General features: G+C 47.8%; 1 protein-coding gene across 1 annotated transcript; it reads right to left on the bottom strand.

Annotated features, from left to right (window-relative positions):
- Positions 1 to 23,405: 23,405 nt before the first annotated feature.
- Positions 23,406 to 61,141, bottom strand: LOC144139226 (uncharacterized). Its single transcript, XM_077671648.1, has 7 exons — positions 60,995 to 61,141; positions 56,598 to 56,738; positions 54,334 to 54,404; positions 41,236 to 41,331; positions 31,246 to 31,293; positions 27,267 to 27,320; positions 23,406 to 23,656 (listed from the first exon to the last, which is right to left on the bottom strand). Exons 2-7 carry the CDS (start codon positions 56,731 to 56,733, stop codon positions 23,591 to 23,593), a joined length of 471 nt encoding a protein of 156 aa, XP_077527774.1. The 5' UTR covers positions 56,734 to 56,738; positions 60,995 to 61,141; the 3' UTR covers positions 23,406 to 23,590.
- Positions 61,142 to 61,762: the final 621 nt, after the last annotated feature.

Here is a 61,762-nt window from a genome sequence, read left to right as displayed (position 1 = left end):
ATTGATGGATTGATTGATTGATTGATTGATTGATTGATTGATTGATTGATTGATTGATTGATTGATTGATTGATTGATTGATTGATTGACTGACTGACTGACTCAACGACTGACTGACTGACTGACTGATTGATTGATTGATTGATTGATTGATTGATTGATTGATTGATTGATTGATTGATTGATTGATTGATTGATTGATTGATTGACTGAGTGACTGAATAACTGACTGTTCAACTGATTGATTGATTGATTTGCTGACTGATTGAATAATTGACTGACTCACTGACTGTTCAACTGATTGATTGATTGATTTGCTGACTGATTGAATAATTGACTGACTCACTGACTGACTCACTGACTGACTCACTGACTGATTGACTGATTAACTGTCTGATTGACTGATTGATTTATGGGATGATTGATTGTATAATTCATTGACTGATTGATTGATTGACTCAGTCACTGACTGACTGACTGATGGACTAATTGATTGATTGATTGATTGACTGACCAATTGACTGATTGTCTAATTGATAGACTAATGGACTGATTGACTGATTGACTGATTGATTGACTGATTGACTGATTGATTGACTAATTGACTGATTAATTGACCCATTGACTGATTTACTGATTTTATGATTTACTGACTGACTGAGTGATTGATTGATTGATTGATTGATTGATTGATTGATTGATTGATTGATTGATTGATTGGTTAATTGATTGATTGATTGATTGATTGATTGATTGATTGATTGATTGATTGATTGATTGATTGATTGATTGATTGATTGATTGATTGATTGATTGATTGATTGATTGATTGATCGATTGATTGATTGATTGATCGCAGGACTTAACGCGCCGACGCAACGCAGGCGATGAGGCGCGTCCTGTGGAGGGCTCCGGATTAAGTTTGACCACCTGGGGATCTTTAACGTGCGTCGAAATCACGTACACACAGGCGTTTTTGCTTTTCGCCTCCTTCAGAAAAGCGGGAACCGGGGCCGGGAATCGAACCCGTGACCTCGTGCTTAGCAGTGCAACGCCTTAGCCATGGAACCACCGCAGCGGGTCATGAAAAAATATGTAAAGGTGTTTGTTTAGGTGTCACTATATTTCGCAGGGTCGCAAAAGTGTGGCCTTTGCTTCTGTTAGCCAAGAATGCTTACGCAATTGTTTCATTTCTAGTAAAGTGCAAATATGATTCGTAAGAAAGCCGTACTAGCAACGGTTACTAAACGCTCGTTTCCCGTAACATGCGCAATCTTACTGAGAAAAAATGTCCACAAATGTCTAGTGAAACCTATTGAGATATTTTCGAAAAATTTGCTTTCTAACCACCTTAATTTCATAGCACCTAACTAGAAAGATTTTACGGACTCACGCGACACCTGTTCGACCGGGAATATTTGCAGGGTTTTTTATTGCGTATCGTATAAGCGTTATAATTTCTGAAAACTTAGCTCATACAAACATACATGTTTTAATATCTGATATCATTCCTCACTGGGCAAATCAGTAAATTGTAATACAACAAGCAACATTATATTGACGTTGGTTGACTTTATGATATGCAGGACCGAAAGAAAAGATAAAGATATGGAGTATGGATTAAGAACTACAACTACGGATGTCACTTCATTAATTAACGTTCTTACGTTATTCTTTATGAGTGCCTCGTGTAGGCCACGATTTGTAGAATGATAAAATATTTCATAAGGAAATTCGGCTGTAAATCCCCCCCCCAAAGCTGAGTGTAATATATTTATAAAGGTTCCAAACTCTACACGCTCTGGCGGCCATTCTTTTGTCATTTACGCAGGCACTGAATAATGAACCTCTTAGGTAGGTGGACTAGTGAGCAAGCATCACAGTTTTTTGTTACTTGCAATCAGCATCACAATTTTTTACTGCTACAGCGAACCGTGCGTTTAGCGAAAAAAAACTATTTTCGCGTGAAAAGCTCTCTTTGAATTTGCTTCTATCTAAACACCCACAGACAGTGCGCACTGGCTTCACATCACATATCCCCAGGTTTCCCCAAAAACAATCCCGCATTAACGCGCTATATGTAGGCAGGTCTGGCATGTACCCTAACAATACAATGATACCTAAGCACCCCTAAAAGGACGCAGGTGTTTGTTTGGAAAATAGAGTAGGGTATCTGTTCTCACAACGTAAAGTTTTCTTCTGGTAAGATGCAGGCATGCATCCAGAAACGACATCGGTGGACTAGAATGGAAATGAAATGGGTCCTAGCTTCGCAGTTATGGGCGTCACACATAACGTTTGCCTAGATAAGTGACCAGAAAACACGGTTACCCACATATATTACCGTTATAATGATTGGCAGCCGTGAGAATTACCTCCGCGAAATTTTCCCACCAGTTTTCATGAAAGCTGGCGGGCCTAAAATTTGCCGAATAATACTACGTCCCAACGTAACCTCACGTAACATCACCTCACGGAACCTAGCGTAACCTAACAGAACGGGTCATAAGCTACCCAAATCCAACCCAAATGCAACCAACCTAGTCTAACCTAGCCCAGTGACACAGAACAAAACGTATATTAAACGTAATTCAAACTATTCTACGAGTCCAGTGCATCGAACTGTTGAAATCGTAAAAACCACATTAAAAAGTACTAACAAAATACGATGACCTAAAAATTATGAAAGCTAAAAAACATCGCTACTGCGGACTCGAACATGAGCATTCTCGTTTATAGCCAACCACTACACCACGGCCGTAAGAGGCAGCTGGAAACGCGGCTTTTCAGGGAATATTTATCCCATAAAATCTCTGTGTAGCGTTGTTAGCCAATGAGAGCTGACTGCCGTGAGATATTTGTGACGTTAATTCTCCCGGTTGCCAGGATAGTAGAGACTACCAATAAAATGAGTCTTAGCTTTGCAGTTATGGGCGTTACACATAACGTTTGCATATATAAATGACACAAAAGGACGGTTACACCCATATATACCGGTTATATTTGTAACAAGACGGTTAAAATTTACAGAATGACGTTAGAAGGTGTCAGGTATGAGATAAATAGGGCCAAGGTACCGGCAGGAATTAAAACGCAGGCCGTCCTTTACCGGGTTTTGAGATTCATCACGCTCGAAACCTGTTTGCTGCATTCGTCCTTTGCCTGTTCCGATAGGATGGGTGGTAAAATTTCCTTATTTCCACACACAATCCAAAGTGGTTATAAGGTTTAAAGCAGTGATGCTACACCCGTGCTATGAGGCGCGCAATTGTGAAGGGCTAAGGATAAAAAACGAAAGCCTACGGCTTCGATCCCATCCACCACGGCCACGATGAAGCTCGCGCCTCTGACCTCAGCATCGCGGCACCTTAGCCACTGAACCACCGCGGCGGGTACCTCACAGCCTGGTATAGGCTGTCGCTTGGCCTGAAGGTAAGGGCGGCAGTCTCTTAGGAGTACGGGAAGCTGAAGATACCCTTACCTATCGAAGTCGCCGGACCGGTGGGTGCGACCCGTCGTTCCGCCTCGCCCTCTCGTGCTTCTTCGTCTTCCTCTGCTTGAAAAATTGCGCGTAGCCGCAAACCCCCGGAGGGGATTGGCCGAGATTATTGAATGCCAACAATATGGAAATCCGAGCAGTAACCAGGAATAACATTTATTCAGAGAGATAGGCACCGGGGGGCGGAGGGGAGTGGACTTTTTTTGATACTGTACTTTTTATGAGGCACATTTGCTATATTTTTGACGGACAAATGTGCGAGTACTGCGTTGTGCTGTGCTCTGTCGACCGATGGAACAGCCTCGTTTTTTTTTTCCTTTTTTTATTTACTCATTCGCTTTTCTTCCAAAACAATCGTGCGCCTTGGCTCCCTTTTCATTTATTTTTCCAATTGGCTTTAACTGTTATAGAAAAACTGGTACAGGTCCTTCCCATTTTTATTTAATTTATTTTTCGTTGGAGGGAACGTAATTTTGTTTGACATGGCATAGAGGAAAACAAAAGGTGGTTCGACCGTTTGCTGCTAAACACAGCTTATTTTGTGGACTGGACCACACAATAATTTTGAGCTTTATATTGTGGGCTGCACCCCATCTATTGCTAAGAATACTCAGCTGCCGTCTTCTGGGGTGGAGGAGTGAGGATAAGTTTGATTGTAACGGCTTGGGTTCGATTACCAGCAGTTCTCAAAGGTTTTAAAAGTGAATTTTTTGCTGAAAAATGTTCCAGTAAGTATACTCTAGGCAATTTTGAAAAATATTTTTTTGCGCAAGTAAGGCCTTCGGCGTAAACTAAAGGTAGTCCAGAACTCCTGTCTCTACAATGAAGTCCAGGAGGGGCCGGTATTGGGGACCGTGCGTCCAGCGGTGAAGGTAAGGTACTTGGCCTGGTTGGTACCGAGAGTCCTCATGTAGCGAACTCGTGCTGCTTGGAGGCCTGGGCATGTCCCCAGGAGGTGGTCTAGAGTCACTTTAAATGCAGGGTTTTCACAGAAGGGGTATTTTTTGGGGTACCTTGCGTCCTCTATGAAGCCTTTATCGACGTGGTCAAAGCTGCGCCCACGCTGATTATCCGGAGCGCCACCGCCTCGTGGTGGGTTAAACCGCGAGGGAGTTCCGATCCACGCAGACGAAGAAGGGAACGCCTGGAGACCCGGAGAGATTCCCTGTGGATGATTAGAGTATCACTCTTCGATAACTGTAGCAGGGGTAGCGGCTCAGTCACCCACTGAGGACGGCAGGTCACGTTAGCGTCCGTGTGAGCAGTTGTCGATCGTAGGTTCCGCATAACTTGCGCGGGGCGCGGAAAGGAGCTCACAGTTCACATCACAGGTCAAGTCGAGGGACTTGACGACGCGCCCGAGTTGACGAACTGCCTTTGTGGAGTCTTCGTACAGACGAAGGCGGGACGGCAGCTTTATGCGGAGAGAGAGAGAGAGAGAGAGAGAGAGAGAGAGAGAGAGAGATCAAACTTTATTTTGCAGCTCAAGTCCGAGCCGCGGAGTTATCAGTCCTCGGAGGAAGGGGGTGTCCCACGGTCCTCCGATGGTGGCGGGCTTGGCGAAGGTACCCAGAGTTTCAATGTGGGCATCCAAGAGGGACCACAAAGCGGCCCGTAGGTTTTTCGGGGGAGCGGCACAGCTAGACCACAAGTTGGGAATGTCAGGGGGAAGGGTTTGGTCAAAAGAAATGTGGAAGGAGAGGTCACCCGTACACAGCGCCAATTTGTATGTTCATTGTCCGGATAGCCACCGCATACCGGAAAGTGCGGACGGCCTGGTGACTTCTGTATGTATTTAGAGAACAGATCACAGGCAGGGACAATGTCTGCGCCTGTCTAATATGTGTAGCGTCTTGGTGACATAAATTTATATGGAGAGGGAAGTACCATTCTTGCTGTGCGGAGGTTGCCGAGATGTTCAAGCGCCTTTTGTGATGCATTGCTCTATCCTATTTTGGATTGTAATCCTCAGGCCACGGCTGAGGGCTTCCCGGTAAATGAGTGTCACCGGCCCGAGCGTCAGCTCGTTCATTACCCTCTCTGCCTTGGGGGCAAGGGATCTATTCAAGGAAAACGTGTATGTAGGTGGAGATGAGCGTGATTGGTTGTTGTCAGGCTAGTGTGGACAGGGGATGGAATGTCATTGGAGGCGCAGCTTTGTAGTGGCTCCAACGAGGATAGCCCATCCGAAATGGCCACAGTTTCTGCCATGAGTGAAGCAAAAGGTACCACGCTAAGATATGAACAGGTGTGCTGCATTTCCGGATTTGTGGGACACACAACGCTGGTGTGTAAAGGAAAAGTTGGTGTGGTATTTTAATAGCAGCGCTGCTTAAGGTCTTAGTTGTACCATCCACAATACAAAAATACGAAAGAAATGCCGAATGGGCGTAGCCACGTAGAAGATTGCCCAGGCGTAGAAGATTGGCCAGGATGCAGCCCGAAAAGGCCCAATGCGCCCTCTCCACAAAACTCTAAATTAAATACTTAAGCATTCAAATTACGAAAGAGCATATAATCACAAGAGAGAATTGTTCAACCATTCGGAAATATAGATTGTAACAAAAGAATGGGCGTTTTCAACAGGAAAAGGATAAAAACTAACAATGCAGGTACCTAGCCTCAGAAACGCGTCCACGCTTGGGCGTGGGCGTATGCCACGTAAATGGCTCGCAAAAGAACGAATACCAACGTGGCGGATTGGCCCGGAGTTGGGCGCAATGAGGAATAATGCGCCCGCTACACGAAACTGTTAATTAGAACCTTCAGTATTTGAATAACAAAATAGACGGTAATCACAAGCGAGAATTTGTAAAAAAATTCGCAAGTAGAAATTGGAGCAAACAAATCAGCTATTTGAACTGTAAAAAAAGAAAAGCTAAAAAGAAAAGAAAGAAATCATAATGCAAATAAACTTTGCGCTACAGGGACGAGACAGCCGACCAGGACACGCCACACAGCGCAGACTAAAAAACTGGGTTGATTACACGCGGATATGCACTACTATCACATAGAGATGTGGAATCAAGAAATGTTTAAAATACACTACTAAAATCACGGAAAAAAAATAAAATGAAAAACGCATACCTTCACCAGGACACATGCTGTCTCAACCAAATTAGACGCCATCAAGAAACGCCATTTCCTTGCCCAGCAGCGATATTGTAACAACACTATGCAACCACCCCCGCGCGCACAATCTCACGCGCCTCCGTTATCTCCCGCGTGAGCGCGTCGCGGCTCCTAGCCAGTGTCTGTTTTTTTTTTTTTTGAAAAAGTGGAATCCTTTTACAGTCAAGGCAATGAATGCCAAGATGCCCGCTTATCGCGTTACTAACATTATTTTTGTGCTCACGGAGTCTATCATCTTCTGTCGTCCAGTCCTTGTAGCGCAAATTTTATTTCCATTTTGTCATACCAACTGGCCCGTCAGAATGCTGTAATGAAAAAAATTAAAACCAGATGGCCCAACGCAGCAAGGTTGATGTCACAGCGGAGGCACTTTTTCAAAGTCTTTCTCGTGGTGGCGCTACATGTTAGACCGCTCTTACCCACACAGGGGGATTGGCCGGGAAATTAGTGTTTAGTCGAAAGAAACGACCATATAGGTTTCTGGTAAAAATATTTAACTATTACAATGCACTAGCAACATACCTCAGAGAAATGAATGTGACGAGAGAATAAACAGAAGTTAAAAAGGTAAAAAAACACAATTTCAAAAAATATTTTCAGTATCACGTCTGTGACGCCCCGAAAAGCGAAGCAAACAGACGTGCGCTCGGGTTGCAGCATAGAGTTTCATACACTAAAAAATGGCCGCGTATCTGCTCCTTTGGTTGCAAATGTCGTCAAAAGACGATACTCTTTATCGACTTTTGCCAAGTAAATACCTCCCTTTACTTTCCCGCTCACCTCTCATATTGTTCCTCTTGCGTCGCGCTCCTCCAAAGATACAGACGCCAAAGGTTTGCTTAAATCATTTTAAATTTCCCGCGTTCCACTGCTCCAAATTGGGTATCTCGTTGCTAACGCTGCCGTACGGCGAAGAAGCGAGTGAATCAAGGCGCCCTATTTCAACGTTTATAGAACCGCGTTTCCCTACTCCGCGTAAGTTGCAAGCAGAACGTGGAACCTATCTAGTGGAATCTTTCGTAACTGTTTCCGGTTAATTTCTTGAAATGGCGCCAGAAGCTATAGTGGTGCGGGCGACAGCAGGCGACGGCGCAGTGGATTGTTTTTTCTGCAGTTCATGAAGTATTTAATGTCGCAAAAGTCAAGCATGTATTATTTTTTATAAAGGAACACTGCAAATAGAACTTCTGTATTAATTTGTTGCCTCATATTTGTGTAATGTCTTGTTCTTCTTTAACAATGTTGACAAGTATGAACCTTACACCGGACTTAGACGGGTAGATTTAGCTGTGACTATATAAGACTATTCCGCAGACATTGTTTTACTTTGGCCGGGTGGCTGAATCGAGTCACGACAGACAGACAGACAGACAGACAGACCAAAATTTCTGGGTTCAAGTAGCCCAAGAAAGATTATCGTCTTTAAAACTAGAGTTGAAACTGGGAAGTGTCAAAGCGAACTCCGGGACGGCGCTTACGCTTCGATGGGAATGATGCCATAGAATGATAAGTAGTACTGGAACCGGTTTGCCTGGGATCGAAAAGGGCCTAAGGCTGCACAAATTGGATTTTTTGTGATCGAAACTCTTTTTGTGTGGTTTGATGCTTACAAATGACATTGCAAAAAAGGAAGTTAGTGACCAAAAACGGATTTTGTGCGATATAAAACAGCGCGTGTAAATAGAAGGCAAACGCGGAGTCGAGGAGGTTTAGGGAGTACGTTTGCCCTCTGCCGCCAACTACAAAACTACAACGGGATGCAAACTTCTCCAAAAACTGTTTGCAAACGTTTTGACACCTGTAGTTTTTAATATTGAGAAACGTTTTCTGCTCCTAAAAAAGAAACCGATTACGTTTCGGAGAAGATACTCTCGCTACATTTAGTGGCATTCATCACGCAGCGTTCCTGTCAGCCGCCGGTACTGCTGGTCTACGCCGTAGGAGCCTGCGTTCGCACGAGATGTGTGGCTGTTCCAAGCATTTCGCAACCGTCATCAGCTTCGAAAATACATTGCTCTCCCGAATGAGCAGCGCCGCTACTTCTAATTCGCAGACAACTTCGGCGCACGCAAAGGCGTCATTTGTGTTTTCCTGCTCACTGTGCCGGCAATGAATTGATAACCCACCCAATTAGCAACTCTGGATACAAAACATTCCTCTCAGGGCAGCGTCAGTGTGCGCGTGGCACGCAGCTCAAGAACAAGCGTATTGCTGCACGCTTCTTCCAACATAGGCAAATGCGTTCGTGCAAGCCCACAACGAAAACAAAACTGCCTGCACGATTCAATTCATAGTAACTTCAACCCATTGAGCGCCAATTCGAATCCAGAACTACCCATCACGCTCAATGCGGCGGATAATCGCAGCGCCACATTTCTCTGTACTTGTTATTGTATGAAACTCTATGGGTTGCAGAGTCAAGCCAATAGAGAGCTTTATTCGGAATGACGTCGCATATATACCCCGTGGTTACCCCTGGTGGTAGAACCCCGGACAACGAAACCGAAACCCCGGATACTACATTTTTTTCCCCTTGGAAAGAAAGCGCTTCATTCTACATCACTACACTGCACTTCACGTCAGTCTAATTCACTGTATTTGCACCGCGTTTCACTTCCCAATCCAGCACTTCCTGTTCAACGCACACAAACTGCACCATTTCTAGAGGGCCTCCCTGTCACCTTCCGTTCCCCAGTCTCTTGTCATCGTTTTGTCTTGTCCTTATCGGTGGACTCGATCTTGGGCTCGTCTGCTTCGTAGGCCTTCTCGGCGTCTTGCTCAGGCTTTCTGCTTCGTTGGCTTTCTCGGCGTCGGTATTGTCAAGGAGTTTTATCGGGTAATCGATCCACTGAACCTCGCGCCTCAACTGTGACTTCTTCCGTGTGGCTTCGTCAACTCAGGGCGAGAAATTTTTCGCGTGCCTGCGAAAAGAATCAGACTCAGATGTTAGCTTTAGGACCTCCGCTTGTCTCTTTTCCGCGAGCTGCCTGTTGTCCGTTGCGTCCTTTTCTAACGACTTCAGAAGAAAAAACAAAGTGTTAGAAGTGTTGTGCGCAGCACTAACGCTTTTGTCACTGCTTTTTTTTATTATTTTAAGCAAAGCAGTGTTTTCTGTATTAGAACGGTTGTTTGGGCTAGTTTGTGCATACTAACTTGAATTCAAAACAGGGCAAAAAGACGGGACAAGAAACGACGACACACGGCGCTGTGTGTGTTGTGTGCCATCGTTTCTTTTCCCGTATTTTTTGCTCTGTTTTGAATTCAAGTTTTGTATTTGGTTTCCTACATTTTAGGGTCTTATAAGCCACAAACAAAAAAAAGCTGGAAGCAAGAGTAATACCATATTTATTAATGAAGCAAATAATAATAAATGTGGCAATTAAACATTTTCTGCAGAGCAACGACATCCATTTTGCACATTTTCCTAAACCTTACGACTACGTGAACCCACAAACAAAAAATCAGCTTCGTAGTGCCCGTATTTAGAAATTTACAAGCATGGGAATAAAACTGAGACCGCCATTTTTTTCAACCTCAGTGTCGTAATTTCGACTTAAGCGGAACTTTCTCTTTGTTGTAGCGAGTAGCTCCATTAAAACGAAACAACAGTAATATCTGTCGCAATCGGCATCATAGAAGGGCAATTTCCCCCCAAAACCAACAGTTTTGGTTGCGTCCTCTATGCGCCCGATGAACTTTTAGATAACGGCGTCAATTGACACCACCAGGGCTGAAAGGAATAAACACCTGGACCGGCTTCGTCGAAGTCCAATAAAACAGGAGGACTTCCACAGAAGATATTTTCATCGCAAAAGGGACCCCCCTAATCTGCCCCAACGACACACCTATCTCGTATATATTACACTGTAGTACAGGGGCGCGCTACTGTGCTGCCACCTCGCAACGCGTCGCTGCAGCCACCAAGCACGTTGTTGCAAATCGAGTTTAAGCCTCCCGCGCAATTATAACGTGGTTCGCATGAGCCAAGCACAAAGTAGCCTCTGGCCAGAGACATTTAGTTTCTTACTTTTTACACTGGCGAGGAATCAGACCCAAGCGCCTATGTTGCTCATATCAATGCCGTCGGTGTCGTCATAGGCCGCCATTATACCATGCGCTTGCCTTACTTTCTTCATTGGCTTGGATTGAAACGTATCAATGGCCGTATATTCGAACACAGTGCCACAAAAATGAAACGAATAGTATGTTATAAAATATATATAAAATAAAACAGGCTCTTTTAAAGGTACAGACAAGGAAGAAAAGCGTATTTTTGCCGTTACGGTTGTTCCTACTATTCTGCAGGCCAAGCTCGTAGTTAACAATATTGTTAATATTTTGGGGGAAACTTATCAGAAACTCTTATTTTAAAATTTCACCGTTAGTCCAAATAATAAGTTCTTTTTAATAGCTTGGAAACGTTTTTGACCGTGCCTAATGAAAACGTCGCCTTCGTGACCGGTGCACCGACCATCCACTACAGTTTAACAAAACGTGTTGCTGAGCGAGTTGGTTCACTGGTGGCGTTTAACAGTCGGGGATAGATACAAGATTGAACAGATACAGACGCCCGTATCTGTCGTATCTTGTCTTTGTCAAAGTACGTTTCGTTTCTTTTTTTGTTCAGCTACAACAATCGCGGCGGTATACTACCCGCTCAGTCAGGCATTCTTTCCACTCCGGCACGGCCAACGTTAGGTACGATAACGCAATGACTGCTCTTTCCCCGGATGCGCAGTTGCCACGGCTCACGGCTATCACAGAACCGGTAGGATTTCCGCAACCTTGTAGCTCCTAGACGTGTTATTGCACAGTGAAGAAAGCAAATCCCCAAAACCTCTTAAGAATCCAATTGTCATGCCAAGCCAAGCCAGAAGCAGTGGTCTTCCCATAACCCCCCACGACGGCATGGTCTCCCAGGTGCAGTTTCCTTTCTAGTATACTTACTAAGAAACTCTATGGCGAGAGAGTAAGGGGAGGAAGCGAAAGGGACGACGCCATAGCAGCGCGTGCCGGCCTGCCCTCAGCCTTTCGCCACAATTTCCTTCGCTGTTTTCGTTCTCTTCGCTCACTCGGTTACAAATCCGACGTAGAGGCCGAGGCAGAGGCGCCGCGGCCAAATCACAGTAGCGGCCCCCAGAGAGCTTGCGCACAAAAAAAGGCGAAAGTGCTATATCGTATCAAACGCGTGTAGGGAATTTTAAAACCTAACACGGATAGTATCAAAATGGCCGCTGCTTTGAAAAATAAAAATGAATAAAAATGAATAAAAATGAGAGTTCGTGGGGAATTCGACCCCGGATCGTCATTGCACCAGCAAAGTTCGTTCGTCCCAAGGAGTGGGATAGGAATAAGTTGGATGCGTACAAAGTGAGAGCAGAACATAACGGCACGTGAGTAGAGCTGGTGCACGTGGAGAAGTATCGCTGTGGGGAAGCTGCCGTAGAATTTTGGCCAGTCAGCCCGTCGCAGTAATTCGCGTCATGAGACAAAAAAAATGAAAACAAAGAAACAGAAGCAGACACGAGCGAGCAGTAAAAAAATGGCTGCGTATCTGCGCCTCTCGTTGGAAATGCCGACGAAAGACGATAGTCGACTGGCGCCATTGCCAAGAAAATACCTCCTGTTACATATCATCAACAAGGCGCTTGAAGACGAAGAACAATAAGACTGCTCCTTCGCGAGAGCGCGTGCTAATTCTACTTCATTATACGTTCTTTGTTCCATGCCGTCACTGGTCGTGCTCGTCTGAACCCCTGCCTTGTCTTTCCCACTCACTCCTGATGCTGTTCCTCTCCCATCTCGTTCCTCCCAAGATAGCATGCTAGACGTTTTCTCAAGTTAATTTAGATTTACCGCGTGCCTCGATGCCAGCGCTGCAGTACGGCGGAGACACGCTTGAATTGAGGCACCCGACTACAACGTTTATAAAACCACATTGCCCCACTCCACGATCGTTTCAAGCGGAACACGGAACGTGTAGGGGAACCTTCCGTTTCTGTTAGCGTTTGAATTTTTAAAATTCCGCCAGGTGGCGCACGCAACAACAGGTGACGGTTTTCTGAAGTTGATGTAGTATTTTGTAGTAATCCAGACAGACGCAACGACTCCGCCACTCTCGTCGACCCACCGTACCCCTGCACGTACTGCAAGGACTCCACAGTCAAGCAGGACATTCGACACCTCCTGCGGGACGGTGCGGGCCTTCGTGAACTCCGAGCCCGACACGCCCAACAGGTGGCATCATACGGAGAGAGAGAGAAAAGACTTTATTCAAAGCGTCCGGCATGGGAGGGAGCAAATCCGGCCACGCAGGGCGCGGTGCTCCCCCGTCTTACACTACGTCTACAGTCCTATAGGCGTGTGTCGGGCCTAGATCCCGAGGCTACCGTGCCCCGGCCCCGCTCGGACTACTCGGGCTCCCTCTAGGGGTTCCCTTTCGCCTCTGCAGGGCCAGAGCTGCCTCGAGCTGCTGGACGGCCCATCTCTGGTCCTTCGGCTCCGCAGAGCCCACACACTGTCTCACACGCGGCGGGTACGCACCGTCCTCAACACTGTCACAGCCCCACATGATGTGGGCCAAGGTAGCCGTCGCCCGCGCACACATGCTGCACACCTCACTCTCGAAGAGTTCCGGGCACACGTGGCGCGCGAGCGCCGGGGTCAACACCGTCTCTGTTTGTAGTTGGCGCAGCCTCACCGCCTCCCACCTGGTTAAGTCCCGGTGTGATTGCTTTCACTTTGGGAGTTCGCCAAAGAGCCAGGCGTAACCCGAATAAGTTAGGCCCTGGAGGAGCCCTGCACCTCCTTCCAAACACCGCCCCCCCTTTTCTTAATAAAGATTTAAACATACATACATTTCCTATCGCAAAATACAAGCTCCTAATCTTTTAATAAAGGCACACTGCAAATATTACTCATGTATTGATTTCCTGCCTTGTATTTGCGTCATGTTTTGTTTTTGTTCAACCGTGTTGACAAGTATAAACATTGAAACAGGACTTAGACGTTCATAGTTGGCTGTGAGTATGGAAGACTATTGCGCAGCATGTGCTCAGTTAGGCCGGATGGCCATCTGGGAGGCCACCCACCTGGGCACGCGCCGGCGCCAGTGCGTCGGCCGTGGCTATGACGTCACTCCTGTAGAACGCGCAGTCCGGCGAATGTGCAGACCCAATTCTCTACACATTCGTAATCCAATTGGATTGGAGTTCCAATCCAATCGGATTGCACTTCCAATCCAATCGAATTTAATTTATTTCAATCCAATTCATACTAATCCAATCCAATCCGATGTAATCCAATCTAATTCAGTGCAATCCAGTCCAGTCCGATCCAATCCAATGTTCCTCGCGCTTGCGCAGCATGGCCTTTCGGGATCCACGCGAAACTGCTCAACCTCGGCCAGTGTTGCTTACGCTACAAAAACAAATAATGCCCCTTTCGTCAGAGAAAGATAATTATTGCGCGAAGCGTTTTCCCGTTCCACCTCACGTGGTCTCACACGTATCGCGCTCAGGGATGGAATTGGTCAGGAGCTTCTAAGTTTCCAAATAGGAGGGTCTCAGTCGTTGCGTTCTGCTTACGTCAATTCTCCTCCCCTTTTTTTGGAAGGTCATGTGCTCGTAACCAGCCGCAGTACTCTATTTTTTTTCTTTACTTTTCTTGTGCTACACTGTCGGCTCCGGTTTATTTTTAAGTGCGAATGCACTTCTTAAGCGAGCCTGAAGCGTCCGCCGCCGTCCGCATAGCAACAGCTGCGGGTGCGCGCGCTCCTCGTCTTCCTTGGCAGCGGGGGGAGATGGGCGCGCGCTGCCTGGCCGCTGACATGGCACATACCCACGTGGGGGATTGGCCAGGAATCTCCTCATCTTCCTTGACAACGGGGGGAGATGGGCACGCGCTGCCTGGCCGCTGACATGGCACATACCCACGTGGGTGATTGGCCAGGAATCTCCTCGTCTTCCTTGGCAACGGGGGGAGATGGGCGCGCGCTGCCTGGCCGCTGACATGGCACATACCCACGTGGGGGATTGGCCAGGAATCTCCTCGTCTTCCTTGGCAACGGGGGGAGATGGGCGCGCGCTGCCTGGCCGCTGACATGGCACATACCCACGTGGGGGATTGGCCAGGAATCTCCTCGTCTTCCTTGGCAACGGCGGGAGATGGGCGCGCGCTGCCTGGCCGCTGACATGGCACATACCCACGTGGGGGATTGGCCAGGAATCTCCTCGTCTTCCTTGGCAACGGGGGGAGATGGGCGCGCGCTGCCTGGCCGCTGACATGGCACATACCCACGTGGGGGATTGGACAGGAATCGGGCGTGAGAAGGGCTAATGCACCCGCTTAAAGGAGTACTGACATGAAATTTCAAAGCTGAGATCCGCTCTAGCAATCAAGTACAACGACAACACAAATAGGTGTCTGTGAATAAATGCATCTTTCTTTCTTTGTAGTTGTGTGTGTGACCTCTCTTTCGCGAACATTACAGTTGTGTGCGTGTGTGTAATCTCTCGACTACTCATTAAGATCACGATATCCACCGTAATCGCGCAATCAACAACCGTGCATTCGCACTTACACACTCTCCCCCTCGGGGAAGTGCGAGGGAATTTTTTTGCATTTAGTCTGCGGAAAGGCAAACAAAGGGACCCATGTTGTTGGGCTTATCCGAGAATTCAGCTTAATCGACGTCGTCTTAACGCGAGTCTACTAATTATGTTGCGCATATTTTAAATGCGAATGCATTTATTAGCCGGGGGTTGTCTTGCTCCGTTGGCCGGCGTCCGCCTGCATTTCTCCAGCGCGAGCGCACGTGAGCGCGCGCACGTGCGCTCACGCCTCGTAGTTCTGCCTTCGTCGTCGTCGTGTCGTAAATGCGAATGCATTTCTTTCGCCGTCGTCGTCGTCGTCACACGTGCGCTCGCGCCTCGTAGTTCTGCCTTTTTGTCGTCGTCGTCGTAAATGCGAATGCATTTCTGGACGCGGCTATGGAAAGTGTGCGCGTGCGCTCCAAACCCTCTGACCCCATAGTCTTGGTTGGCGACTTCAACGTTGACGTGCGCAAGAAGATTGGCGAGTGGCTCGTCGAGTACATGCAGACCAGGCACTCTATGCATTGTCTCTCTGACGGCTTCGACACGTGCCCCACTACCATTCACGGGAGTTGCATTGATCTGGTCTTTACGCGAAACTGTGACGCGCGTATGCTTCTCAAAGACCCTTTGACCGTGCACTTTAGCGATCACAAGGCAGTGATTGTGGCCGTCAGGTACAACGATAACACAAACAGATGCTGATGAATAAGTGATTACGTTCACACTCTCGTCATTAATTACGCCATTACTCGCAACACACTCATCGGTGCACCCAATGCATTCGCATTTCTGCACGATTCCCTTCTGGGAGGTGCGGGGGAATTTTTTTGGACACTTTCTCCGCGAGATATCCACACCGCTACACTCCAAGGCTTCTGTCGTCTCTTCCACCTTCGCAGATTGTAACACTACTGCCAACAAAGCTAACGTGCACCTCCTTATGGTGTATGCCGTGATTTACACTATCAACGGGAGTGATTAACGCAGAATAAAGCAAATCCGATGACCCGTCTTTCCATTATGCTTTCCAAGTTTGCATGTAACGAACGCACAGTCCTTTACCGACTTAGCTGGCGCAGCATATTCGACTTATGCATCTCAGGTACCTAAAAGTGTGAGGAAACACTTCTCAAACGAATGTGTAGGACTCCCGTTAGCCCTTGATAGCATTGTAGCAGTTGGGGCTAAATTTAGTTACACCGTGGCAGGATAGGAGGATAAGTGTGTGAAGCGTTGCTCCAGCTATTGTGCTGGACGACTGTACAATGAAGAAGGGGTCAGTAATGTGCAATGAACAGGGTCGATTTTGAGCGAACCGCAGTCATACTCGGAATGTATCTTCTCCGGAATTACGTGTTTCTCCGCCGAGCATTATGGGGCATTTGATCCCGCTGTCAGTTGGCTCGAGCAACGAACTTGCCGCACCTCGTGATAACAAATAAACGGTAGACTCGTGCTTTCGTATCAAACGTTCGGTCCACGCGGCAATTCGAGACTATAGGCCAGAATAAATCGAGCGAATATGCGATGAAAACACGACGAACAACGGCCGGCAGGGCGCGCCCGACGCTCGGCGGCGGTAGAGTTCCTGTATATAGCTCCCGCAGGGAGCTAAGAGTTGCGCGACCCTTTTCCACGCGCCGCCGTGATTGCGACACTCCGGTTATCCATGCGGCGCAGAGAAGCCCCATCTACGGCACCGCAGGAATCCAGCGTAGCCGCCGTAAGGCGCCGCCGACCGAAGCGCCCCCACCGCGCGTCGGCCGCCGTCGGAAGCGTGGCGGCGAGGCTCCTTCACTCGCGACGGGCGGCTTTCCCGCAGCAATCCGGATAACAAAGATGGCGGTCGGTCGCGCAACTCTTAGCTCCCTGCGGGAGCTATATACAGGAACTCTAGGCGGCGGGAAAAACGTAGTCCCCAGCCGATCTAGCAGGGTCAGAAAAGTTCCTCAGCAGCGGAGTGGCGGCGAGCGGCGAACCGAAGAAACCAATCAGGTCTTCCGATTTCCCCTCCGTGGCGTGTAGCGTTGCAGTCCGCTGCAGGCGACCCCCTTGAAAGGTTTTTAAATGCATAGCATTTTAGTAACTCACAATGTCACGCGGCGTTCGGCCTAGTCCGCAGCCAGGCCACTACACTATAAAAGAAACAACAGTTTCCGGCGCCCGGATTCGAACCCATGACGGCGCGGGCGGAACGGCAAGTGCCGGGCGCACTACCGATTGAGCCACGCAACCAACACGGATTTCGATGCACCGATAGCGCCTTATATCCTTCACTCATTTATGGTTTGTTTCGAAAGCGCCATAAGTTGTCACGCGCCTCCGCAAGATGGCGACACAGGTTCCGCGATCGAGACTATGATCGAGAGACCCGCCATAAGTTGTCACGCGCTTCCGCAAGATGGCGACACAGGTCCCGCGATCGAGACTATGATCGAGAGACCAGCAGCGCTGGTCGCGTCTCGTGCTGCCGGGACGCCCCGCTGTAGCCCACCGCAAATTTGATGACGTGCAGCGTGTAACAAGAAAACCAACAACCAATACGTAATCCATACGACTTGCCGGCGCACCCCCTCGGAAATGCTGTGCATTTGATCGTGCCCCTCGCGAGGGGGATGTATTTCTTTAAATAGCGCTTGCGCAGCAAGGTTCCGCGAAGCCCCCGCGACAGCTTATCGCCATCAACTCAGCTCTTCTGCGAAAGCGCTCGCAAAAATAAGTGTGCCCGGCTGCGACTGCGATTTCGCACTGAAGGGATAGTGCTTGCCGTACTTTGGTTTTACGTTTTACGTTAAAAACCTTTGCCGATACTGATCTCTTATTACCCAAATTACCCTACGTAACTGTTCTTCTGCACGAAACTGACCTTATTTATAGACGTCCGCTTGTTCCGCGCCTACACTAGCTAAAAAAACGGATTATACACTGAGATCCACTAAGAAAAATGGTGTTGCAAGACGTGAAGACCGTGCTTTTCTGATAGCTCAAGCCGCAAGCGTAACAGGGTTCAGACCCACCTACCATGGCTTGTGTCGCCGAGATAGGCATGTACGATAGCTTTTATTAGGTTAAATGGGGGCGATACGTCTACATAACTTGTACTAAGAGCAACGCGGGGCCCGTCTGCAAGATCGGCAGGGACAGGCGATACTACTGCGAGGGACTCTCAAATACAGCAAAAATTCCCCCGCATTTCCCCGAGGGGGAGAATGTGAAAGTGCGAATGCACGGTTGTCGGCCCGCTTGCGGCGCTTGCGCTCGGCCCCCGCAGCCCACCACCTCGCCGCCTTCTCTTCCATCTCTTCCATCGGGTTTGTAATGTCACGTGTACACCACGCAGTTATCAAGCCGCTATAACGCCGCTGAGTCGCCAACGCACGTCGCTGACGACGTAGTTCGAATGCGTTAAAGATATAAGGCGCGTCACTAACGCTGATATCACGTCGCGTCCGTGGCTTGGTCGGTAGAGCGTCGCGCTGCGGCCGCAAAGTCCGCGGATCGAAACCTGGGGCCGGATGCTGTTTCTTTATAGAGGAGCACTGCGGACGCCGACGCCGCCGCCGCCGCCGACGCCGGCGGTGGATGGTTTGGGGTCGCTTATAAAGTGCATTCGCACTTAAAATACTAGAAACAGCCAGCCGTGTGTATTCAGAGCCTGGCTTGGCTAGATCTATTTCGCACCATTTTGCCGCTTGCCGGTTCGGAGGAGAACCGGCGGATTTAGCATGGTATGGCCGCTGGCTGTGGAGATAGAACGCCAGTTCCGGGTTATGGGGGTTGTTGGTTTCTTTTAACTGCATTTAATGCTTTTGAGAACTGAAAGCGCGTATTTCAGCAGACCAAACGCCCCCGAGTAACGCAGAATCATCAAACGGTAGTACAACCCAAGCAGGAAGCTCCTTCACTGGGTCGGCTTACTGAACGCCGCCGTTTATTCCGGGCATGCAGGCAACCCAGCGAGGGCCAGGCGGCAGACGCCGTGTCTTCGCTCCATGTAGCTCAGCCCTACGAACAAACGGCGTCTTGCCATTTTCCATCACGCGAAATTTGTTGTCAGAGTTCGCTCCATTTGTTCTGGCCTTTACGCGCTCTGTTAGACAAAACAATGCTCATAAAGATGTGCGAACAGAGAATTATGCACCAACACGGGTGCTCTCTGCGGAAAAATCAATGTTCTGTTCTTTGAATAAAGGTGCTTAAAACGGGAAGCTTTCTCCCTTGCAACCTGAGTCAAAGTTGAAACTCCGAACTGAGTGGACCTTGTCGAAATGGCGCCGTGCAATAGATGTCGGCTTCATAACACGAGGTACTCGAGTTCGATTGCCACCACAGGAAGTTTTTTTTTTTTTTTTGAATGCACAGCATTTCTTTAACTTACGATGTTATGCGTCCGTAAGTCGGCGTCCGCAGCCAGCCAGCACGTGCGCCCCTCCCCCGCTCCTCCTCGCTCTCAACAACAGGTGTGGGCGCGCATGCGCGTGCTCCGGCGCTGAAAGAGGCGTTGCAGCAGCAGGAGCTACCTCCTCTCCCTCTACTGCGCGCGCTACGAATATACTCGTTGCCCGACCGAAGGATCCCCGGCACGACGTTGACGTTTGGCCGCAGCTTCTCGTGCGCGAAGTTCGGCGTCGGCAGCGCGCCGTCTCGCCGCCTTGTCTTCTGCCGCCGTCGATGAAGAAGATGGCATGGTACTGCAACGCTGACGTTGGGTCGCGTCGCGGTACTGGTTGAAGGTGTTGCTTCCATCGCTTATGAACTTCGACGATGGCGCACTGCCCTCCCGAGAGGGATAATAAGAAAGAAAAGAAAAGAAAGAAAAGAATAATAAAAAAGATCCAACCGATTGCCCTGCAGAGAGGGTGGGGTGCAAACGATGGCAATAAATAACACGCCACGTACTTACGTCTCTCGTCTCTCTCTCTCTCTCTCTCTCTCTCTCTCTCTCTCTCTCTCTCTCTCTCTCTCTCTCTCTCTCTCTCTCTCGTCTCGCAACCCAACTACCCAACCCCTACGACAACAACTACAACTACCACCGCCAACTACCACAACCTACGCCACGTGACCACCCCCAATGCTGTGCATTTACTCGTGTCCCTCGCGCGGTGGCATGCGACGGAGGTTTTTTTTTTGGGGGGGGGGTGCTTGATGTTTCTTTGGGGAAACCCATTGTGCAAGTTGGCTTTCCAGCAGTGCGTTACGTAGGGACATTGAACGTCATCAGTGGGGCATAGAAAGCTTCACTTTAAAAATCGCATCTGACTGTCTGAGGTGCATAGAGATCAACACCGTGGAGGCCGCCGCAGCGAAACCGAACACATAACGATCGAACGTAGTTTGGCTTTGGCCTGCAAAGGCAGTCTGTCCCAGGGGGTCCTACGCATGCGGAAAGGAGCTTCACAACCGCGGAAGAGCGTGCAGCACTTAATTATTTTATTCTCGCACTCCAACTTTTCTCTCTTTCGAGGGTGAAAATTGCAGAAAAAAGTAAAGCCGTTCCACTCAATTTGAAAGCTGTCGGAAGTGCAGAGCAAGGATTCGCCATAATGGGCTGTAGCGCCATTATCCGCCCTATGCTGCAACCCAATTCAATTCAAATTTGCCGCCATCGCAGTGCTCCCGTGCCCATGCCTGAAACTGCGCCAGCGGGAGTTTTGTACCTTTTGTGCTTGCTTTAATTTCGTATCCTGGAGCTGTTTCGCTTCATTTCGAGCGCGTAATTCTGTCGTTGCGTGGCTGAAGCCTTCTGCGTCATCTCGAACCCGCCATTTTTTCTTGCGTGGCCACCTTTTTCACTTACTATCGTAAAGACCAAACCAACCCAACGAGCATTCGTCACTAAATGAACGCGGGGGCCGTCGGTTATATACACCGATTTTGCCTCAAAAGTATCTTCAGTTTTCTTTGCGCTAAGCAATGGGTAGATGAAAGGCAAGCGCCAGCACTTCACGAGTTTGGAAAGGTTATGACTGTTTAAACCCCGTGGTTTTCAAAGCCTGACCGTGACCCCTGTGACGGCAGTACAGAAGGCCCTACTTGGGTTCTTTAACTTGCTGAACCGCCTGATTCCAGCAGTTCCATCGACCGTTAGCGAGCTACAACGACAAGGCGAGCCCTTAAAGTGATCTTCCCTTTGAAAACCGGAATACGCATACCGCCTGCACTGCGTTCCGCCCCGCAGAACTCCGTACCATGGCAACTGTGCTAATGTAGGCTAGTGTACGAAACACATTTGGTATATGTACGTTAGTTAAGTTCGACCATGCTGAAAAAAGCGGGCATCGGCAGCGGATGGCTCCTATAACAACATGACTAAACTTTGTTTACTAGTGCGTCCTTCACATCATAATGAAAGAAAGTCTGTTTCCGGGTAAAATGTGCTGTTGGGCTAGTTGGTGCATTATGAATTACAAAAACTGTGCCAAATGGACAAACAGAGGAAGGACGGAAGACAGACAATGCGCATGCATCCGGAAGACAGATGCGCATTGTCTGTCTTCCTTCCTCCGTTAGTGCATTTGGCGCAGTTTTCGTAATTCTGTTTCCAGGCTTAAAGTTTAGTAAAAGTTCTGCCCATGTAAACTTCTCGTTTAGCAATTTTGTTAGGGTATGTTCAAGTGGCTTAATCGAGGGGCAGGCAGGCAGACAGCCCTTTCAAAATATTGTGGTTCCATTAGACAAAGAAAGATTATGGTCAAACTGCATGCTACACAATCATGTGTAGGAACGGGATCCGTGGACTCGGTAGTGCACTGTGGCCTCCAACATTTATTCTGGGGCGGTATTCTGGAGTTTTGTCCCTTTTGCGTCCCTTTCAAAAGTGTCCCTTTTGGCGAGCCCTGATTGGCCAAAAGCAAACAACCGGAAGTGACGTAGCGCAAGCGCGGCAAACCTACTGTCAACGCCCACTGCTTAACAGGAAGTACGTCACGGTGAAAGGGACGCAAAAGAGACGTTTTCAAAAGGGACAGTTACGAGAATACCGCCCCTGGTGTGCAAGCCCCGGCCGGTACTTAAAGAGCGGCGTAGACATGCGACCGCCACTCCAGCGGAGCCGTTTCCGATCCTGTTGCGTAGCCTACATACCTGGCCAGGCAGCGCTGATGGTGATTGTAGGCAACTGTTGTTCATGATGAGGATAGTGGCACCGAAAGCAGATGATGATGATCCGCCACCACACACGCAATAAGGCTTTCCCAATCAATACATCAAAAGGAGTGCTCATAGGTCGTAATTGTTTGTCCTACATTACTTCATCTTTGCCACTGATGATAAATAGATGGTGTAATGAAAGCTTTTTACTTCGGCGTTACCATAGTTCCGGGCTACGCACTACCCGCTCCGTGTCACCATTACTATACCAACTGAGCGCAGAAAAACCCGCAAAGTTTTAATATGTAGCCGCATTCGTGACGCTTCGGTGCATGTTGGGTGGTGGTAACTGATCGCAATACACTAGCTAATATCGGGTATTCTCTCAATTGAACTTAAAGGCGCCATGAAAGCACAATAAAATTTTGTATTATTCGAAAGATTTCCTGCACTATAGTTCCCCAAGCGCTTTGTCCAGAAGCAAACGGTGCTTTGTCCACTGCGAAATTAATAACTTTAAGTTAAAATTTCTATTGTGCCAAAACGGGCTGCAACGACGTTTTCAATGACATCATAAGAACAGGTCTTTCAGCTAAACTTGGTGTGGAGCGCCGACTTGGTTACTATTAGTCAACCTAGATGGCGCCACCGCATTGCGGCAAGCTGTTCTTTGCCTTTAGTTTGTTTGTGACCGTTTTTAAACCTCGCTTCTTTCTAGGGCAAAACTCAAGCCCACGTGCATGTATAATTAAAGTAACTGTGCTAGCATGAGTTATATATTTATCTTTTGCCTCCAATATGCCGAACGGTTTCTTTTTTCTGTACGATGTTGACAAATATATGAACTACTCTTCCAGTAGTTTATAAAGGTCTTGCCTATGGTGGCATACACTACATGTTAAAATATCTGAACTTTTGGCCAGGCTGTTGAAATGAGGGGCAGACGAGCAGCCTGACATACATGCTGGAAAACAGACACACCAAAGTTTAGGCGTATAAGTAGCCGCAAAAGAAAGACTATTGTTTTTAAAAGAGTTCAGATATTTCGTTATGATGGGGCACAGGATACGCATTACCTGTTGTTTATGCGAAACTTTTGTTTTCGGTAATCGAGGCATGGAGCAGATTTGCATGTTTTCATGAGGTAAGCTTAAACATTTTCCAAGTTTTATTAACGAGACAGTTCTGTTTGGTTTTCTTCGTGCGTGGAGTGGCAATCCCACCGTTGCGTCCATCAGCTGGTCCACAGCAGCAGACTACATCCTTCAGCCGACTAAAACCTTCTGCGATATTCAACGAACCCTTCTGGTTCTCCATAGTGATACATAGTCATGCAATCCTGAAAAAAAAAACGCACAAGCAGAGGTTCACACCCCGCGCTAGTGTGCTAAGCTTCATTACGCGCTAGTTGCTCAGTGTACGCAGTTAAAATACCGCTACGTTTTTTTTTTTTGTGAAAGATCACCCACTGAGTAGAATAAAGAGGGTTGTGTGGCCAAGAAAGACGGGAGCGATGCGTATGTGCACGCCATTTCCTAATGTATGATGCCTTACACCATGGGTTGGCAACCTGTGTCCCAGGGGGTAGTATTATGCGACCCTCACCACGTCGTCAACACCCCGCCCCCCTCCTCTTGTCATTTCCAATTAAAAAGCCCAAACGCCATTTTTTACTTTAAATGCGGTTAGGAGGGAGACAAGAATAGAGAATTGATCGCTTCCAGTTGGCATTGTCACCCATCTTCACACTTGGCCAGATTATTGACCATTATTGTGAACTATTATTGCGAATGCGCTGATTTTTTTATCTTTGCCTGCAAAGCCCCATCCCTACGCGGCTTGCCGTCCTGCCCCCCGCCGTATCGGCTTCACGCAATTCGGCCCTTCCCTCAAAAAGTTGCCGACCCTTGCCTTCCATCATCAAAGTGATTATTGGCGTCAAAGTTATTACATCAAAGGGACAAGCTTACATTTGTTTTGCTTAAGTCATTAGCAGTGAAAGCTGCTCTAGAGCAGAGATAATATTCTTTTTTTTTTTTTTATCCTTCTACTTCGCACCCCATTTTGCGTCCGAGACCTTTTAAGTCGAAAAAAGTTTTGAGAATCACTTTTTCTCTAGCTTTGTTTGTAAGCGTCAGCTGGGGAAAATATTGGCTCCGATCCACGCTGTGTAGTTGGCTGTATTGCGGAGCTCTAAACGATACCCACAACGATTACCTATGCGACATCACTTGAATTGCCACACGTGGCTATACAAAGTGTGCAACCAGAGACGAGCGAACGCAGCAGCGACGGTTGAAAGACACGGGAGAGGAGCGTCTGGCAAACGTTAAGCCGGAGGGGTGCACGCGCGGCTATGGCGCCATCTCTCTCGCTGCCTCACCTTCACTATAGTGAACTAGAATACCACGTATTCTAGTTCACTATACATTCACTCTTGTTTCATGCTTCACCTCCAAAGAGCACCTCCCCCACCCTAGAAGCTGTTCCGTTCGCCATTATTCCAAATCACGTGATCACCGTTATCTCACAGAATGCGGTTTGCACTCGCCACGAGGGCTTTGAATGAGCGCAGGTGGCACACCTGCCTCTGTGCTCCTTGAGTGCACCGTCTGTCTCCCCGTATCCTCGAGTGGGCGTAGGTTAGTCGGTTAGACGACGGGCTGCCGCTCCGTTGCTGTATTCGGGTCCAGGTTGGACTCCTGGTGGTGCCAGTACTTCATATAATTTGTTCTGCGGGAGTTTTCTGTTGACGCCGACGGTCGCAACAGAACCATTGGCTGGTAGAGGTATACTGATTAGCACTAAAAGCAAGTGATATAATCGCCTTATTAATGTGCCGGCTTTAGTTGCACTGTCTTGAGAGCCCGAACTAGTCAACCATAGAATCAGCCTGAAAAGCCAGGAGTCCTGAAGATGTTTTTAGAAACTCTTAGTCGTTAGTTTTCTTGAGCATAGACTGCGGTATGTCGATTGACTGCTACAGCATAGGTAAAACATCGGCGACGTGTATTCGCTATAGTTGAAAGATTGCGACACCTGATTTGATTGATCATGGGGGTTAAACCACCGACGGTTTAACACACCAACAATGAGGCGCGCCGTAGTGCCGGACTTCGGATTAATTTTGACCACCTGGGGATCACTAACGTGCGCAGAAATCTCAAAAACACGGGCGTTCTTGCTTTTCCCCTCTACCAGAAAAGCAGCCGCCGCGGTGATGAATCGAACACGCGTCATTTGGCGCAACAGCATGACGTCTTAGCCCCTGAGCCATCGCGGCGGGTAACTAAAATCACGACGCTTTACACCGCACAAGAGAAGCTGATTGTTCTTGTTTTTCGCGTGTGCGAAGGGTTCTGGTTGTAGCTATCCCTGTTCAATTTTGACTCAAGAAATGAAAATCCTTCCTGTCCTCTTTTCACATATCGTCGTGACGCATGGAGACACCGAGTCTCCGCCACAAGCACTGTTGGGACATCACCTCCTGACTGCGATAAGAGCGTTCTCGACTATCAACCTCCAAACGTAACTGGTGGCGCCCTCTGATATTTAGAAGATGAGACGCCAGTTGCTCGACTGTCTCATTTTTGTGATCAGAGGCGGCGCTGCCTATTCGAAGCAAGTTATCGTGGCAGTCGGTGTTCACATTAAACCATGGAGGAAAAAAAAAGTTTAGGAGGGAGCGTCACGTGACAATCGTGAAGCCTAGTCATAAAAAATAAAAAGGAAAGACTGATGGGAGATGTTCCACTCACGTGACAGGCAAGCGGTAGATCTTTCGCCTCAAGTGGCCCTTCGCCGAAGCTGCGTGCGTGCGTCTATCCGTTTGGTTGCCGAGCCGTCCGCGTATTCGAGTTTCGGTGACGAGTCGTTGCGCGCAGCTCTGCCTGCAACCCGAAACGCGCAGCGGCCTGATCGTGCGGGCAAAGTGGTCGGACGGGAGAGGCAGAAAACATCTTTGTTTACTGAGCTTTCGGACCCGTCGAAGTTTACGCCGCAGTCGGAGAGTTGTGTGCCGCCGTCGCGTGCAGAAGTGGAGATGATCTTGTAACTTTGCCGCTCAGGCAAAGTTGAAAAGATCAACCATTTCAACCATTTATTTAACCATTTATTGTCAAGGCACCGTCATTCCACAATTCAGCAAGGTCCCTCCCAGGCGTATTCTAGCATTCCTTTTTTTCTTTTTTTTTTCATATACGTATCGCACCGATCGAGCGGTCCTCAGCGGACAAACAGCCGGCGTACTGCTTGTGACGCGAGGTGGTCACACCCAACATAAGGGTTCTGAACCCTTTGTTTTCCAGTGCACTGAAAAACGTACCACCACGCCGGAGCACCGAAAAGGCGCACGTATGCAAAAGCGCGCGCGAGCGAAACCAAAGCTAGTCTCACCACCTCCCAGCCGACACGACACTCGCTGCGCGCGATAACTCAGCAGAATGCCAAACGCAATCGTCACAGCACACCTGGCAAGCACCGCGCAGCCGTAGGCCGCTTCGTGCTTGTGAATGTTTACTGCGCCGCGTTCGAGCGACCCAACGTCAGAAGTGAAATTCGGCTTGCAGCTCGTGAGGGTGCTTCGTAAGAACGCGATCGAAGTCTCGCCTTGCTTTGAACAGCGACAGCGGCAGTACTTCCGCGATAGGAAGCTTGGAGCGCAACGCTGGCGAACAATCTTGTACGGCGCCTTCGGCGACGGCGCTCGTTTCCACCTCCACCGGCAGCCAGCCGGAGCTACTAAATGCTACCGCGGGCCTGAGCATGGTGGATTTTCCATAATGCATTGCGCGGGAGGAGCCCGAGGAGAGGAGAAAGCGGCTTCAGAGGAGGTTGGCTTGCCGAAGCTGGGCCGCCGGACGTCATGCTCCCTCCTAACATTTTTCTTCCTCCATGCATTAAACATTAAATTACAACACAGTGAAAAACATGCAACCACGTATACTTGCCAGGATCTCGTCAAAAAACTCTATCCCAGCGTTAGGATCTCGTTCGTCGGTTTTCTGGAAGTGGGAGCAAAAAATCTGTTACAAAACATGTCGACCCCGTATCGCACGCCACTTCATACTGAAAGTGTGTGCTCGGAGTATTAAGACCAGCTTAGTCGGGCAGAAAACGCAACAGGTGGCAGCAGCAAATTACGAATTATGACGTACAAAGTCGCCCAAACACAAAAAAGACAGACAACCAGAAGCAACTATCGCAGGTTTTTAAACCTGCCGTAAAGACAAAATTCAACATCTTTCAGTTTCAAACCTTTGGTAACTAGCCTAATTGGCGCCACAACAGGCGCTTTCTTAACTCCACAAAAGGCGCGAAATATTAAAGAGTGTCCTAATTTCGCGCTACATCGACATGAAATGGGCACGAGTGGCGTAATGTAGGACCGCGCTTTAAGTGGCCTCGTATCTGCTCCTTTCGTTGCACATGTCGACAAAAGGCGATAGTCGGCTAGTGCCCCTGCCAAGTAAATGCCTCCCTTCTCTTTCTCGCTCACCCCTCATGGTGTTCCTAGCCCGTCTCGTTCCTCTGAAGATAGCACGCTAGAGGTTTACTTAAATCAATTTGAATTTAACTCGTTCCACTGCTCCAAGTCGGGTTTCTCGATGGCAGCGCTGCCGTACGGTGTAGACGCGCGTGAACGGAAACACCCTACTACAACGTTTATTGAACCACGTTGGCCTACTCCACGAGTGTTTCAAGCTGAACGCTGATCCTATCTATTAGAAACTTTCGTTGCTATTGCCGTTTGATTTCTTAAATGCCGCCAGGAGGTTGCGCGCATAACAGCATGCGACGGTTTCCTGCAATTTTTGTAGTATATTTCATTTGCAATCGCAAAAATCAAACATCCATGCATTAGTATTAACGGAACACTGCAAATATCTATTATGTACCAATTTTGCGCTTTATATTTACGTGCTGTTACGTTCTTGTTCAACAATGTTGACAAGTGTGAACATTGGCACCGGACTGAGACGTTTAGATTTCTCTGTGACTATATACGACTATTGAGCAGATTCTGTTACTTTGGTAGGGTGGCTGAATCGAGTCACAGACAGACAGACAGGTAAGCCAAAATTTCTCTTAGTAGCCAAAGAAATACTATCGCATAAACGTAGTTATCAGTCTGTTACCTGCACATTACAATTCAAACACTGTTATCAAACGGAACTAGAGGCCCCACCACAGTCCCCCAGTCATGCTTATTGGTGGTGGATTATGTCCCCATACGCCAAGCACACAAACACAATTATGTGTCCTCATGCAGAAATCGCTCGAAAGCCGCTGAAGAGTAGCCACTGCCTCCCATATTTTCAATGTTATTTAGATTGTTTGCTTCAAGTATGCCACAAAAAATTGTATCATTGTTATTGGGCAAAGTGTGTGTGTATTAAACCAAGGTGGTACATTGTTTTCGTGGCTCCTTTAACCAACACTGCACTAATCTCGGCAAATACTGTCTGCCTTTCCTCCATGCCTGAAGTGCTGCCAAGACCCTCGATCAGCTAGCCTCGCGTCCAGGTGGCGCGACACGTGGGTCACTATTCCGCCTCTTTAAGGTGTTCCCGCAGTTCACAGAACTGGCAGTTGCTCCCTTGGTACTCTGCAGGCATCCCGTGCACGAGTTTCCTAATATCGTATACTTCCCCCGAACGTTTTGTAATTACGTAACTGGTACAAAAATAACTAGTTTTTATCGCGGTAGATCGCATTTTAAAGCATGATCATTTTGGGGGGAATTTTGTTCCGCGGTTCCTTCTGTCTACACCCAACTCGAAAAAGTACGGTGGTGGTGGTGATGATGTTTACTAACAGTAGGATCTAGCCTTGCGTGATCTGGCGGCAATCGCTCCACTGATCAACACCTTCTTGCCGCTGTGCGCGCGAAATCCCTGGAGTCACTGAAACGTGTGTAACTTAAAAACCCGAGGATCAGGCGCAAAATATCTCTTCTGGCCAATCCAACGTCCTATAGAAAAAAAAATGTATCATCCAAAGCGCCATGCGGAGCGGCTGTCCTTCGAAGTTCCCTAAACAAAGCAAACCTCTCCGTCGCATGCTCTCGGCAGTCCACAAGAAAATGTCCGATATCACCTTTTGCACAACAAGTTGTGCACAGAGGTGAGGAAACAATGTTCAGCTTAAGAAGCCACGCCGGTGTCCGCGCTGAGTTGGTCCGGATGCGGAACAGTAAGGTTGCCTCTGTCCTCTTCAATTCTTTGGTGACACAAGGTCGATGTTGTGGTCGCCAAAGAGATATGAAGTGTTCTTTAATGATGGTTTTTTCAATTCGCCGTTCGTCTGGAGCCGCTTACAGAAAACGAGTACAAGATGTCGCTTTTCCCATTTTATTGGGTGAAGGCTCGCGACAGCTCTTCTTGAATTTGTGGGCCAAAATATTCTTTTCAACATGTATTTTTTTGCATTCGTGAATATCAAGCACACGTGTATTTTGAGTTAAAAGTACAATGCGAGCACCACTTGTACTTCGATGTAATGCCTCAAATGTGCCTAATATTTTCATTTTGCTCAACAATGTTGACAGGTATAAAGCATGTCACCAAAGGTAGGCATTCGCAAAGATTCTGCCTTTATAAACTTCTCGTTTAAGGATTCTCTTAGCTTTTGGTCAGATAGCTGAATCGAGGGACAGACAGTCAGACAGACAGACAGACAGGCAGACAGACAGTCAGACAGATCAAAAGTTTCTGGTTCAAGAAGCCCCCACTCGCGAAATTTATTAGGCTTTTTTTATTGCTAACAACGGTGATCGTTAAGCCAGAACACCATCTGTGACCTTATTTGCCATCGAGCTTCAACAGCTTAAACGATGAAGTGCTTAAGATTGTAGACAGGTACGCGCGAGTATTTTCTGGCGGGGTAGTCTGTACTGCGTCATTACATTCAGCCACCCAGCCTAAACTGAATAAGATCCTTATTCGAGACGTTTACAAGGGCAAAATAGTTCCAAACTGCTTATGCTTATGTTTGTCGACATTGTTGAGCGAAAACAAAATATTACGCATATTTGAAGCAAGATGTCAATTCAAGTGTAACAACCTCATTGCTCTTTTAATAACAACACATGGCTGCTTGACGTTCGCCACAGTAAATAAATAAATGCGCACTGAAAAATATGTTTCACCTCAAAATACGATAATGATGATGATGATAATGATGATGATGCTTAGTGGCTTCCCCTTTGTAACGGGGTGGCGTTGCACACAAAAACCGCTTGTGGCGCCCCCTTGTGGGAGCTTTTTTAGATGCGACGCATCTCTTGCTCTGAGGCATGTCCCTCCTGCGTCGGCGTTGTCCGGCGTCCGCACGCCAGCTGCGCATGCGCGACTCTCCTCCCGTCTTCTCTCCGACAGCTGTGCGCGCAACGCTCGCACTCCGCCTCATTATCATAAACAACAGCTGTGTGCGCGCGCTTCACTCGCTTCGCCACGCTCCCGTCGCGCAAGCGTGCGCATGCGCGACTATCCTCCGTTGTCTCCTCTCTTTGAGGCGCTGTAAATATAAAACGGGTATCGCGCTGCGCAGTCAGTGCTCGCTCTCGTTCGACTTCCCGTCACTTTGCTTGACGACTGCGTGCTTGACTTGATTACGCCCATCTTCCCGCGTATGAGAACACGCGCATGTGATGGAATGCATCATACACGTTCACAACACGTTTTTTTTTTTCTCGCCGCTGTGAATAGCAAACGAGGTTTCAGTCAGAGATTGTGTTTGCCTTTTCAACGTCATGAATTCGCTGTATTTTTCGGTCTACATTACCACAATGAAGAGGTTGGCAACTACTACAATGAACTATCACAGTGAGAACCAGTGTATGAAATATTGAAAACGAGCTGCTCCGTATTTTCAATATAATTTCTGGTCTGCACTTTGGAAGCTTAGAAAAGTAATGAAGCCACTCACATTACGCACATCCCATCCTTCTTTGAAACATTGCCTCAGAACAGTTACCTGAAAAAAAGATGAAAAAGAATTGGCTCCAGTCCGCGCTGAAACAAAGCTTTAAACGACACCCACCACAACTGTCCATGCGACGTCAACTGAAATAACACACGTGGCTCTACAAAGAGTGTAACCAGATATTCTGCCAGCCGTTACCTGGAATTCGCGGGGGCGGTGTCCCGAACGCAGCAGCAGCATCCGCCACGGCCGGGCTCGAACGGCAAAGGCCGCCGCTGTAGTCCGGCCGTGAGTAGGGAGAAAAAAAACCGAGAGGAGCGCCTTTCGAAGTGTAAGACAGCGGTACGTAGCCATCCTGATGTGCTTGCTTGGGGCTACACCACCGCGCGACTCAAGCGCAGACACGGAAAAAACTCGGCATGTGAGCTTAGTGATTCCCACTGATAGCGATTTACACGAGTCAGTTTTAAAAATTCGATAATTGCGAGAAAGCTGAGGGAATTTTTATAATCGCTATTTATTAGAACCAGTTGCTACTTTCGCTTTTTTTACAACCTCTTAAAACACAACCGAATTAGTAATCACCAATTTAGAAAACGGAGTCCCATTCGTGGCAAGCAATGCGCAAAAGGTAACGTTTTTTCAGCGACCAGATGTTTGTATGTCGTTCGTACATTTTTTCCCGCCCTGCCAACCAATCCTTAACGTATGTTTGTTGTACGACCACTTAATTCCGCCGGGTGCGGGTTGCCCTGGATGTGCTGTCGAACAAGTTAATCAAGCCATGCGAAGAAAGTGCGCTAAAGCAGGCGACAAAGCCGTACCGTCGACGCCGCCGCCGGCGATCACGCACATCCGCGAGGGGAACGCTGGGTAAATTCGCCCCACCATCTCTAGTGTGCTCCGTGAGTGAAGCATTCCGCCCTCTTCTCTCCCTGCGCTGCGCCTCCGACGCGTTGGGAGTTTGTTATCCCACAGGCCTCGAAAGAACCTTTGGCTGGTAGAGCTAGAAATATTTGCTTGAAACGTTACCTAGCGTGGTAGCAACCCAGATGAAAGCTGCAGTGGAGTCTCTATTGGCTGTGAGATGTTTGAGCGGTGTCCCCTGGTCTGACGTCAGCTCAGAGGTCTTCGATATGGGCAGTTGCGAAACTCTGCCTGAAAAAACGGCCCGCCCATGAACCACCCCTGCTTTGCATCGTACGTACGGTGGTGCCACCGCGCCCCCGCAGGCACTATTAAATAAACAGCAATTATTGAAACTGACAATTTCAATTCTATTTAGGGTACATAATTTCTTATTTTTCTACTTTACAAACTTATTCATTCTTTCTAGCTCCGGTTTCTCGTTGCGATGGTTTCTGTGTCTGCTCAACTGCCTCGACCGATTAGCGCTTTTGCGGGCACTCCAGCACAATATAGGTCAGACCTGAAGTACTCAATTTGCAGTTGCTGCTCGGCCTACATCATGCTCTATGCCAAAAATATTCCAGTAGCTGATCCAGTGGCTGTAAATAAACTTTTGAAGCTATGCGCGAGCGACAACGCATCTTGCTGACCACACCATCGCATTTTGTTACTACTCTTGGTTCGAATGCATAAAAACACTTGTGTTATTGAACACCTTGGGCTTCTTCGGCTCAACAAATTTACGCAATCCCCGGAATACCATTTTTTGCCTACGTAGTTGAACGGCGAACCACGTTGTATAGTTTGTTTTCTCACGCACAGATGGCACCACTGTGCGGAAATTCCAACACAGTAGACTACTCGTAGGGCCATTTTTTATGCGTGGGGCCTATGGGGAGCTTCGCAACTCCTAGATCAAATAACTCTGACATCATCTTCGGGACTGGCGCCGCTGTGGTCTGCCACACTCCGCTTCTGAGGGGCAGCTATGCCTGGGCTAGAAATAGGCTGCTTTGAACCTTTGGTGCGTTAAAAAGCGTATTTTGAGTAATTGAGGCATTTTCGCCAGCATCTGACACCTCTGAATAATTTCAAGCTGTATTACGAACAAGTTTCCGACACACGAACAACTTTCTTCGGAGCATAGGTCAGGTGATCGTGTGTAAATTGTCTGTTCTAGCTTATCGCGTGATTCAGCGCTCGGAACTCTTCGATAAGTGTTCAAAATGCACATGCTTCCCTAAAGTATTTTTGACGTGCTCTTATAAGATTCAGCCGCCTAATGCTACGTACCAAGCATCGGGTCCCTGTACACGCGCATCGCACACCATGAAATAAAGCCGCTGTCTTGTATTCCTTTTGTTGTTGTAGACTTGAATCATATGAATGTTTTTTTTTTTTTTCTGTGCCCAACGCATTATTCATTTTTCTGCACCATCACAGTCGTCTTATCAGGACGTTTGGGATGTTTGGGAAGCTCAGAAAGTTCTTGTGGATATTTTATTCGGGCTGTAACGCATACATGTGCATTCCTCATTTCGTTACGGCTGCGCGCAAGAAGGTGCATATCCGCAGCGTGCGTTGTTTATTCACATGCAAGTGAAATGAGATTTGTGTGATGCCACCGCGAAACGGCGCCAACACTGTCCAGAGTACTCGAAGGCAGCTTTTGCGTCCTGAATTTCTATGATAACCATCCCTATGATAACGAACAGACTCTCAACAAGAACAGTGATGACATGATTACGCCGCTGAAGGATTGATATACTCGCTAACGAAAGTAATAAATGGTATCCGTGCCGGTTTCCACTATAACACGAATAGAAACCGAAGAAAATGTCCAAGCAGCATTTTATTGCTTTCCAACCTCTTCAGGCGCAATTAAAAATCCTGGCCAGCTCGGGATGGTGTTCCATGAATGGAAGAACATTACTCTCTCGTCCTAGACTGAGGGACCCTCCCACTAACAAGCTCGATGCTACTGTTAAATAAAGTATTCTGTTCGTCTCCTCCTCCTGTTGGGTGCAGTTTCACTATAACGCATAAAAGGTACTGTAAATATCTCTCCAGGTATGAATAAACATAGCGTTACTGAATTTTTACCATGGACGTTACTCGTTTTGCTCAATAAGCCTTCATAGCGGTTAGAATCCTCAGTAAAACCAGCCCTCGCCTATACACCCAGTAGCTTATTTGGAGCTCAACCTACATTTTCTTGCGGCCCATAGTGGATGTCGGCATACTTTCGTGCCATGACAACGTAAAGTGATATGACACAAGACTTTTGAACATTCATCTAGGCTGCAAAAGCTGTTTTACCGTTTCAACCTTACATATGATTACCGGGAATTGTAATGTCTTCTGCCAAAGTCGACAGCCCAGACGGCCTGGCATTTGTCTTGGTCTATCATTGCCGCTGTTGGCGGTTATTACCAGTTGGCTGTTCCCTTTGCTCGAAAGATTGCCGAATGCAGAAGCTGACACCTAGCTCCGACTCTTTTCGCTCCACAGAAGACCATCTTCGCAGGAGGTGGGGTGACGCCGGCAGTGTTTTTTCAGGAGCGGTATCGAGAACAATACTTTAAATTAAGCCTTGAGCTAGTGTATACGACTTTAAGTCTTTTATTACAATAAAAAGTTACGCACACGCAAAATGTGGAGCGGACAAGCATAAAAAGTCAACCGAGCGTAAAGAAACAAAAGGGGGAGCGAGCCCGACTGAAGCAACGAAAAATGCGAGAATCCATAAGCCGACGCGCAGCGCCGCCCGTGGTAGCGCTCACCGCCAATATACGATGATTGTGCTTGCCACATGTCAAATCGGGCCTTCTTCATGCCTGTCCTCGCCTTCGTTAGTGCAAATTAGCCCAGAACACTTGGGGTAAGTGATTTAACCGATGCGGCGAGCAATTGCAATGAGCAAGCGAGTATTTCAAAACCGGATTCCTAGCCAAGCGCTTTGGGTTACACTAGAACAAGGAAATATCGAACACGGTTATATCGAATTATTGCCCATATCGAACAGTCTGAACATTCCTCTGGGAATTGCTTCCAAAAGTATAATGCTGTTTTGCGCGTGTATCGAACTCTTATAACGGGCACATTCGATACATCGAGCATGGCGCCGCAAGTGCCCCTGCAAAGGTGTTCCTCCTGATGGGACGGCTTCGATGATTATGATGACCTCTCGCGGGAGCTGCCACGCTCGGTGGTAGGGAGGCGTCGCCGCATCGCTTCGATGGCCTCCTGTTTGCCCGATGGGAGGCAGCAACATGGAAGCGAGAGCGCGGGGAGTGATTGGGTACGAATGGCAATAAAGTTGGATGCGAAACCGATCGGAAGTGCTCTGTTTCCGGCATTTTTCGCGTTCTTTGAACAGTGGTGGCTCGCGCAGGAGGGCCTATGTGACGTCGTGCGTGTTTGCGTTGCTCGCGGCAGGCCTTTCGGAGCCATGGCTACGAAAAACGGAAGAATTAGAATTTCACGACGAAAGCGGACATTACACGGGTAGAGGCCGTTTCAACGATGTTGGCTACAATTCTCGCAGCATTTCTGAGAGAGATGCTGCGCATCATAACCGACGTAAAGGCGACGTCGGCGCTGCCATGGCCCGGCCTTCCGGTGCCCGTCGTGTGCAAAGCAGCTTTCTTGCGCAGCTCTAGGCGAGAGGTGTTCTGATATCGAAGACCACGGCGCCTAGTGCCTCAAGAGTGAATTTATAGAGCTGTCAGCAGTATTTCCTATGCGTGATGACAGATAACACAACGGCACACGAGTTCGGAAGTGCTGACGACGATGTGCAGCCTGTGGTGGACAGCACCGATGTCGACGAAGCGAACCCTACTAGCAGAGCTGATAGCGTTCGCAACCGTCTACAGCAGCCGGTCTTGCGTAAGGATTCAGATTATTAACTGTTGTGGCACAGTGTACAGCGCCGATTTTTCTCATTTGGACGGCGTTGTAAGCGTAAAGACAGTTTCATAAACTTTATGTTGCAAAAGAAGAAGCAAGCGTATCTCGCAGACTTTTTTCAACTTAAATAAAGTGTGGAGGTCGTTGCGGTGTGTTTCGAATTTTCCCTGCTATGTGGAAAAAGTCGGTGATCTACCGCTTCTCCCGCCCTTGAAATGCTCTCAGTGATGTACGGAATTTTCAGACGAGCTTCAGATAGGCATATCTTACATGTCGTATAATTGGTATAACGGACTATTTCCCGATCCACTTGCAGTCCGATATATCGATGTTAGATTGTATTTCTCCCGTCTCAGCCTTGCTTTCTGTCTATCCATTTTACATGTATGTTTTTATCGACTTTAGGCAGGTTTTAATGAACTTGAGACAGGTTTTTGCTGTCAAACGTTCCCCGAGATACGAGATACGGTGGGCGAAGAGCACTCTGGCAGTTCACTGACTACAAGAGCTAGAAGTCGGAAAGGGGCTCCTTGCAAGCGCGATGGCCTCCGGACTCCTGCAGAAGAGTGCGGATTGCGTACCTCGTCAACAAAAAATGACGAAAACACCGCTCTCCTGTTCCTCTCTCCTGCCCTTCCCAGCTTGCTAGCCATCCCGCACGCTACCGGCCGGAATAATAGTACCGTATACCCACTTAGAGCGAACCGGTTTTAACGAAATCCCGGCTATAACGGACCAGTCTTCGTTTCCAGTCACTATTTGTATACAGAGGTTTTATGTCCAGATATGACGAAGAATGCATGTAACAAACTGTTTCCGTTTCTTGGTGTGTTCGTTTTAAGCGGGTTCCCCTGTAGTAGAAAAAACTTTGTTTGAAAATATCGGGGGGGGGGGGGGGTAAAATCATTAGAGGGAGACTTCTGGGTGGGGCCTTATGTCCAGGGATCAAGATTCGGCAGCACTGTGCCTTGCCAATCAACGAATGCGCAACCCAACTCTCTTGTATAGTGAGGAGCATCACCAGAGCCCAGAACTGCCAACGCGAAGAGGAAACCTTACGCATAATTCGAGCACTAACCGCGAGCAGGATGTCATATAGTTTGCCATACCACACGATATGCGAGCAACAAGAAAAGAGAATGAACACTATTATCAGGTCATTATACAAAGCCGCTCTCCTGCTGCTCATATATACCGCAAACGAAAAATTCAATAACTTGGGCATAATCAGCACCTCCGAGGATATAAGTGACACCCTACCGGCGTCACAAAAAGAACGAGTGTTCCGCATCAAGACAGGGCGGTCCACTTTGAGGAAAATCGGCAGCCCCAGACAGAATGATCTTAGAGGCAATGTCCGACCTTCTCACAGAGCAACTCACCAATTTCAAAACGTTCCCACTGCCCAAGAATATGAGCCCGAAGCTCCACCACGACAGAAGATAGGGACGACCTAAATACCTGCTGAGGAAATTCCAACACCATACTAGCATCGTATACACAAACGCAAGGCTGCGAGATCAGCTCCTGAGCTGTTGCAGTAGACTACCAAGGCGACTTGCTGGACTGCGTCACAATGAGAAAAATGAGCATCTAAGAGGCCGGAACAGCAGCCATTCTCCTGGCAATCAGGCTCGGGTAGGAGGGAGGGAGGGAAAACTTATTTATATTTTTAGTGGCTGGGCGGCCTCCACCGGAGTCTTGTGTCATGTGCGACAGTTCCCGGCGGGGTCAGCAGGGATTGTACCCTTGGTCCGGGGCTCCAACGGCCTCTGCTGTTTTGTGTGGCCGCTGAATCAGACCAGTCTGGTCTTCACAGCCATCGCTGGCCAGCAATGCCTCCCATTTCTCCGCATTAAGGTTTATTAATTTGGGTGCAGCCGTTGTGCTTAGGCATTCCCATGTGGTGTGGTAAAGGGTGAGTTTTTCTTGGTGATACAACGGGCATGCGTCAAAATATTGAGCCGGATAAATTATTCTCACCCCAATTGCCTGTCTGCAGCTGTCTCCAGTCGGTGACTTGACAACAGAGGACTGAACATCATTTCAGACTCCATGCGAGCAATTGCAAACGTCGCGGCTGAAAGAATCTTGTGTCCGTTCCAACAGATTCTTCTCACGAAGATGATAAAACCCCTCAATTTAAACTGGTGCCCAGGACACGCGGGGCTGGAGGGTAAAGAGGAGGCAAACAGAGATGCGAGAGACCCAATGCACCGTGTTCTACATGACCATTAATACTAGTCCACACCTCCAGGACGATACGGCGAACAGCTTGCCACGCTTCAACATAGCCGGGAGACTTCTGCATCTCCTCACAAAGAGGTCAACACCCACGATTCACACACTCTACGGCAAATACAAACCAATACCTTTATTCACAAGCACGCTTATCTCCTATGTTTCAATATAACAGACAAGAACACTGCAAGCAGTCCAAAAAAAAGTCCATGCTTTTCCACGCAACCTAGGAGTGCCGTATTATATAGCTCCAGACGGCCAACACCAAACCACCACCCTACTACAGACATGGGAGGCAGTTCTGGCCAGCTCAACACTATAGGGGCCATGAAGACAAAACACAAGTTTGGTTTATTCAAAAGGGTGCCTCGTTAGAATCATAGTGGCACCACTTTTAACACAAACTTCACTCAAATAAGTTACATAATTAGGAAAAAAGGGAATGGCCATGCGACCCACAACTCATTTCCCGCAACAGATCCTATGATGTCATACCAGCCAGCTCTGCAATTGGCGGATGCTGGCAAAAGCAAACGCGAATTAGGCAGAGCTTATAAGCTTAACGAATGACTTATTTGCCCTTAAATTTAGGGCGCATTGTTTTAAGCAGTAAGAATGGTGGGACAAACAATGGAAGTTGCGAAAGCGCACGTAAACATAAATGTGCCGATGCGTATTGCTGTTGGTTCGGCACCCACTATGCTTGGCTTAGCTGCACATGACTGCGGCGCATTGGGGTAGTCTCAGATGACACTAGTTGATTGGCGCAAGAAACGGTGTCTTGCGTAACCATATTTGTGGAGAGAGCACCATGTTTCAGGAAACGATTATTTTCTGCCTGAACAAAAACAAGCCAGGTTTAAATACGGCCACAACAACCCAAAGACGGAACACGGCTTGCCGCGGTGTGGCGGCGCCATCTAGGTTCACTAACGGTAAACAAGGCTTGCCGTCGGCTGCAGAGCGGTCGATTCCTGTGATGTCAGTGCAGGTCACGAAAACACGATTTGGCGGGAAAATGAAAATTTTAACTTAGAATGATTAATTTCTCAGTGAATAAAGTAATCTTTGCATCCGGACGAGCGCTGGTGGCACTACAAAGCCCGAAAATTTTCGAATTAAACAGATCTGTATTTTTATTCATGGCTCCTTATAGGGACCAAGTAAACCCGGCCGCGGCACTGTCCGCCGGGCAGCGCTGCTTCACTGAAACTATACGAAACACTTTGCAGGGTTTCTTTTTGGCCTCCGCAAGGTGCCGGTCCAACATCTCCGTGTTTACCATAGTTTCATACTAATATATACTACAGGAAAATCTGGCGCTGCAGTCGCGGGCCGCCATGGGCGGCGCCATTGCAGCTAGCGACGTTCCTCGCTCAGTTGGCTTGGCTAGCCACCTGGCTTCGTTTTTGTCTCGAAGCCGAAATGAACAAAAATGGTAACATTTTTTTCTTGTTCATCTCCATGGAGGAAAAAAAAGTTAGGAGACGGCATGACGTCACGCAGCTAGCCTTCGCAAGCCCAGGTCCGTTGAAGCCGCTCCCTCCGCCGTTTCCCTTTCTCAAGCCGCCGCAGTCGGCCCTCCAAGGTCGGGTGGGCCGGCGGCGGCGGCGGTCTCCGACTCCTGGGCATCTCTCGTGTTTCGTTGGCGGTAGCTGTTCCCCGTCCTTCCTGCATTTGTCTGCTCGGCGATCTCATGCCCGTGTGCGGGCAGGAGTGCCGCGTACGTGCGGAAGACAAAAGCCGTGGGAAAAAAAACCAACATATAGCAGGCTTCGCGACAACGGGCCGCAGAGCAGTTTCGAGCAGACGAAATTGAAGAGCGCGGCGGCCCACACAGAGGCGGTGCGGTGGGGTCACGTGGTGCAGTGACGCCTGGACCGACTTCGATTTTACTTTTTATGTATAGGCTTCACGTTACTCCGGCGGCGCCGTCTCCTAACTTTTTCTTCCTCCATGTTCATCTCTCATGAAGCTGCTAAATTATTCCCGACAAAGAAATCTTTCTGAAGCTTTATTTTATAATAACAAAACAAATTCTATTTATCTCCTGAGTAACATTTTTGCTTTTTGGCATCCAAAGCCAAGTGTACAGCCTGTTGTTGAGCCATGCCAAAGACAAGTGGAATGCCCCTGCCGGGTACATAACGGAACGCCCGCTGAAGCGCGGCTCCCCTAGACAGCGGCGCCAGATTTCTCTCTAGTATATATTAGTATGAAACTTATGATGGTCAGGGCACTGAGGACGCCACGTTTCTCTGCTGATCCGCTATATGGCGCGCCCGCCTCCACTGCTCACGCGTCCCTACTCCTCCCATTGAAAAGCGGCTAGCACGTCAACCAGTTTAGAATTAGGACGCCAAAAAAACAGGGTGATGTAGGTGCGCGGATGCGGATTATAAGTTTGAATTTCTCAGAAAATTGTAGCGACAATCTAAAAAACATTCGTATGCAAACCGATTGCTAGTTGAATAACACTCGCATGCAAAAAGATTACCGGATGAATAGCTTCTGCTATTCGACTTTATTCCACTTTTTTGTCAAGTGAAACGATCAGCCACAGAACGAACGACTTACAAATTGCAAGAGCTAAGCATTTTAGCGGAACAGGTGCAAATTTTCTATAGAAGGTGTAAATCTCTGGTGGCTAAATGACGTGTCAGAAAGTGCAGTGCTATATTACGGGCGCAAATTGACTCATCTTCATTGGTCTTGACTGGTAACAGCAGGTGTACATAATGATGAAAGTCAAACGAACCGACCGAGGGTTAGGGATATCCTTGCAACCCTGCTACCGCATATACGCATGAACACATACATGCTGGATGTTCCAAGTTCTTGCATTGGCATTGGTATTGCTGTTAAGCGTATTCGTTAGCATGCCTTTAAAAGCATACGTATAGGAAATAATAAACGTTTTGATACACTCACCGATTCATCGTCGGTGCAATATATTCTTTGCGGCACTGAATGGCTGTTCTTGATCATACAGATCTGAATCTGAGTCCTCACTCCGCCGTCTCCCACCTGACGATGGTAAAAATATACGGATACAAATTTTAGGTTTGTATTTGCTGCCATACTTCAAAAGAACGCAGAGCAATGAGGCAGTTTTTAACACCTTGGGGTGGTGACTAAGTCTGGCAACAACCAACACAACAACCATGATGCGCGCTACATGCAGGTCGGTGGCGCTATTTCTTCTTGTTCTCGAGCTGAAATTATTTTCTTGTTCGCTAATTGCCATGTTTTATTAAGGCAGGGTGCATTATCGCTAGCATAGAGGGCACTACTGCAGCGCACTATGCCTCTAAAAAACACAAAATTATCTGAATAAGCTTTGAGGATAACACAGCAACAATGCCTTTATGGCCCCTCGATGGGATCAGATGGCTTCAGGGCGCTTGAGCGATCACACGGCATTTTGAACAAAGTCAGCTGCATTTCAAGTAAGCCTGAGAACGTGGAAACACAGTACTTGTGCAACAGCGGGGTTCCAGAGGGACAACTGGGCTTGTTCAGCGTTCATGCACATATTGAGTTGAAGGGACCATTAATACAAAATACAAGCTTGCATCATTACCAAGACCACTTTGTACCAATGACAATAACACCAGTTTTATCCCCAGCTTCAAACCCGCCGCGGTGGCTCAGTGGCTAAGGCGTTGCGCTGCTGAGCACGAGGTCGCGGGTTGGATTCCCGACCACGGCGGCCGCTTTTCTGATGGAGGCGAAAGGCAAAAACGCCCGTGTGTACGAGATTTCGGCGCACGTTAAAGATCCCCAGTTGGTCAAAATTAATCCGGAGCCCTCCACTACGGCGCGCCTCATCGCCTGCGTTGCGTCGGCGCGTTAAACCCTACAATCAATCAAATCAAATCTCCAGCTTCAAACAAATAATGGAGGTATCAAGATCATATGAAGCAGTGGCGACTCTAGACACTTTCCGGAGATATCTGACGTCCTAGGACTTTGTGACGTCATATAAATTTCAATGCTATCACTTGAATGCTAGCGTGGAGTTAACACTGTCATAAGTTTGCTTAGTGCTGGCCCATATTTGTCACCTGAGCCAGAAAATCCGAATTTTTTCAAACACCTTGCGTTTTCAACGCGAAGGTGTTTAATTCCCGGATACACCAAGATTTCGCTGACGTCATATCCGTCACGGAGGTTACGCCAGTACAACGACGCACGCGGCCTGTAAAGGGTGCACTCCTGCACGCAGGGTCTTCATGCGGGGAAGCAATCTTTGCTACTTAAAGGGACCCCGAAAAGCTTTGTGAAGGTGGCAATCAAATGTATTCAGGTGGTAGAACACATAACGGGGGATTTTTGAGCCAAGTGTGAGCCCCATACGTTGTACAGATAATTTGTAAACAATTTTTGAAGATCGCCTTTCTCAGCCGATGAGCGCGACGCCGCAGCGAGCCGACCGCGGGTGACGCAACGGCGACCGCGGGTGACGCAACGGCGACCGCGGGTGACGCAACGGCGATCGCTGCTGACGCAACGGCGAAGGCGCCCCCTGATTCGCCCAATCGCCGGCAAGGTCGGCCGCCGGCGGCGTGACTGCCATTGGCTTCCGGCTGCTCTTCCTCCTTCCTGCGCGATCCCGAGGCAAAGGCGGCAAAGGCGGGTCCGCAGTGATTGACGCGAGCCTAGGCGCAGGAATGTAGCTAGCTGCTTTGAAGGAGGCAGAGAGGGAGGAGGAGTCGATCGGCAAGTGGGGAGAGGTGCATTTAATTGCTTCTGGCGCAGCTAATACTGAATGTAGATCAATAATTTCAACGACATTGCATCGCTATATTGGTGCTACGTGACAATACAGGCCTTTTGTAACTTTTACAGAAGGCTTTTCTGGGTCCCTTTAAGAGTACCTGATAATAAGCGTTGTTCATTTTCGGGTTTTGTATTTTAACACGAAGGTGTTTTATCCCGGTATAAACCAAGATATCACTGGCGTCATATACGTCACCGGAATGACGCCAGTGCATCTTTGCAGATGCGACCCGCCAGCAGGACGTCGCTCGCCAAGCAGACCCACAAGACACCAGCCGACGCGCAAATGATGCTGAACTGCAGGTTTCGCTACACAGTTAACTTTCTTGTTTTACCGATTCCTATGACAGAAAAATCAACCACAATTTTTTTTTCTGTTAAAAAGTCTTTTGTGGCAGAGAATAGAGCTGAGTTACTTATTAAAAATACTCTTCAACACCTCTGATAAACGCTTTCGCTCTTTCTTTTGCATCTCGAAGCACTGCGAGTGCTATGGTTATCTCCAGCAAGGAGCGGCAATGCGTGATTTGCTCGTCACCGCTGATGTGCCACCCGCTGCTGCTTTGCTCTTGTGGCTTTTTTTATGCGGACATCGAATGCGTTCACTGTTGCAACTGCAGGAAATCCAGCCAATTGCCCCTACACCGCCTTAAAGACGTCATTCCAGCGGTCGAACGAGGCCAAGACCGGAAAAAAGAGAAAAATATTTTTGAGCATGTTTTTGAGTTACCGAATCGGCATAGAGCAGCACGTTTTGGCTCAGGTAATTTGCGACACCCCAGTCTAAGTCCTCCACGTATCTTTAACTTCATTCCGCAAAAATGGAAAAAGGTGTTGCAAGGTCCCTTAAGTATTAACCCTTTCGAATCGAACAAAGTTGTGTTGTTTCTTCATGGCCCCATCCCGTATGTGTGGTATAACAGTCCAGTTATTCCTAGGTGGTTTGGCGGTCCACTTCAAATAAAAGAGCGCTGCAAGATCACTTCCTTGTGGGCGAATTATTGGCGACTCAATAAGAAAACAAACTGCAATAAGTGGACAGTTTGCGCGGGAAGAAGGAAAAAAAACACTGTGGTTGATTTTTCTGTCATAAGAATTGGTAAAACACGAAAGTGAAATGTGCAGCAAAATCGGCAGCTGAGCATGATTTGCGGGTCGGCTGCTGCCTTGTAGGTGTGCTTGGCGAGCGACGTCCTGCTGGCGGGCCCGTTCGGCAAAGCTGTAGTGGCTTCATTTCAGTGAAGGAAATGCCATCAGTGAAATCTTGGTGTATCCCGGCATAAAACACCTTCGTGTTAAAATACAAAGTCCTACAGCGAACAACCCTAACTATAACGTACTCTTTAGTACTAAAAGTTGCTTCCCTGCAAGAACCCCAGGTGTGCGCGGGTGCACCCTTTACAGGCTGCTTGCTTCGTTTTACTAGCGTCATTTCTGTGTCGAATATGACGTCAGTCAAATATTTGTGTATCCCGGAATAAAACACTTTCGTGTCGAAAATTAAGGAAGCCGTTTCTATTTCGTCCTTGGTTATTCTATTTCGGGCTCCTTGACGGCACACTTTTCAGTATACTTGTGGCGGCGGCTCGGTGACTGCGCCCATTGGGTCCATTGGTGCTGGTCCAATTAGCAGCGTTCGTTTTCTATAGAGCCGGGACACACAAATGTTCGTTTGTCCGAGACACCGGTGCCGGAGTATATGGTATTACCTACTATTGTATTGCGCGTGTACCCTGTTTATCTTGTCGTTTTTATTTTCTCGTTCAAATCGTTATTTCATAATTACAGGGCTTTTATTTTCTATAAGCCTGTTAGCTAACAATGTACGATTCGGAACTTCTACTCGATCTAATACTTACAGGTGCATTTATTAAAACCTTTTTTTTAGGTATGTAACCACTCCTCTAAGTAATGTCTTTTGCCTGTGGGGGTATTTAAAGTAAATAAATAAATCCCCATTCATGCCTTACAAAGCGGTTCAGTGCAGACTCCGCACATTCATGACCGAACGGCGTGTACAGCCAAGGCAGTAAAATCTCGTTAATGCGAGTTCGAAGGGGACCAAAAACCGTTCGAATTAGGCGGAATTTGAATTAGCGGACTAGCGCTAGAATGAATCGAAATCGCGCCGCACTGCGTGGGCAGGATACAATGAAGCCACCTCTGGACTCGTTATCCCGAATTAGGCGCTACTACACGTTTGTGGCTGGGGATTTTGTAAATTTTCTTTCGTAAATGATAATGACATGCGCCGGAGCACTGGCGCCGGTGGTGTGGCGCCCTCTGTAAAGGCAAGATAAGCTGTTGCAGGAGCGTGGCGCGCCCGCCGTGCTATTGCTTTTCTGTTTCGTTGTTTTGCATTTCGCAAAGTTCGTTTGGATTGGATTTGAAACACATGGTAATAATCTGGGCCGACTTCTTCTGCGAGTAGCGATAGAAACCAGGGGATTGTAGTTCAAATTAACCGTTCTGGATGCCCACGCGTTTGAATTGTGGGAAGTTTTCCCCCATTGAAATATAAAGGGCTGTGCCGAGACAAGGGCGGGAGTTCGAATTAACCGGGTGTTCGAATTAACCAAGTTTGAATTAACGAGCTTTTCTGTATACACTTTAAAACGCGGTTTTCGTAGTTCTAAATAAACTTGGAAACATAGCGTGCAATTCCTGCAGCACACAGCACGTAGAACGAACCTAACCGCGCATGCAACACCTACTTGATTTAGGTACTTCACTCTGCGTCATCTGTATCAAATTTTCTATCTGTACGAAAGACGTGGGGACCTCTGTGGTACTCCCCAGCTTCCGGGAGCAACAGGCTGTTCAAAGCGTAATGCGAATCTTTATTCTCCGGCAAAGGCGTCTCAGACAAGCCCGGGCAGGCCCACCTGAAAGAGCCCGATTCAGCCCGAACGTGCACTCGACCGTTCAAAGACTCCTTCGCCACGAAAACGCAGCCGTTCTCGATGCAAATTAGCGGCCTAGTCCTCCCAGGATCCGAAGTTGTCACCCCCCACCCAGGTCAGCCCAGCCGAAACAAGTAAGCTTGGCCCAACGAGTCTCTCCAAATCCAAAGCTAGAACCAATTCTATTCCTCCGCCGCTCTACAACTGTCCCAGAATACAACTCTCTGTATAGCATGTAAGCATCTTACCCAAATTCTGGAACAACAAATTGCTTTAGTATTCTCGTCCGATGCTCGTCCCGATGTTCTAGAGCCCAAACAATCCACACTCGGCTAAGAACGCCAGAAACCCCACCCCCACCCAGTCACCCGAAGTGCCCCACTCAACCCCCCAGAAACGGACCCAGCCGCCGTCACCCCCACCGCAGATTGAAGAAATGTTTACTAACCTAGTTAAGCAGCTCGCTTCCATAAACCAAGATCTCCAGAATTTTTGGCAAGAAAACCAGAAACTACAACACGACATTCAATCTCTCCGCACGAAGTATCACACATTTAGGAAAGAGGCAACAACTATAAACACGTCACACAATTCCCTCGACACAGTAATGACCTACGCCCCATCCTACGACACAGAACTTCAAGAGGCTCCTTAAAAAGACACTGAAGGGATTTGTAAACATTGCGGGATTACTAGCGCAAATTGTAGTCCGGAGTCCACAGGCCATGTTTCGACCACTCTTAGTGCGTTTACGCAAATTTATTTAGTGAAAAATCACTTCGAAACTGCTGTCCTCCTCTCTGCATCCTCGCCCGTTTTCTGAGGCGTTTACGTGTGATGTCAGGAGGAGATGAATTGGCTTGACTGCGCTACTGCACGGCTCGCCGACCCTCCGACAGTCAGTTGGCCCAGTGTTTAGTCCGCCGGCCGCCGACGGGTCGTCGCAATTCGTTCGCTCAGTTGAACCTAAGCCACGACCCGTTTGTGAATTGAAGAAGGTATGTTTCTTTACTTTGTTAGTTTGCACACTGTATCAAACTCCAAGTCCAGGCCACTCCACACAAGCGCTGCACAAGCCCACATGCGGGGTACGGACGATTCGTCGAAAGACAATTGGTAATAGGGCAATTCGTAATAGGGCAATTCGTAGCAGGGCAATCGGTCGCGTAGGGCAATTCGTCATAGGGTTACTCGTCGCTTGGGCATCTAGTCGCTCAACAAAAACTTTTTTGTTACATTTCCCGGCTTACAGCATAAAGGAATTCGGGAAAGAGAGGCATGGTACGTGCTTGCATAAAAGATAAAGCTCAGAAGGCTTCCCAGAAAAGTCCAATTCACCCTGAAGCTGACAGTGCACCGGAGGCTGCGCGTTCGCCGGACCAATCTTATCATTCAAGGCCGAAAGTCGAATGGAGCTTCCAGAACAAACTATCAAGACTTAGCGATAAAGTTTACCAGCGAAATACTATAAAATAACTGGTCTAAGCACTCGTTTTCGCAGTCGCTATGGAAGTCATCAGGACAGAAAGAGGCGGGGAAATGCTGGTTTGCAAAGGATTTTTATGTACGGTTAACCTAATTTTTTACAGTTTTAGTACACGTACCTTGAATTCAGGCGGAAGATGTATGTCTTCTCTGCGGAGAGGAATATCGTAGACAAATGTTGCACGCTGTCTTTGCCTAACTGTTCGTCGAAGCGTTGACTTAGAGGGACATCACTGTGTGACAATCTTCTCGATAACAGCGAGATAGCTCTTCTTGATTCGGGATATAGGAATAAGGGTACCTCGTGATGTATTTGCGTCGCAGCATGATGTTTGAATACAGTCGAACACGGATATATCGAACTCCAAAGGGATCGCGAAATAGTTCGATATATGCAAAATTCGATATAAAAAATATGGGCTCTGAGACCTCACCTGTGGCGGACGACCACTTACCGATCGGCGCATTCAAGAATGACAACTAATTCCGCACTAACAACGCAACAGGATGCTTTATTTGCGTGAAAAAAAAAATCGCTGATCTTGGCCTGCTTCTTCGTCCTGTACGTGGAATTAAAGACGCTGGTCTCGATCTTCTCGAGGCTATCCAGATGTGACAGCCCAGTTCCTCCCATGTCGCTGCAACTACGTAGAATCAAGCTGAACGCAGCCGCCAGTTCACCGGCGGAGTACGATCGTGTAGCCGCACCCTCGTTCGGACGATCTTCGCCACTCGAGCTATCAGCCTGGTTTCCTGCAACCGCAGCGACGATATCCTCGTCACCGACGCTCGCAACAGCCTAAACATTGCTGTCAGCATTCACGAAGTCGCCGGCAGACAGTCCGGCTGGAACAGCAGCCGGGAAAAGGGACGACAGCTCGCGAAACGTGTCGACCATGCCCTATTCGTCGTCGTCGCCGTCTTCGCAAGCTTCCAAAAGTTCGGCCGTCACGAAGCCTGCCTTCCGGAAGCAGTTGGCCACGCTCTGCTTTACGCTGTTCCAGGCACCCGTCATCATGTGTATGGCCCCCAGCTGGTCAACTTTAAGCTCAGTGGTGACGCGGAGGTTCATCAAAAGCCTATCTAGGAGTCGCCTCCTGTACACAACCTTGAACGACTTAGTCGAGCGGTCGATCGGCTGCAGCCTGGCTGTTGTGTTCGGAGGCAGAAACTTGAGCTCGATGTTGTCGAGCTCGCAGGTGGTTTGGTTGGCCGAGCAGTTATCCACGAGAAGGCAAGCGTGACGCTCCGACGCCCCGGCTTCTGTCCCTGTCGGGTTTCGGCGAAGGCACTAAGCGACCGCGGAAATCGGGGTTGCAGCGACCGCCGAAGAGCACCTTCCAGCTCGTGCGGTGTTCGATATACCCAATGTCGGGAAAAATACCGTTCGATATAAACGTACGAATTCCTATACTTTTACACAGAATTTTCAAGGGGATAATTCATGAGTTCGATATAGACAATAATTCGATATACCCGTGTTCGATATATCCGTGTTCGACTGTATTTGTTCGCGTTTTTAATGTACGACGCGGTCATTTTGCGCACGCGCGGAGGATTTGATTTTCTTAAATTGTTTTTCCTGAATAAAAACCCCTTGTTAGCCTGCACTGTGTCCTATGTTGTGTATGCCTAGGTCTTTGTTGTTTCGCGTAGTCTTAGAATGAATCACTACCAACTAGTCCAGTTCACAGCACTCCCAAACACACAAGAAACTTCTAATAGGGTGACGAATTGTCATCTTGACGAATTGCGCTATTACGAATTGCCCTATGCGATGAATTGCCCTACTACAAGTTGACCTGCTACGAATTGCCTTTCGACGAAATGTCCTACAGCCCCCACATGCGACGCTTCGCTGACTGGTACGCTAGTAGGAAACTCTAAGGCTACTAATGGAAGGCGGGAGAAGTCAGCGAAGCCAATATATGTATAAGGAAATAAAATCAACTGAAACTTTTGTCGTACAGGTTAAAACTAGGGAGCAGGAAGCACTTTTTTGCGCTGGGTGGATAAGCACAGTGGTCAGCAGCACGACTACGCATCTGCGAACGCTTTTCCGTCTAAGAAATGCAATTGCTAGACTGAGATATCGTGGAAATTGGGGGTCGCTTACTGCATGAGCACTATATTTATTTATTTATTTTGACAGTACTGCAGGCCGAAAATATGGCCCAAGCTGGAGAGGGTACAACGCTAAATGCACGACACTATTCTCATGAAGGTTACACATTGACAAGTATGAAAATGTTTGTCCCCAAAATTTAAAAATAGAAATGTTTTGCTACCTCGGTGAAGAAATCATAACAAAGAAATAATTCTGCAGGGAGTGAACTCCAATCTTCAATTGTTTGAGGGAAAAAACTGTACTTGTAGCTACTTGTTTTTGCGAAGATGGGAGCCAATGAATGTTGGTGATTGTGAAGAGTCCTCCTTGTTGCTAGAGGTTTTACATGATCGGGTAGGTTTAGTTTAATTTTCCCTGAGAGAGTTGTGTAAGAATGCAATGCGACTGATCTTTCAGCGAGTTTCCAAGGTCTGAAATTGATTATCATGCATTAACTGGGTAGGGGAGTCTTTCCTTTTGTACTTCCCAAATATAAATCGCACGTCCTTGCGGTTGACTCCTTCTAGTCAACCGCAAGGCCACTTCAATATTTATAATAACAAATAGTCACCTAAGCTGCTTAAAACGCTGAATCTAAATAAAAGTGTAAACTGGTTATACATTATAAACCTTATATTTCTACCATCGCCAGCGCTGGACCGTGGCCGAGTGGTTTCGAGCTCTAGGAATAATATTTTGCAAGTCTCAAGTTTGAATCTTCGCGGGCACTTTTTTTTGTAAACTGATTTTTCCCGTTTTCGGCCGATGTTTTTGATACTGAATTCACCATTTTTGCTCGGTAGCGTTAACTGCTCCACGAGCGAGTTCGCATAACGCGCGCAGACTGACACTGACGCGCTAGACAGTTCTCGTTGGCGTGCTGTTGCTGTAAGCACCGACTGCTTCCGGGCAGTGGCCACAGGCCAGGATCAGCAGACCATTGGCTTGGTGCGAACACGCCTTTTAAGATACAGGGGTGAGTGAGCCAAGCTCCAAATATGGGAGAAAAGAGCATGGCATTTTGGGGTGTGCGGTGACGTGGTGGGTTTTCATCCACTGCGTAGGCCTCGGCTAGTGATTTCTGCGGTTCCAAGCCGTCCTGGGAGGCTTATCTTAGGCATTTTACAGCTGACAACACGGCAAAAGCGCGGTATGACAATTACTGAGATATCGAGAATGCTCATCAGATAACGTCAGATGTCAAGCATGTTGTTTTACAGAACCGAAACCGAAACTTGTTTGAATGGTAATCGTGGGCATCGTCCAATCACGATGCATCTCCTCCAGTCGTCACAGAGTTTAGTTGGTGCCGCCGCCGGAGACCGCGCATAGTAGTTTTTCTTCTTGCGAGGTTGATAAAATAATTACCGACGTGTCAACCGTATAAATGATGAAAAGTGTGTTGCTTTGAGCCTGTCTACGCAGCGCAAGTAAAAACGGGAGCTTGAAAAATTCACTTCAGTGTCCCTTTAGGGAGCCACACCCGTGCTGTCCCATACGGCCGAAACACAGACCACACCATCTTTTCCTCGTTACTTGATGAACCAGCAGGGACCTAATCCCCCTTCCACGATTCTCCTACAAAGGAATTGCAGAGGCCTCCAACTAAAAGCCCCAGCCCCTGCTCAATTCCTCACCACTCTCGATTCTAAACGACCGATCATTGCCCTCCAGGAAGCGAACTGTAACATCAAGCGACCTGGATACATTCTCTACGGTTCCTCACAAAATTACTCAACGCTCCCGCTTACTCGTATCATCATATCCGCTGCTACTCATGTCCCCCCGAGCGGGGATGTAATTACGTCCTCACCGAGCTCCTACCTGCGTTCCCTAAGAAGACGTTAAGCCTTCATGTCCTCAATATCTATTGCAGCCCCACCCAGAAGATTCCCGACATTTTATCAACAATACATGACGCTATCAGTGTAGCTGGAACAAAACAGCGCCTTATTCTTGGCGAAGTTAGCGCTGCTCTTCCTCAATGGGGCTATTCATACAAAACAAAATGAGACACTCTCCTCGCGCAAGCGATTTATAATTTGTACCTCCTGCTTCTTACCAACCCGTACTCAACTACACGGATGGAAACCAGCACAGCCATGAACACTTCTCTAGAATTGTCCGTCTTATTCGGCACCCTGGATGTATTATGATCATAAACCGGGGAGAGACTTCCATCCGACCATGATATTATCGAACTGCAATTCGTAAACTCAATTACAACCTCAAGACAAGAGTCGCCCGTCTCACTAACTGGGGTGCCCTTCACAAGGCCAATTTCGCTCGCCCTACAGACCCCGACCAGCCTTTATCCGACTGGATACATGGCGTTATTGAAACAGCTAGGTTAAACCCATAATCCGTAATCAATTCCTTCAAAACCGCCAGCGGGGAGGCTAAACCTTTAGATCTCTGGGAATCCCGTAGGAGCCTCACAACACGATGGAAACAGGAAAGACGGAACGGCAAGCTCCGCCCGAGAATTGCAGCGCTGAACAAAGAAGCCACTGAATACGCCATTCCCCTATAAAATAGGGATCGCTTCAATTATGTGACAGCCTCCAAGGTACCCTTATCGCTCGCAGAACATGGTACTTGCTCAGGCACTTCATTCACCCAATCTCAAGCAAGAGCGAGACCCGGGGCAATATGACCCGAACCCTAAGCTCCTTCAACGGATCCCCCCCAGATGTCCCCCCAAACAATTACGGCTAAATATCAGGACACCTCTCGTCACTTCACGCCACCTCCTTCCATGGGATCGGCATTGACTTAGATAAAGATTTTCAACTATACCAAATGAACACAGCTTTGTACGGGTGCAATAAAAATAGCGCCCCCGGACCAGAACATGCCACTTACTGGCTTCTTGCCAACTGGATGGCAGCTAGCTGGATCACCTTCTATACCACATCAATTCGCACTGGAGTTCAGGTCACCTCCCTCCCCAATAGAAGACGGGTGATATACGATTTCTACCCAAGCCAAATAAGTCCCCCCATCTTGATAACCTAAGACCGATCTCTCCCCTCTTGTCTAAGCAAATTAGTGAAACGAATGTTACTAAAGTGCCTCCCACCCTTCCATGAAGAAAGGAGCCTTTCAGCCGACAGCATGTATGGCTTCAGGAAGCATCACAGAACACAAGATTTTCTTTTTCGAATAAAAGAATCCTTGCTCCAGCGACTGGTTGTTCCCCCTGGGTTATTCTTGCCTTGAACTTAAAAGGGGCATTTAATAAGGTTTAGCATTCGTCCATTTTATCTAGTCTGGATCAAACAAGCCGCGGTTCGCCGAACTTACTCAAATATTGCAGATTTTCGCACTCTTCGGCAAGCTATAATTCGTGTCATCATCACATCATCATCATGCGCAGCAGCAGCAGCAGCCTATCTACGCCTACTGCAGGGCAAAGGCCTCTCCTATGGATCTCCAATCATCGCGGTCCTGCGCTCACTTCGACCAATTTATCCCCGCAAACTTCTTGATCTCCTCTGCCCATGTAACATTCTGCCACCTCATGCCACGCTCGCCTTCTCTAGCGTTTCACTCTGTTATAGCAAGCCTTGTCCCTAGCAGGGCTGACATCACCAGTTCACATTAAAGAGCATTCTCTCTCTCTCTCTCTCACTCTGTTACCCTAATGACCAACGGTTATCTTCGCTTCGCAATACATGCACTGCCCACACCAATTTCTTAGTCTTAATTTCTACTAATATCTCATTAACATGCGTTACGACCAATATCAGTCCACTGCCTCTCAGCCCCTTCCTCATCACTGGGGAAGTGTTACCTGGGTTGGCCCCTCGCCAAAAAATATGCATTCTGACCTAAATCCCGGCAGCCAAGAAGCGCGAAGGGACACGCACAAGGCCATCAATGGAACGCGTACACACGTCTCCTATACGAACGCTAGCCCCAACCACAGCATAAAGTAGCTATAGTCACCACCAAGAGCACCCTCGTAACTTCTGCAACAATCGAGACTTCGCCGAAGAGTTCGCCATCGCATTAGCCCTCATTCATACGAACAAATACGAACAATCCCTTCATCATGAAAGATTCTCAAGCAGCCTGCAGAAGCTTCCTAGATGGGAAGTGACCCGCTTAACTTTGCAACTACTGTCAGTCTCAACCCTGCCGGAAAGTCACTCTCATCTGGATTCCTGGCCATTCTTCACCGACGGGCAATAACTTTGCTCCCCAGCAAGCCGGCGCCCTTCCCTCCAGGCTACTTAGGAGACTGCAGCGTCCACCCCTCTAGTTATATTGCAAGGTATCACTCAATATTACCGGTTCGAATGACAGCCCTTCCCTCCTCCACATCCTAAGCATCAAAAGGAGAAGCATCACTACTTCGACGAATGCAGCGCAATACCTCCCTCATCCAGTCCTCCTCCACCAATAACTTCCCTCATTCATCCCTCATCCATTATATGCCCTCTACTCAATCCCCTGCCGAATACCAGCTCTGTTTAAAACCCGGCACTCTTAATCATATCAAATTAGAGTGCGAGCACAATTCCAACTTTCCCCCCTTCTCACCACTGAGCTACGGGATAACTTGGTGACCAGCACCGATCTGGATGTCTTGACGACACTATTCGCCTCCAGAGTGAAGGCTGCCGGCTCATCACATGGCGTCTTGTATTAGTGAACCACTTCCACTTCACCAGCTAAATAAAACTTCTTTACTAATACTACTACTACTACTACTACTACTACTACCTCATTTCCTTTATTACTTACCAATGTCAAGGCTTCCCTGTACTTCGGCTGTTGTGAAGGCTCCACAGAGCAATTCCGCAGCACTTCGGAAACTGTATTACAAGGAAAACGGGGAAGATGCATGTAATAAGTGTGACACTTTTTTTAATCTTTTCGCAGCTTTAATAAAAGTGCAGCCGATAAAAATTGCTCGCGACAGCATAGTCTTCTTACTAGCACACAGCGTCATATTGGGACGATTACGTTTTATGAGCACGTCCACTCATCGACACAACAGTGATGCCATTTTACCGCCCCGAATTCTTCTTAGTACACCTTAATCTATCTTAATCCTGCCGCAATTTTCCTTATCACCACATTGTGCCTCAAATAGGCATCCGAAGATTGCCATTTCATTCGCGCAATCGCCGGAGTACCCCTCCATAACCTATACAAAATATTACACCTCTCCGTAAAGCACGGGCCGCACAAACACGGAAAGAAGATCCCTTCTTTCTTTCCTTGTTTACCTCCCGCTTCCTCGCGGCCATACTGCCGCGCTCTGACGTGCGGCTATATGCTCTGACGCAGCCTCTACGACGCATGAACGACTGAACAGTACGGCACCACTATTGGTGGGCCCCTTTAAAGGTTGTAGCCAATCAGCGTTCCCGGCTCTTGGGAAATGCGGGTGCTGTCCCGGCGGGCGGCGCTCCGGCACCGGCAGCACTGCGTATCTTAGTAGGGACTAATGTCGCTCGTCGTTATCCGTCACACGAGCTCAGCTGAGTTTTCGAATATAGCGCGTCGTATACAAAGTATAAATAACGCTGAAAAACACGGATAGCCGCTGCAGGCCGAAACGCCACTACACGCGCGACCGCATCAAGCGCCGGCCTGCACAGTAGACAAGAAGCCCACTTTGCGGTGTTTGCGCAATACGGCATACACCGCCGCAGCCAAAAATTGTCACCGGCCGCCAAAGCGGGACTTGCTGAAAATCAGTACATGAATGCGTTAGATGGGGTCCTAATGCAGTGAAAGATGCAGCGCATACGACAGTGAATGTCGTATGCGCTGCTTCGTAAAGCAGCGACTGTGTAATTGTGGCGGTGCTAAGCATTTTCTGAGCATCGGCTTCGGAGGGGCCTGTTCGCTGCGACAGCACCGCATGTGGAAACGTTTCGCTAGTCGTGGGTAGGAATCTTCAATTGTTGTCGTGAGCGAGCATGTTGTGTTCGGCACCCCTCCCTGGACTTCGAACGCTCGTTTCCCGTAATCTGACGTGCCGACGCGACCACTGCCGAAGCCAGAACATGGCCGCCGTAAGTTCGAGCGGGCCGGCCCCGCTCTGCAGCTGAAGGAGTAGCCTAGGCATCGGCTGCTAATGAAAAAAATTGACGTACAGCCAATCGGAGCCAATGGCTGCGCGCATCTCGAACCTTGTCCTGTTTGTCTAGGTGGTCCTGCGCCTGGTCGGTGACGTCACAGCTTCCACAGTGACCTGTGTTTTGTCTTCATGGCCCCTTTAAGTTCTAGTATCAGTTGCTTGGCTTGGTCGTGCGTTGTTCCATGCGCCTAACTACTCCTAGCTTGTTTTACCTATTACAAACTTGTATTTGCTGCATCTACATCCCTCATCCGCATCCTTTAACATGACACCACACCCAGCCATCTTCCATAATCTCCAAATTTAGCATGTGCACCAGGTAATCACAAGTATCACTCCTGTGAGAATTAATTGGGTATGATTCGCCTCTTGAATGGAGCTGAAAACATAAAAGATACATTATTCTGGAGCATGGGCGTGTTCACGTAAACGAAAAGTCACACACTATCCCAAATACTCCTGTTGCTAGACTGGCGGGCGAAAATGAGTGCCTTTGATCACAACAAAGGATAACGACTCCCGTCCTTATTCCGATGATTACCGAATCCCGACCGCTCCAGATATTAAGTGGCATTGCTACATTTTCTAATATTTCTCATGACATCGCTTCCAACGAAGCAAAGGGCAATTATTAGCTTCTGATTGCGTACTTTGCCTCATTCAGAAGCTGAGTAGAGAGGTCATTACCTCAGGTTACTCGTGTGATTTACTTCTCTCTCACGAGGGGAAAGACGGGGATTGCACTAATCCTTCCCATCTTTATGTAAATGGGGTGTGGAACATAATGGTGGCGATGCAATCAGCGGTACGTCAGTACGGACGGACGTAATTTTTTTCTATTGGACCAACCCATTTAGCGTGATCGCATATAGGCATAGGTGGTACAGTGGTCGGTTTACTTTGTCAGTGTACTTACACCATGGGCACTCCTTCGGGGCAGGGTAGCGAGTTTTCTGTCCCTCGCTACGCCCCTCCTTGTGCCCTCTCCTTGCTGCGGAGAAGCTGACCAGGCATGCCGCCAATACCAGGAATCGTGTAGCTGTGTGAGCCATAGAACCTGCGCGGATGAAGGAACAAGCATGGAGAGGAGGAATTGAGGAGCTGGCGCCAATAACACTTGCTATACAGATCAGACCCGTACGCGAGTTGTTGTTGTTGCTCCTGCTGCTGCTGCTGTTGTTTCTGCTTTATCATCATGATCATCATCATCATCATTATCATCCTGCGTACGCCCGCTGCAGCGCAAAGGCCTCTCCCACCGATCTCCAATTATCCCGGTCATGTGCTAACTACGACCAATTTATCCCCGCAAATTTGTTGATCTCATCTGCCCACCTAACTTTCTGCCGCCCCTCGCTTCTGTTTACTTACAATTTATTATAAACTGTCGTTGGTGGCATACCTAGACGGAAAACAAAATACTGCTGACGGGGCCATTCCACCCGTCATCATCCGATGCCGTTAGCTTCGGTACCCCTAACTCCAGGCCTCTTTCGATGAACTCTTTAGTTACTGCCAGATATATGCGACATCCCGGCGGCACCGAGCACAAGGTACTGAATACGCGGTGAACGTGCCCCGTCCAAATATAGTTGCCGAAATCTTTGTAGTATCAGAGCAGAGTAAAATAGCAAAAAAGGTATTTCACTACATGCAATATTCAGGCTGGTACGACGATAATTGGAACACTTTAAAAATATTTTTCGTGAGCGAACGACTGCTCGGTTCCCGCTCAAAGTTTACATGGAGGTCGCATTTTCGGGTCTATTTTGTTTGACCCCGGGAGCAAGGATGGTACTTACCTGTTTAGAATCAAAATAGTGAAAACAATTTCAGCTTGTGGGAGAATGTCGGATTTGGTCGTGCGAGCCAGCGCAAGCTTATCTTGGAACGACGCCGTCACCTGGGGCGTGCAGAGCGCGCCCCAGGTGGCACGCTCTGCATTTTCACGGTAATGTTTGCCTGTGTCGGCCGCTGCGCCACAATCAACGGAAAATGACTAAAAGTAAAGTGCTTTTGCGTCTCACTGTGAACAGATAGAACAGTACCTGCATGAAAGGTTGTAGTTCATTGGAGCTGAACATCAATATGGTCGGCTATTTTTGGCGATCCCAGCTTTGCTGCCCGCTACTTCCCGTTGCGGCATATATGAAAGAAACAAGGTCTTCGACGCTTTGCCCTCGCTTGTTAACTTGGTGGGCATTTGTATTTAGAAATTTGTTTTGAGAGAAGCCAAAATTACTTATTTTTGTCTCTAAACTTGCAACAGAAACGAATTTCTAACTTGAAATGAACTCCGTGTGAAACGGGGGGAAGGCTAATCGGCTTTTGCCTTCCCTCCGTTTTTCTGATTTCAACAAAAAAAAAAAACAAGTGAGCTTCAGTTCAATGCAATTCAACTTTGGGGTTAGCTTTGTTTAGTGGAGGATGGCCCAACATTAATCGTGCCTTCTGACACTCTCTTCTTACGTAGTAGGTGGCGTTAGTTCGTCGACTCTCGCAACGCTCGGGACGGGCGAAGACAAAGCTGTGTTCAGCTTCGCAGAAACCACTGTTCAATAAAAAAACTACAAGCAACGGCCTTGTTTTACTAAATGCCGCCGCGGGTTCGCATAAACACTGCCGTTTTCCAGGCACGAAGCGAGTCCCTTTATCTAATCTCTTTCGGATCTGCGCGTGAGGTTTGACCTTCTAACGCTAATAACGCGGCGCGCTCGCTGAGCCCGAAGATCGGTTACACCCAATTTCGCAAACCTCTAGATATAGTACGACAACTGTGTTCCCGGTTCACAGTTGGTTATAGTGCACGGTAGAACGCCTAATATAGTAGATAGTTCAAAAGGACGGAGAATGGGGGTAGTTGGTGATGCTTCATACTGAATTGCGCTAAATATGCAGACGAATAGGACGCTAAAAGGGCTGGGACGAGGCGCAAACTTGCAACTGTTTAGTTAAAAAGACGACGGAAACAGGGAACACCTACATATGCACACAAAGAGTGACACTCTGCGCTTTCGCAGTAAAACCGATAAAACCTAAAACCAAAACATGAAGGTGCAGAAACAGATCTGCTAAGACGACCACGAAACACAAGCACACTGGCAGGAAAATGTGTGAGTGTCTGGATGCAATATGTTATCTTTCTTGTCATGGTGGCTCTCTCTGAATGAATGTTTGTTCCTCACCTGTAAGCAGAATTGACGGCGTGCTGACGCAACCTTCCTCTTCTGTGATTATGTGATACGCTTCAATGATCTCGCGCGTTATAGTAGATAGATCAAGCGCAATGGGCAGGGGATTTTCACAGCGGCCTGTAGAGACATTAGGGAGGCGCCACAGTGCTGTGAAATAGGGTTACATCTGCTTGAAATTGCATTTCTGGCTGCTCCAAACCTGCTCCAACAATGTCTTCCTACCCGCCGCGGTGTCTCAGTGACTAAGGCGTTGCGCTGCTGAGCACGAGGTCGCGGGTTTGATTCCCGGCCGCGGCGGCAGCTTTTCTGATGGAGGCGAAAAGCAAAAATGCCCGTGGGTATGAGATTTCGGCGCACGTTAAAGATCCCCAGGTGGTCAAAATTAATCCGGAGCTCTCCACTACGGCGCGCCTCATCGCCTGCGTTGCGTCGGCGCGTTAAACCCTAGAATCAACAATGCCTTCCTGACTGCGCCAAGTCGGCAACAAAAGGCTGTTTTGCATGCTCCCAGGACTGCTCCCTAACCCATGGACCCTGTTCCGCCCCTGAGGCATGCTTGTTAAATTTTCTACTCACAGAGCATGCTCATGTTCGTCTTCAATTGATACACCGCCCAACCTGCAAATCTGCCCCATGAATGTGCTCCACCGTGCACCTGCGTTTCACTTGAGAAAATTTTGGCGGCGTATCTGGTCACTTCGCTGCTAATGTCGTCAAAAGACGAACGTCTCTGCCGCTTCTTACGCGTAAATGCCTCTATTCTTTTTGCCGCCCGCCTCGTACGCTCTTCTCCTCCCGTTTGGCTCGTGCCACAATAAACACAGTTGAGGTTTCCTTAACTCAATTGAATTTTGGCGCGTTCACGCCTTCTACTGGACTGCTTGCGCCGTAGACTGCCCGCGCCGTCTAGTAGACTGCTCGCGCCATCTACTGGAACATTCTGTTACTTTTGAACTCGAACAGCGCCACAAGCGGGGGGTGGGGGGCTACGAAGAACGCTTTTTGTATTTTGAGGCAAAAGAATTTTTAAGGTGTATTTTTTATTTCCTATCGCAAAAAACTCAAGAAACCACTTATTTCAAATAAAAGAGCAATGCAAACATCACTTATGTATTAATGTCCTGTCTGAAATCTCAAATACGCGTGATGCTTTTTTTTGCTGAACAGTTTTCACAAGTAGCCATCAGACTGAGTTGTTTAGATGTGCTTTGCCTATGAAAATTCCCCTTTCAAGAGTTCTAACTTTTGGCCAGACGGCTAAGTCGAGGGGCACACAGACAGAAATACAGACCAAAATTTGCGCGTTTAAGTAGCCCGAGAAAGGCTATCATATTTAAAAAAAAAAAACAGCCTTTCTACTCTATGATTGCCATCGAACCAACTCATTGTACTGTGGACTAACTGCTTTAGACAAGTAAGTGAAATTTTGTGTTTTGATACAGCCGTTACAGCGGCCAACTGCCATTTAGTTTTGCGGCATATTTTTTTCATAAAACAGGAATTACAGCTGTTATCTATATTTATAACTAGCGCCACCGATGTCGAAAAGGTGTTATTCTATTCAGCAAATTCACAAAACAACGAAGTCCCTTTATTCCAATTATCCCTTTCATTGAAATGTCGCGCAGTCAAGAACCACATACGTGCATTTTAGACCCGATTACTTGAAGTATCTCGACTACTTGCTCCACTTATAGGGAACTAGCATGTTACGCATGCGTACAAGCTCATGCTGCACCTGAACGAAGTTCATGCTGATGCTGCAGACGTACAAGCTCATGCTGCGTACAAGCTCATGCTGCAGACACCCCTCGCGCCCAGCAAAAAAAAAACGATTCAACTTAGTTTATTTTACCCTATGTTACTGATGCTTTTTTTATTGATTAGCTCGCTGTTACCGGTTAGCGTAGTTGTGGCTAATTCTGCTGTACTTACTGAGCTTTCATGAACTCGTGACATATATAGAATGATCGCTACTATGTTAGTTTTTTTTTTCACCGTTTTGTTGACGTCACCATGGCGAGTGTTTACTGCACATCCAATTGCCTTCAACTCGCTTAGTCCATCTGTTTATGCAGATCCCAGTACGGTTGCAACAGAAAAAAGAAATAATTGTTACCTTTAACGTGAAAAAACTTCTTTGAGTTAAAAAAAACTATCAAGGGATGAAGCGATTCCTCGTTGACTTAGCCGAAGTTGGTGACGTACGACACTTGCCTTGGACTGCAGAAATTACGGCTCAGCGCAACACCACCAGATGGGAGAGCGTCTGATTCCTCAAAAAGACGAGAAAGTGTACGTTAAAACTATAAGAATGCAGCCAATTCGATTCTACCCCGACGTACAAACAAAGGATTTTTTACGATCAGCTGGATGTGAATTACGAAAGAACGGTTTATTTGGCAAGGCGCCGGTCTCGCTTTATTCCGTCACGCATTCGTTACAAAATGCGTTCTCCCGGCTGCAGACACTCGCTCTGCGCCAGAAATCCAAATGTCAAAATAAAAGTTTTCTTCTTTAACGAATAGAGGATCTGTAGGAGTTCGTGCTAGCTATAGGTTAAATTTTGCCGTTACACCTCGCTGCCTATTCGTGCGCTCGTTCCAATAATTAAAGCGCAAACATTCTTGGGCGACGCTACACCTCCGGAATCAACCTGCCCGTCCGGCCACTGTTTTATAAATGATATCTGATCTCTCCATATACGCGCACAAAGTGCGCTTTATAGCCATACAAGGCTGAAGTGATATTCATTAAAATGTCCTCCGGCGCTTTCTTAACAAAAGCTCATGTACTCTAATTTAAAGTCCGTCCAATAAAAGGCTATAGGGCCTTGAGACTTTCAGGAACGTGTATGCAAAGGCGTATGCAAAGGCGTATCAAGCGA

This window comes from Haemaphysalis longicornis, unplaced genomic scaffold (assembly GCF_048455015.1).
Source record: "Haemaphysalis longicornis isolate Haplotype H1 unplaced genomic scaffold, Haemaphysalis longicornis Haplotype H1 scaffold_5, whole genome shotgun sequence".
Lineage (NCBI taxonomy): Eukaryota > Metazoa > Arthropoda > Arachnida > Ixodida > Ixodidae > Haemaphysalis > Haemaphysalis longicornis.
The sequence above is the reverse complement of the archived record's forward strand: the minus strand, read 5'-3'. Positions and strand labels throughout refer to the sequence as shown.

Bases quoted from the DNA above. Each gene is read 5' to 3' on its own strand.
- LOC144139226 (XM_077671648.1), bottom strand. From the start codon at position 56,733: ATGGCTCACACAGCTACACGATTCCTGGTATTGGCGGCATGCCTGGTC. The intron at 31,294-41,235 runs GTGAGTGTATCA...TCTTTTTTTCAG, and splicing joins ATTGCACCGACGATGAATCG to GTAACTGTTCTGAGGCAATG. The intron at 27,321-31,245 runs GTGAGTGGCTTC...TCCCACTTCCAG, and splicing joins AAGGATGGGATGTGCGTAAT to AAAACCGACGAACGAGATCC.